The 72,089-nt window shown below is 38.3% G+C and overlaps 1 protein-coding gene across 7 annotated transcripts; it reads right to left on the bottom strand.

The window, feature by feature from the left end:
- Positions 1-21,408: 21,408 nt before the first annotated feature.
- Positions 21,409-51,148, bottom strand: VAMP4 (vesicle associated membrane protein 4). 7 transcript variants are annotated; one of them, XR_014247828.1, is made up of 10 exons: positions 50,876-51,068; positions 50,102-50,336; positions 47,947-48,066; positions 42,250-42,296; positions 38,852-38,902; positions 30,667-30,767; positions 28,642-28,721; positions 25,514-25,565; positions 23,301-23,447; positions 21,409-22,010 (listed from the first exon to the last, which is right to left on the bottom strand). XR_014247828.1 is itself a non-coding variant. In XM_082403569.1 (9 exons), the coding sequence occupies exons 3-9, from the start codon at positions 48,010-48,012 to the stop codon at positions 23,419-23,421; spliced, it is 426 nt and encodes a 141-aa protein (XP_082259695.1). In that variant the 5' UTR covers positions 48,013-48,066; positions 50,102-50,336; positions 51,004-51,135; the 3' UTR covers positions 22,026-23,418. The 7 variants fall into 7 exon arrangements, 6 of the variants coding, with proteins under 6 accessions (XP_082259695.1, XP_082259693.1, XP_082259696.1 ...); XM_082403569.1 differs by lacking the exon at positions 21,409-22,010 and having other exon boundaries at positions 22,026-23,447; positions 51,004-51,135; XM_082403567.1 differs by lacking the exon at positions 21,409-22,010 and having other exon boundaries at positions 22,026-23,447.
- Positions 51,149-72,089: the final 20,941 nt, after the last annotated feature.

Genomic DNA, 72,089 nt, shown 5'->3' with positions numbered 1-72,089 from the left:
TTTTTGTGTATGGTGTTAAGGAGTGTTCTAATTTCATTCTTTTACATGTAGCTGTCCAGTTTTCCCAGCACCACTTACTGAAGAGAATGTCTTTTCTCCATTGAATATCCTTGCCTCCTTTGTCACAGATTAGTTGACCATAGGTGTGTGGGTTTATCTCTGGGCTTTCTATCTTGTTCCATTGATCTATGTTTCTGTTTTTGTGCCAGTACCATATTGTCTTGATTACTGTAGCTTTGTAGTATAGTCTGAAGTCAGGGAGTCTGATTCCTCCAGCTCCGTTTTTTTCCCTCAAGACTGCTTTGGCTATTCGGGGTCTTTTGTGTCTCCATAAAAATTTTAAGATTTTTTGTTCTAGTTCTGTAAAAAATGCCACTGGTAATTTGATAGGGATTGCATTGAATCTGTAGATTGCTTTGGATAGTATAGTCATTTTCACAATATGGATTCTTCCAATCCAAGAACATGGTATATCTCTCCATCTGTTGGTATAATCTTTAATTTCTTTCATTAGTGTCTTATAGTTTTCTGCATACAGGTCTTTTGTCTCCCTAGGTAGGTTTATTCCTAGGTATTTTATTCTTTTTGTTGCAATGGTAAATGGGAGTGTTTCCTTAATTTCTCTTTCAGATTTTTCATCATTAGTGTATAGGAATGCAAGACATTTCTGTGCATTAATTTTGTATCCTGCAACTTTATAAAATTCACTGATTAGCTCTAGTAGTTTTCTGGTGGCATATTTAGGATTCTCTATCATGACATCTGCAAACAGTGACAGTTTTACTTCTTCTTTTCCGATTTGTATTCCTTTTATTTCTTTTTCTTCTCTGATTTCCGTGGCTAGGACTTCCAAAACTATGTTTAATAATAGTGGTGAGAGTGGAAATCCTTGTCTTGTTCGTGATCTTAGAGGAAATGCTTTCAGTTTTTCACCATTGAGAATGATGTTTGCTGTGGATTTGTCATACATGGCTTTTATTATGTTGAGGTAGGTTCCCTCTATGCCCACTTTCTGGAGAGTTTTTATCATAAATGGGTGTTGAATTTTATCAAAAGCTTTTCTGAATCTATTGAGATGATCATATGGTTTTTCTTCTTCAATTTGTTAATATGGTGTATCACATTGGTTTGCATATATTGAAGAATCCTTGCATCCCTGGGATAAATCCCACTTGATCATGGTGTGTGATCCTTTTAATATGTTGTTGGATTCTGTTTGCTAGTATTTTGTTGAGGATTTTTGCATCCATATTCATCAGTGATATTGGTCTGTAATTTTTTTTTTCTGTAGTGTCTTTGTCTGGTTTTGGCATCAGGGTGATGGTGGCCTCATAGAATGAGTTTGGGAGTGTTCCTTATTCCGCAGTTTTTTGGAAGAGTTTGAGAAAGATGGCTGTTAGCTCCTCTCTAAATGTTTGATAGAATTCACCTGTGAAGCCATCTGGTCCTGGACTTTTGTTTGTTGGAAGATTTTTAATCACAGTTTCAATTTCATGACTTGTGATTGGTCTGTTCATATTTTCTATTTCTTCCTGGTTCAGTCTTGGAAGGTTATACCTTTCTAAGAATTTGTCCATTTCTTCCAGGTTGTCCATTTTATTGGCATAGAGTTGCTTGTAGTAGTCTCTTAGGTTGCTGTGTATGTCTGTGGTTTCTGTTGTAACTTCTCCTTTTTCATTTCTAATTTTATTGATTTGAGTCTTCTCCCTCTTTTTTTTGATGAGTCTGGCAAATGGTGTATCAATTTTGTTTATCTTCTCAAGAACCAGCTTTTAGTTTTATTGATCTTGCTATTGTTTTCTTTGTTTCTATTTCATTTATTTCTGCTCTGATCTTTATGATTTCTTTCCTTCTGCTGACTTTGGGTTTTGTTTGTTCTTCTCTCTCTAGTTCCTTTAGGTGTAAGGTTAGATTGTTTATTTGAGATTTTTCTTGTTTCTTGAGGTACGCTTGTATAGCTATAAACTTCCCGCTTAGAACTGCTTTTCCTGCATCCCATAGGTTTTGGATCATCGTGTTTTCATTGTCGTTTGTCTCTAGGTATTTCTTGATTTCCTCTTTGATTTCTTCAGTGATCTCTTGGTTATTTAGTAACGTATTGTTTAGCCTCCATGTGTTTGTATTTTTTACGTTTTTTTCCCTGTAATTCATTTGTAATCTCATAGCATTGTGGTCGGAAAAGATGCTTGATATGATTTCAATTTTCTAAAGTTTACTGAGGCTTGATTTGTGACCCAAGATGTGATCTATCCTGGAGAATGTTCCGTGCGCGCTTGAGAAGAAAGTGTAATCTGCTGTTTTTGGATGGACTGTCCTATAAATATCAATTAAATCTATTGGGTCTATTGTCTCATTTAAAGCTTCTGTTTCCTTATTTATTTTCCTTTTGGATGATCTGTTCATTGGTGTAAGTGAGGTGTTAAAGTCCTCCACTATTATTGTGTTACTGTCAATTTCCTCTTTTATAGCTATTAGCAGTTGCCTTATGTATTGCGGTGCTCCTATGTTGGGTGCATATATAATGGTTATATCTTCTTCTTGGATTGATCCCTTGATCATTATGTAGTGTCCTTCCTTGTCTCTTGTAACATTCTTTATTTTAAAGTCCATTTTATCTGATATGAGTATTGCTACTCCAGCTTTCTTTTGATTTCCATTTGCATGGAATATCTTTTTCCATCCCCTCACTTTCAGTCTGCATGTGTCCCTAGGTTTGAAGTGGGTCTCTTGTAGACAGCATATATATGGGTCTTGTTTTTGTATCCATTCAGCAAGCCTGTGTCTTCTGGTTGAAGCATTTAATCCATTCACTTTTAAGGTAATTATCGATATGTATATTCCTATGACCATTTTCTTAATTGTTTTGGGTTTGTTTTTGTCGGTCCTTTTCTTCTCTTGTGTTTCCCACTTAGAGAAGTTCCTTTAGCATTTGTTGTAGAGCTGGTTTGGTGGTGCTGAATTCTCTTAGCTTTTGCTTGTCTGTAAAGCTGTTGATTTCTCCATCTAATCTGAATGAGATCCTTGCCGGGTAGAGTAATCTTGGTTGTAGGTTCTTCCCTTTCATCACTTTAATTATATCATGCCACTCCCTTCTGGCTTGTAGAGTTTCTGTTGAGAAATCAGCTGTTAACCTTATGGGAGTTCCCTTGTATGTTATTTGTCATTTTCCCCTTGCTGCTTTCAATAATTTTTCTTTGTCTTTAATTTTTGCCAATTTGATTACTATGTGTCTCAGCGTGTTTCTCCTTTGGTTTATCCTGTATGGGACTCTCTGCGCTTCCTGGACTTGGGTGGCTATTTCCTTTCCCATGTTAGGGAAGTTTTCGACTATAATCTCTTCAAATATTTTCTCTGGTCCTTTCTCTCTCTCTCCTCCTTCTGGGACCCCTATAATGTGAATGTTGTTGCATTTAATGTTGTCCCAGAAGTCTCTTAGGCTGTCTTCATTTCTTTTCATTCCTTTTCTTTATTCTGTTCCATGGCAGTGAATTCCACAATTCTATCTTCCAGGTCACTTATCCGTTCTTCTGCCTTAGTTATTCTATTGTTTCCTTTTAGTGTATTTTTCATTTCAGTTATTGTATTGTTCATCTCTGTTTGCTTGTTCTTTAATTCTTCTAGGTGTTTGTTCTTTAATTCTTCTAGGTCTTTGTTAAACATTTCTTGCATCTTCTCTATCTTTACCTCCATTCTTTTTCTGAGGTCCTGGATCATCTTCACTATTATTATTATTCTGAATTCTTTTTCTGGAATGTTTCCTATCTCCACTTCATTTAGTTGTTTTTCTGTGGTTTTGTTTTGTTCCTTCATCTGGTACATAGCCCTCTGCCTTTTCATCTTGTCTATCTTTCTGTGAATGTGGTTTTTGTTCCACAGGCTGCAGGATTTTAGTTCTTCTTGCTTCTGCTGTCTGCCCTCTGCAACAATAGAGTGTTTGTGACAAAGTGACTAATGTTGAGATGATGCATATAAAGCACCTAGACTGTGCCTGGCATTGCTTGAGTGTTTCAAAACATTAGTGATGATAATGATAGCTCTGAAGATGACAGAAAGAGAGAAGGGAGGGGAGGAGAGAGAAGGGGGGAGAAAAGGGAGAGTGAGAGGATGATGAAGACAGGGTATATGCTGTACTTTCCATGCTCGGAAATGTGTGACTCTCATGTGGCACTGGGTCAGAGCCTGTTACCAGGAAGAAGATAGTGGAAAGTAGGGTAGTCAGGTGGGGATAAAAGGTTGTGTTTTTCATCAAAATATTGGTGTTCCTTTTTACAATGATCTCTAAGGGTTATTCCTTTACACACAGGGCATTTTCTGGTCCCAATTAATATTGACTTGGCTTTGGGGTGGGGGTGGGAATCAGGCAAGTCAGATTTATTTCCAGGACCGATTGAGGGAAAGTAGATGTTATTGGTCACTGAGTCAGTAACGCTTTAAACTTCCTCCTAGTGTACTTAGATCTATTGATGTCCACACCCATTTTGTAAATAGATTCAAAAAACATTTATTGGATGTAAAACACTCAATAAATGCTCATTGCATGCATTTTCATTAACTTTACTGCAGCGGAGAATCTTCTGACACAAACGTTGCCCTGTGGATTTAAAGCCAGGATAGGAGATTCAGAAAATGTAAGCGAGTTAAGTGAGTTAAGCTAGTTAAGTGAGTAGGTGAGTCTGGGATTAGCCTCACATGTGAGCACAGGCCTTCCTCGTCACAGGCCCACAGCTCTTTCTGCCACCCCACAGCTGCTCTTCATGACTGTGTGCTTAAAACTCAGCACAGGCAGCCAAACAACTCCTGAGAGCCGGCGGAGGGCAAAATTTCTCCTCACGCCTCTCTGGTCTCTCTCCTTTCCTGTATCCCTCCTCTTCAGGCCCTGACGCCTCTAGGTAAAATCCGCTGCTCACCTGTCCTGCTCGAGGGAGACAGAGGTCAAGAGTAGGTGTGGAGTTCCACTTGGGGTCACCGCTGCACTGAGGTACAGCCCTTCAGAGAGTTCAAATCGAGGTGGCTCCACCCTGCCTTTGCACCAATCACAGAGAGGAAAAGGGACCCTCCGGGTGGCAGTAGGACCTTGCCCTCTGGCCAGGCTGATATCAGCCGCTGCGTAGATGTGAGTACAACTGTATTGATTTGAAATTGTTGACATATTTCCTTCTCTTTGGTAAATAGCTGTTGCCCTGAGCCCTTGAGGGTCCCGCCCTGGTCCTGGGCTCAGTCTTCCTTAATATTTTAAAATATTTTGAATATTACCTTGCTGAGTCTAGTGCTTTTAATGTTTTTAGCTAATGACTGAGTTCTATTAAGAAATAATTTCATTGAGCTTACAGGTGGAAGCCAAGGTGAGTGGAGTATTAAGAGGACAAATTTGCCAATCCCATGGGATAAATGGCTAGTTTCTAATGGGTATTGATTTCAGAGGAGCTGGGTAGAAATATGGCAGTAAGTTCCCTGCACCTTGACATGATGATCATCACCACTTCTCATCCTTGTTCCAAAGGGAAAGGCGAGTGGAGAAACGAGAAAGAGGAAAGTGCTGGGCACAGAGTAGCATTGAACACATATTTGTGACTGAACAAATAATTGAATACAGGACTGCATGACAAGTAGAAGCACCATCTCAGGATACTTGTTTTTATGAGAGTTAAACAAGATAATCAATGCAACAAATGTGAAGCACTTGCTCTATGTCAGGTTTGGGCTAAAATACAAAGTTGAGTCCAACCAAAGACTATTAATTAAGAGGGGAAAGTAAGGTTGAGAAATGAGAAAATGTATGCAGCAAGGAATTGATGGGCCAGAGAAAGGTCTGGTATTTTAAAGGATATGAAAGATAATGAGCAGAGAATAAAATCAGCAACAGGGTTCAGGCATTAAAAAAAAAAAAATTCACATGATGCTGGTATTAGCAGAACAACCCAGCTCTGTGAGATAATTCTCTCACTATACTCGATCTTACTAAACTTACACTACTGAGCTCAATTTGGGCCCCATATTTAGGATAGACATTGAGAACGTGTAAATGCTCCAAGGGAGAGTGGCCGATGAGCAGGGTCAGCTCGATGCGCATGTGACAAGTGCGCTCACACTGGGCGCTTTTAGAAGGGCACTGCACTTGGTTAAAAGCCCTGTCACTGTCTTGAAATTCTAGTAATCTTATCTTTGAACTTGTGTTTTGTAAGTGAAGTCCGATGGGGCCGAGGAGGTAGGTGCGTGCTCACATCCCCGAGCCTTGCCGGGCCTCCACAGTCAGCATCTGTGGCCGCTACCTGGCAACTGTGACGCACTTACCCTGTACTTGCTTTGAGTATCGCCGAACTCCCATGAATCATGGGCCCCCTAGATCCTGTGCCGTGTTCCATATCAACACGTCCACAGCAGCAGGGGTGCCAGCAGCCACAAGAGCCCACCCTTTCCATCAAAACCAGACCTTGCTTCCAACGCAGAAAGAAGGTAATGGCATTCAAAGAAACAGGAACGACCTAGGAACCCTATCGTATCCTTTCTTTCTTGGGTAACTTCGCCGTATGAGCCAAGTGTTTATGCTGGAAATGATGATCTAGAAGAGAAGGGAAACATAGGGCAACTCATAGCTCCTTTTCCTTTCTTACTCATCATCAGGTAGAGAGTGTTGATAGAAAGTGCACATATCAAGAAGTGAAACAAAACGTTTTGTGCAGCATTTTCACTGTTCTGATAAAAATGAAACCTATGCACTGATGAGTTACAAAATACAAAATGTAATATTGGTGATTCTGCACACAAGATAAAAGCTCTTATCATTTGCATTTAAAACTGGCATTGCATAAATAGTAGGATTCGTTCTGACAGTTGAAATTTAAATTTTTCTTTCCCTAGAATGGTAATTACCCCTACTGGGCTTTTTAAAAAGTATTATTTTTTTTAATTGTGGTAAAACACACAACATAAAATTTACTGTCTTAACCATTTTTAAGTGCACGCTTCAGGGGCATTAAGTACTTTCACGCTGTGAACACCCACCACCATCCATCTCCAGAACACTTTTTGTCTCACAAAACTGAAATTCTCTGTCCACTGAACAATAACTCCCCATTGTTCCCTCCTTCTAGCCCCTGGCAACCACCATCTACTTTCTGACTGTATGAATTTTGCTACTATAGGCAATTCATATAAACAGAATCATACAATATCTGTTCTTTTGTGACTGGCTTATTTCACTTAACATAATGTCCCCAAGGTTCAGCCATATTGTAGCATATGACAAGATTTCCTTCCTTTTTAAGGCTGAATAGCTTTAATGGCTGAATGCCATTGTATGTACACACCACGTCATCTTTATCCACTCATCGGTTAACGGACACGTGGGTTGCTTCCACCTCTTGGCTATTGTGAATAATGCTGCTATGAACATGGGTGTACACAGACCAGTTCAAGTTCCTGCTTTCAATTTTTTTGGGTACATTCCAAGAAGTAGAATTGCTAGATCATATGCTAATTCTATTTTTAATTTTTTGAGGAACTGCCATAATATTTTCCGTGGTTGCTGTACCAATTTACATTCCCACCAACAGTGCACAATGTTTCCTTGCCAATACTTGTTATTTTCTCTTTTTTGATAGTAGCCATCCTAATAGGAGTAGGCTGGTGTCTCATTGGGGTTTTGGTTTTCATTTCCCTAATGGTTATTGACGCTGACCCTGTTATGTTTTATAAATAATAAAATATTTTTAAAGGAGGAAGTTTATGTATTAGTACTTTAATGTCACTTTCTCTCTGCTTTTTGAACACACATTTTCATTTTGCATTGGTTCTGAAAATTATGTAGATAAGAAATTATGCTGATAAGAAAGAAAATGAGCTGGGTAGAAACTTAATCTGAGTTTATGAAATCTCTTTGCAAGGAGATGTTGATCACCTGTTGCCCATCACTCTTGACTGTGGAAATAGAGAAAAAAGCCTTAGTGAAAGTTTTAGAGATTTATTCATAAAGGAAAACCGCCTAACACAGGTGATGCAGCTTGATGTAAAGGATCCAGTGGTTGGTTTCACGCTGGATTTCAGCTTTGGCTCTGTCACGCATCACCTGTGCAAGTGCTGGGTTAATTGTTAAATCTCTCTCTGTGCCTTGATCGGCCAGGCAGGGCAGTGGGGGCAGATCCTGAGATGGGCCAGCATTGTGTTGTACAGCACTTGCCTTGTCTGAGGCTCTTGCATAGCTTTCAAGCAAGCAAGAGTGAAGGAAGAAAGGGAGATTTATCTGTCAACAAGGGGGATTGGGCCATTTCTGCAGGCCCAGAAAGTTTGGGGATCTGAGGATTCAAGTTTCTCAAGTGCATCCAAGCAAGTATTCCCATCCCAAGTCTCTAGGCCCTATTCCTTCTCTACCAGGGCACTTCTTTGGTATAGACCTGCCTAGGCTAAGGAGTCATCCTTCTTTGAAGTTCTGCCACCTCTTATGGTTAAGTCCTGGGCCTGGTCTCCAGCTCTCTTCTTTAGGCTCAGGAAATGAAGATCTCTTTAAATACTTCCAAGGAGACTCTGATTCTCACATTTTGCTTTAAATTAATGATTGATTGCCCTGCACCTGTCGTTTTCCTTTTCAAAGCTATGGAGGGTTTTTGGCAGTAGGCACCCTATTCCAAGGTCCTTATAAATACTCCGTTCCTCTCAAATGCCAGAGATATTGCATGAATTTATGCATCCCCTCTACCTGTATCACTCCCTCTCCACCAGAGGGGAACATTTTAGCAATTGCACTGCTACTGCATGTCAGGAACTATCAATACCCCGCCTACCACCAGTGATGAGATCCATATTGCCCTCCAATCAGTGGGTGATCTAATTCCAGAATCTCATCCTTAGAACTTGTTTTCTAGGACCACTCCTGGTACCAACCATTTTAATTGGGTCCCTTAGAAACAGCTGGGCCCAGGGATTCAGGCCCATTTGTTTTGCTGAGGGAGTGCTTTTCAGGAGAAAAGCTGCACCATGATAAGGGATGCAGGATAAGGAAAGCTAAGCAAGGATGTAGTTCTGGGTAAAGTCTAGTCTCTGCTGAGCCAAAAGGGTGTGTGTGTATGTGTGTGTATGTGTGTGTATGTGTGTGTGTGTGTGTGTGTGTGTGTGTAGCTCTGAAGCATATATCACAACATAAAGTTTCTCACCTTCAGACACGGAGTCGGCCTTCTGAACCCCAGTATGAGTCAGTCATTGGCTCCAGGGTACCCTTAGGGATAGGGCATAACCTCCAGGTGAGGCAGTGCCCAGTGGCTGAGGCAGTTCTCCCAGAGAAGGGGGCAACTGTGAGCCATTAGCAGCTACCATTTACAATAGCTGAGGAATGGGATCTGGGCATCAGATGTACTTTCCACACTACTTTTGGATGGTGACCGGTATGGACTATATCACTAGGGCTCCTTGCCATCTGCTTTCTAGTTGGGTAAAAAAAAAACCTGGGAGCCCTAACACTGGATCCCACAGAAAATGGAATGAGGTCAAGGTATTTATGCACTTGGCTTCCTCCCTGTAAGATCATCTTAGGCTGGCTACATCCCTTGACCAAGTCAAGACAGCCCTGTCCATGTGACTTTTTCCTTCCAGGTTCCTTCCAGGTAACCTCTCCCTTCCCTCATCTCTTCAAACCTGGGTGTTGCCCTACCCCTTCTAGTTCCTTTAAGCCCCATCCATATTTTGTCAACAATCTCTTTATTAAACATTCCTTGAATTATTTTGAGTGTGTTGTGACCTGTGGAGACTAATGCAGTATGCCACCATGGCAGCAATTGATGGGATCAGGAAGATAAAAAGTTTACTTTTGACTCAGGTACACAGAGTATCTATCCAAGGTTTCTGAGTAGAAGAGTGAAATAATCTGATTTTTTTTGAACGTTCAATTTTCTCTTAGTTGCCTGTACCATGTAGGTTTTCCAGTAATTCTTTTCAAGAAAAGAGACAAGAATGTTATATTTTCTGAGCCCTCATATTTCTGAGTATGCATGTGTGTTTGTGGTTTTCATGCATAAGTGATAACTGACTGGGTATTAAAATTCTTGAGTCACAGTTCTAGCCTCCCAACTGTGTAGATGCCTTTCTAGGATTCTAGAATTTAGTGTAAGAGAAGACAGAGATGAGCTTTATTTTTGCTTCCTTGTAGGTATCCCATTTTTCCTGCCTCAATAGTTACAGGATTTTCCCCTTAAACTTATGGTTATATACTCTGCCACAGGTTATCTTAATGTGTCTTTTCTTATATTTGACAATACCTGTATGTCCTATAGGACTTTTTTAAAGTTTTTTTGATTGATTGATTTGATGATGGCTTCTGGTCCACTCTTTTTAGATTTCTTACACAAGAATATTATGTAATTATTAGTAATCTTCTTCTTTTTTCCTCTCCAAGATCTATCATTACCCTCTCCATTTACATTTTTGGTCTTTTTCCTCTGTGTTCTGTGCCAGCTTTTTTGGCCTCTCTTCCATTCCTCTGATTTTCTTCAGTCAATTCTGCTCTTTACTGCTTCAGTGAAGGGTTTGATAACTGCATTGGAATTTGTTTCCTGGCACTCCTTACTTATTTAACTTGCTCCCCTTTTAGCTGATCTAACTGTCTTTATAACTCCTTAACTGTTTTATCTGTGACTTTCTGAATTATGGAGGCCATGATGCCTAGGTACGCTAAAAATTTAGTTCTTGCAGTACATCATTTTCAAAATTATGGTTGTCTTTTGCTTCAGGATAATTGACTCATTCATTCATCTATTGTAGTGAGTACCTTGGGATACATCAGAACAAAAGAGACAAAAATCTCTTTTCTCGTGAAGCTTACATTTGGATGAGAAGAGAAAGACAATAAACAAAAGGCATAATTAATTAGATAACTACAGAATGTTAGAAAGGCTAAATGTTCTGGGAAAATAGAGATGGTAAGTGGACTAGATAGTGCACTCGGGGAGACTTCATTGAGAAGGTGAAACTTGATCAAAGACTTGAAAGATGCCTGGGAATTGTTCATGCCGCTCTCTGAGGAAGAGCTTTTCAGATAGGCACACAGCAAGTGCAAGACCCTTAAGACAGGAGCATGCCTGGTGTGTCTGAGGAATAGTGAGGAGGCCAGTGAGGCTGCAGCACGGTGAATAAAGGAAAGAAGACAGGCAAAGAGGTCAGAAAGGTAACCTGGGGATACATCCTGAGAGTTTTTGGGTTTTACCCTAGAGGGTTTTGAATCTTACCCTAAAGAAGATAGAAAGTCTTTGGACAGCTTTGAGCAAAGGCATGATCTGATTACATTTTGAAAGAATCTTTTCCACCATTCTATTGAGAACAAGTTAAGGGGAGAAAAGGAAAAGTAGAATATGGAGAACAGTTAGAAAACCATTGCAGTATTCCAGGTGAGAGATGGCAGTAGCTAAGGACCAGATGGTCACAGTGGAGGTAATAGAACTGGTCAGATTTCAGATATATTTTATAGGTAGAACCAGAAGGATTTTCTGACAAATTAAATGTGAGTTGTGAAAGAAATTAAGGAGTCAATATAGCTCCATGATTTTGGGGCTAAGCAATTGGAGGGATTCAGTTGTCATCAACTAAAATGGGAGAAAATGCTTGTGGAGTAAGTCTGGGGGAGCAGATTGGAATTTTGTTTTAGATGTGCTAAATTTGAAATGAAGAATAATGAGAACGTCACATCGAATATTTATTTACTTTTCATTGAAATATAGTAGATTTACAACATATTCGTTTCAGGTGTACAACATAGTGATTCAAAATTTTTATAGATTACATTACATTAAAAGTTATTTTAAAATATTGGCTATATTCCTTGTGCCGTACAATATATCCTGGTACCTTATTTTATACACGGTAGTTTGTACCTCTTAATCTCCTACCCTATCTGTCCTTCCCCCATTCCCTTTCCCCACTGGTAACCACTAGTTTGTCTTTATATCTGTGAGTCTGTCTTCCTTTTTTGTTACATTCACTAGTTTGTTGTATTTTTTAGATTCCACATATAAGAATATCATACAGTATTTGTCTTTCTCTGTCTGACTTATTTCACTTAGCATAATGCTGTCCAGGTCCATCTATGTTGTTGCAAATGGGAAAATTTCTTTTTATGGCTGAGTAGTATTCCATTGTATATACATCACATCATCTTTATTCATTCATCTGTTGATAGACAGGTTGTTTTCATATCTTAGTTATTGTAAATAATGATGCTATGAACATTGGGGTGCATGTATCTTTTCAAATTAGTGTTTTTCTTTTCTTTGGATATATAACCAGGAGCAGAATTACTGGATAACATGGTAGTTCTATTTTTAGTTTTTTGAGAAACCTTCATACTGTTTTCCATAGTGACTGTACCAATTTACATTCTAACCAGCAGTGCACGAGGGTTCCATTTTCTCCACATCTTCTCCAACATTTGTTATTTGTAGTCATTTTGATAGCCATTCTGACAGGTGTGAGGTGATAGCTCATTTGGTTTTGATTTGCATTTCTCTGATTAGCGATGTTGAGCATATTTTCATGTGCCTGTTGGCCATTTGTATGTCTTCTTTGGAAAAATGTCTATTCAGGTCTTCTACTCATTTTGTAATCAGATTGTTTGTTTTTATGACATTGAGTTATGTGAGCTATATATTTATATATATATATATATATATATATATATATATATATATATATATAAAATTTATTTTTCATGGAAAGGCATTTTATTTTAAATATAGCAGTGTGTACATGTCAATCCCAAACTGCCTCCCAATCTATTCCTCCCCCCACCCACCCTTCCCCCCTGGTAACCATAAGGTTGTTCTCTAAGTCTGTGACTCTGTTTCTGTTTTGTAAATAAGTTCATTTGTATCATTTTTTTAGATTCCACATATAAGCAATATCATATGATATTTGTCTTTCTCTGTCTGACTTACTTCACTTAGTATGATAATCTCCAGGTCCATCCATGTTGCTGCAAATGACATTTCTTTCTTTTTAATGGCTGAGTAATATTCCATTGTATAGATGTACCACATCTTCTTTATCCATTCATCTGTTGATGGATGTTTACATTGCTTCCATGTCTTGGCTATTGTAAACAGTGCTGCAATGAACATTGGGGTGCATGTATCCTTTTGAACCATGTTTTTCTCTGGATATATGCCCAAGAGTGGGATTGCTGGATCATATGGTAGCTCTATTTTTAGTTTTTTAAGGAACCTCCATACTGTTCTCCATAGTGGCTGTATCAATTTACATTCCTACCAACAGTGTAGGAGGGTTCCCCTTTCTCCACAACCTCTCCAGCATTTATTGTTTGCAGATTTTTTGATGATGATCATTCTGACTGGTGTGAGGTGATATCTCATTGTACTTCTAATTTGCATTTCTCTAATAGCTAGTTAGCAATGTTGAGCATCTTTTCATGTGCCTCTTGGCCATCTGTATGTCTTCTTTGGAGAAATGTCTCTTTAGATCTTCTGCCAATTTTTTTGATTGGATTATTTGGTTTTTTTAAATATTGAGCTGAATGAGCTGTTTGTAAATTTTGGAGACTACTCCCTTGTCAATTGCATCGTTTGCAAATATTTTCTCCCATTCTGTGGGTTGTCTTTTTGTTTTGTTTATGGTTTCCTTTGCTGTGCAAAAGCTTTTGAGTTTAATTAGGTCCCATTTGTTTATTTTTGGGAGATGATCAAAAAAGATATTACTGCGTTTATGTCAAAGAGTGTTCTGCCTATGTTTTCCTCTAAGAGTTTTGTACTATCTGGTCTTACATTTAGGCCTTTAATCCATTTTGAGTTTATTTTTGTGTATGGTGTTAAAGAATGTTCTGATTTCATTTTTTTTACATGTAGCTGTCCAGTTTTCCCAGCCACTTATCGAAGAGACTGTCTTTCCTCCATTTCATAGTCTTGCCTCCTTTGTCATAGATTAATTGGCCATAGGTGCATGGGTTTATTTCTGGGCTTTCTATCCTGTACCATTGATCTATATTTCTGTTTTTGTGACAGTACCGTACTGTTTTTTTTTTTTAATTTATTTATTTATGGCTGTGTTGGGTCTTCGTTTCTGTGTGAGGGCTTTCTCTAGTTGTGGCAAGTGGGGTCCACTCTTCATCGCGGTGCGCGGGCCTCTCACTATCGCGGCCTCCCTTGTTGCGGAGCACAGGCTCCAGACGCACAGGCTCAGTAATTGTGGCTCATGGGCCCAGTTGCTCTGCGGCATGTGGGATCTTCCCAGACCAGGGCTCGAACCCGTGTCCCCTGCATTGGCAGGCATATTCTCAACCACTGCGCCACCAGGGAAGCCCCTACCGTACTGTTTTGATGACTGTAGCTTTGTAATATAGTCTAAAGTCAGGGTGCCTGATTCCTCCAGCTCCATTTTTCTTTCTCAAGATTTCTTTGGCTATTCAGGGTCTTTTGTGTCTCCATACAAATTTAAAAATTTTTTGTTACAGTTATGTGAAAAATGCCATTGGTAATTTGATAGGGATTGCACTCAATCTGTAGATTGCCTTGGGAATATGGTCATTTTAACCATATTAATTCTTCCAATCCATGAACACGATACATCTTTCCAACTGTCTGTGTCATCTTCAATTTCTTTCATCATTGTCTTATAGTTTTCCAAGGAGGTTTTTACCTCCTTAGATTTATTCCTAGGTATGTTACTCTTTTTGATGTGATGGTAAATGGAATTGTTTCTTAATTTCTTTCTAATAGTTTTTGTTAGTATATAGAAATGTGACAGATTTTTGTATGTTTATTTTGTATCCTTCAACTTTATTGAATTTATTGAGCTCTAGTAGTTTTTTGTGGCGTCTTTAGGATTTTCTATGTATGGGGTCATGTCATCTGCAAACAGTGACAACTTTACTTCTTCCTTTCCAATTTGGATTCCTTTTATTTCTTCTCTGACTGCTGTGGCTAGGGTTTCCAATTCTATGTTGAATAAAAGTGGCAAGAGTGGGCATCCTTGTCTTGTTCCTGATCTTAGAAGAAATGCTTTCAGCTTTTCATAATTGAGTATGTTTGTTCTGGGCTTATCATATATGGCCTTTATTATGTTGAGGTATGTTCCCTCTGTCCCACTTGTTGAGAGTATGAAAACTCTTTATAATTTATGTTTGTGATAAAACATAAATGGATGTTGAATTTTGTAAAAAGCTTTTTTTGCATCTATTGAAATGATCACATGGTTTTTCTTCTTCAGTTTGTTAATGTGGTTTATCACATTGATTTTGTGAATATTAAAAAATCCTTCAGATGTAGAGAACAAATGCATGGATACCAAGGGGGAAAGGCAGGGGGGTGGGATGAATTGGCAGATTGGGATTGATATATATACACAATTGATACTATGTATAAAATAGATAACTAATGAGAACCTACTGTATAGCACAGGGAACTCTACTCAATGCTCTGTGTTGACCTAAATGGGAAGGAAATCCAAAAAAGAGGGGATATATGTATACGTACTGCTGATTCACTTTGCTGTACAGTAGAAACTAACACAATATTGTAAAGCAACTATACTCCAATAAAAAATTTTTTAAAAAAAGAAAAAAATTGGCCCATGGGGAAAAAAATTAAAAATAAATAAATAAATAAAATAAAAAATCCTTGCATCCCTGGGATAAATCTCACTTGATCATGGTTATGATCCTTTTAATATATTGTTGAATTTGGTTTGCTAATATTTGGTTGAGGATTCCTGCATCTATGTTCATGAGTGATATTGGCCTGAAATTGTGTGTGTGTGATATCTTTGTGTGGTTTTGGTATCAGGGTGATTCTGGCCTCAAAGAATGAGTTCAGAAGTGTTCCTTCCTCTGCAATTTTTTAAATAGTTTGAGAAGGATAGGTGTTAACTATTTTCTAAATGTTTGGTAGAATTCAGCTGTGAAGGTGTCTGGGCCTGGACTTTTGCTTGTTGGGAGTTTTAAAATTACTGATTCAATTTCATTACTGGTAATTGGTCTGTTCATATTTTCTATTTCTTCCTGGTTCAGTCTTGGGAGATTGTACCTTTCTAAGAATTTGTCCATTTCTTCTAGGTTGTCCATTTTACTGGCATATAATTGTTTGTAGTAATCTCTTATGATCCTTTTGTATTTCTGAAGTATATGTTGTAACTTCTCCTTTTTCACTTCCAATTTTATTGATTTGGGCCCTCCCTCTTTTTTTCTTGATGAGTCTGGCTAAAGGTTTATCAATTTTATCTTTTCAAAGAACCAACTCTTAGTTTCATTGATCTTTTCTATTGCTTTTTAAAATTTCTATTTCATTTATTTCTGCTCTGCTCTTTATGATTTCTTTCCTTTTACCAACTTTGGGTTTTGTTCTTCTTTTTCTAGTTCCTTTAGTTGTAAGGTTAGGTTTTTTACTTGAGGATTTTCTTGTTTCCTGAGGTATGCTTATATCATTATAAAATTCCCTCTTAGAACTGCTTTTGCTGTGTCCCATAGGTTTTGAATCATTGTGTTGTTCTATTTATCTCCAGGTATTTTTAAATTTTCTTCAATGATCCATTGGTTGTTTAGTAGAATATTGTTTAGCCTCCATGTGTTTGTGCTTTTTGCAGTTTTTATCTTGTAGTTGATTTCCAGTTTCATTGTGTTGTGATCAGTAAAGATGCTTGATATGATTTCAATTTTTAAAATTTACTAAGACTTGTTTTGTGGCCTAACATGTACTTTATCCTGGCGAATGTTCCATGTACATTGAAAAGAATGTGTGTTCTGCTGCTTTTGGATATAGTATTCTCTCTCTATATCTATTAAGTTCATTTAGTCTAATGTGTCATTTAAGACCAGTGTTTTCTTATTTTTGTCTAGATGATCTGTTCATTGATGTAAGTGGCGTGTTAAAGTCCCCTGCTGTTACTGTGTTTTACTGTCAATTTCCCCCTTTATGTCTGTTAATATTTGCTTTATGTATTTAGGTGCTCCTGTGTTGAATGCATATATATTTACAATTGTTACATCTTCTTCTTTGATTGACCTTTGGTCATTATGTACTGTCCTTCTTTGTCTCTTGTTACAGTCTTTGTTTTAAAGTCTATTTTGTTTGGTATAAGTACTGCTACCTCAGCTTTCTTTTGATTTCCACTTGCATGGAATACCATTTTCCATCCCCTGACTTTCAGTCTGTATCTTTAGATCAGAAATGAGTCTCTTGTAGACAGCATATATATGGGTCTTTTTTTTTTTTTTCATCCGTTCAGCCACTCTGTCTTTTGATTGGAGCATTTAGTCCCTTTCCATTTACAGTAATTATTGATAGGTATGTACTTATTGCCATTTTGTTAATTGTTTTGGGGTTGTTTTTCTAGTTATTTTTGTTCCTTTCTTTTGTTCTCTTCCCTTTTGATTTGATGACTATTTTTAGGGTTTATGTTTTGATTCCTTCTTTCTTGCATGTGTATGTAGTATAGATTTTTGGTGTGTCATTACCATGAGGTTTATATATAGCAACCTATATATATGTGATTATTTTAAGTTGTTGATATCTTAATTTTAAATGCATTTTAACAACCTTGCATTTTTATCCCCCTCCCCACCACGATTACTCTTTTTGATACCATATTTTACATCTTTTTGTTTTGTGTATCCCTTAACTATTTATTGCAGCCATAGATGATTTTACTAATTTTGTCTTTAACTTTCCTACTTAGCTTTGCACATGGTTGATTCACTCACTACCTTTACTGTATATTTGCTTTTACCAAAGAGTTTTCTCCTTCTGTAATTTTCAGGTTTCTAGCTGTAGCCTTTTCTTTTTTGCTCAGAGAAATCCCTTTAACATTTCTCGTAAAGCTGAGCTCTTTTAGCTTTTGTTTGTCTGTAAAACCTTTGCTCTCTTTATCAAATCCAAATGAAAGCCTTGATGGGTAGAGTATTCTTAGTTGTAGGTTTTTCCCTTTCATCACTTTAAATTTATTGTACCACTCCCTTCTGGCCTGCAGAGTTTCTGGTGAAAAGCCAGCTGATTGCCTAATAGGAGTTCCCTTGTATGTAACTTGTTGCTTTTCCCTTACTGCTTAATATTTTCTCTTTATATTTAATTTTGCCATTTTAATTACAATGTGTCCTGGCATTAATTTCTTTGGGTTGATCCTTTCGGGACTCTGTGCTTCCTATACTTGGATGTCTGTTTCCTTTCCCAGGTTAGGGAAGTTTTCAGCTATTATGTCTTCAAATATGTTCTCTGCCCCTTTCTCTCCCTTCTCCTCTGGGATCCTTATAATGCAAGTGTTAGTACACTTGATGCTGTCTCAGAGGTCTCTTAAATTATTCTCATTTCTTTTTATTCTTTTTTTTTTCCTTTGTTAAGCTTCAGTGGTTTCCACTACTCTATCTTCCAGCTCACTGGTCCGTTTCTCTATATCATCATCTAATCTGTTGATTCTGTCTAGTGTGTCTTTTACTTTGGATATTGTATTCTTCAGCTTTGCTTGGTTCTTCTTTATATCTTCTAAATCTGTTAAACTTCTTACTGTCTTCATCCATTCTTCTCCCAAGTTCTTTGATCATCTTTCCAGTCAATACCTTGAACTCTTTATCAGGTAGATTGCCTTTAAACTTCACTTAGTGCTTCTTCCGGGGTTTTATCCTCTTCCTTAGTTTGGAACATGTTCCTCTACTGCCTCATTTTGCCTAATTTGCTGTTATTTCTATGAGTTTGTATCACCTTGGATAAGTGGCCTTTTGTAGATGATGTCCTGTGCATTCCAGCAGCGGACTCCCCTCTGGTCACCAGAGCTGTATGCTCTGGAGGTGCCCCCTCTGTGGGCTGCATGGATCCTTCTATTGTGGCGGGCTGACTACTGTGGGTGGTCTGGTAGGCATGGCTGGCTCCCAGTCCAGTAGGTTGCAGGCCCTGCCTTGTGCAGAGGGTGCAGCTACTGGTTGGGCCAGGTCACAGGGTGGCTGGCTGTGGAACCCTGGGTGGTGGGCAGGGCTAGTGCTGGCCTGCTGGTGGACAGAGCTAGGTTCTGAAGTAGGTAGTTGCAGGGCCAGGGTTCCCAGATCTAGTGTCATCCTGCTGGTGGTTGGAGCTGGTTCCTGACATGGCTAGGTGTGGGTTCTGGTGTGTCTCAAAGCTGGTACTGGCCCACTGGTGAGTAGGGCTGGATCCTGGGGCAGCTGGCTGAGGGGTCCAATGTGTCTTGGAGCTGGTGTTGGCCTGATGGTGGGTGGGGCTGCAGCCTAGGGAGTCCTCAGGCTGGTGCTGGTGATGGCGTTCCTGTGGCTAGTGACAGCTCGCTGGTGGGCAGAACCAGGTCCCGGGGTCTCTGGCTGCGGGACCTTGGAAGTCCCGGTGGTACTGCCAATGCACTGTGTGTAGGGCTGGATCCTGGACCCTCTGGTGGACAGGACTGTGTCCTAGACAGGCTGTGGCCTCAGGGGTTCTTAAGGTTGTCTCCTGCTGGTAGGTGGGGCTGTGTCCCCACACGGCTAGTTGCTTGGCCTGAGGTGTCCCAGTACTGGTGCCAACAGGCTGGTGGGTAAGGCCAGGTCCCAGTGCTAATAAGCTAGAGGAAAGATACCAAAATGGTGCTTGCCAGCACCAGTGTCCACATGGTAGAACAAGCTGCCAAAAGTGGCTGCCACCAGCATCTCTGTCCCCAGGGTGAGCTCCAGTTGCCTCCTACCTCTCTAGGAGGTTCTCCAAGACCAGCAGTTGGGTCTGACCCAGACTCCTTTCAAATTACTTCTTCTGCCCTGGATCCCAGAGCATGTGAGATTTTTGTGTGTGCTCTTTAAGAGTGGAGCCTCTATTTCCCACAGCCCTCTGGTTCTCCCAAATGTAAGCCCTACTGACCTTCAAAGCCAAGAATCTAGAGGCTCATCTTCCTGGTGTAGGATGCCCAGGCTGGGGAGCCAATATGGGGCTCAGACCCATTACTCCTTGGGAAGAACCTCTACAATTGTAACTATCCTCTCATTTGTGGGTCACCTACCCAGGGGCGTGGGTCTTAACCATACTGCAACTCTACCTCTCCTACCCATCACATTGTGGTTACTTCTTTATATCTTTAGTTGTAGATGATCTTTTCTGCTAGATCCATAGTTACTCTGTAAATAGTTGTGATTTTGGTGTGCCCATAAGTGGAGGTGAGCTCAGGGTCTTCCTACTCTGCCATCTTGGCCAAGGTCCTCTAGAATACTGAATAAAGTCCGTATTCAGAAGTCAAGCAGGAGACATAAACTTGGGATTTGTCAGCACATAAATGTTATTTCAAATTATAAGAAGATTAGATAAGATTACCAAAGGGGATGTGTGTGGAGATGTGTGATTCAGACCAAGACCTGAATCCCGGAGCAGTCCAATGTTGAGCTGGGGAGAAGAGGAGCAACCAATGAGGTAAGAACATCTTCTAAAGGCATCTTCTAAAGGCATTCATTCTCAACATGAAAAGACAATTTCTTGTGTATTTTCTAATTGTAGTATATACACATTTAGATGTAGGTAGTGTGGGCAACAATGCTGACAGGCCATTAAGCATGTTTAAGATTGTTCTGATGAGAAATTTCCTTTTTTTTTCTTCTCAGTTTGTACATGTATAATCATTTCCAGGATACTCACATGCTACACAGAATTGAAAGATGCCCAATTTTGCTATTAAAAAAATGAAGTTATAATTTTCTAGTGCAGAGTGACTGCACAGGAAGACTATCATAAGCAATATACCAAAGCGCTAACAGAAGGTATTTCTGTATTTGATGTGTACTAATTACCCTTCCTCCATTTTAGATAATGTTCCATTTTCAACATTGAACTTTTCTTTAGTTAAGAAATCCCCAAGTTTATAAAACCTGAGGGCAATTTCCAGTGAGCTTTATCAGGATAGAGGGGCCAAAAGAAAGACCACAGGTATTACTGGGTTATAATCAGTAGGAGGAACTAATTAATCAGCATTATCATGAAACTGCTGCAGGGCAATAGGTTTCAGTAATTAAACATAAATCACGAGGGTATCTTGCAGGCATTATAAAATAGTGACCTGATTTCACTGGGTATCAACCAGTATTTACAAAGCTACTTGAATTTTTCTGTTGCTCTGCGTTGCTGTTAAATAATGAGAGTTCTGATGGTGCGGAAACTTCATTTTTCAAGTGCAGGATGATCCGAGCTGAATAAGAAAAAGAATGATTAAGGGAGGGGAGGAAGGTAGGCCTGGCGTCAATTTGAACAAATTTTTCTGTTTCTGAAGGCTCATGTCTCCAAGGTTATGATAATAAAGTCATAAACATGCCAGCCACTTTAAGGGTCTCAGGATTAATGAAGACCAAGAAAGATGAAATGATAAACTGTGAGCCAAGCCACCATTAGTGCAAAGCTCTAACAGAGTAACATATCCGCCACCAGTATTCTCAGCAGCAATATATTTAAATACAAAGAGAACTACGTATACATGATATTGTCATATAAATATTTCCTTTATTTTTCATGGTTAAAAATTTTAAAAATTTTATTTTCTTTCTTTATTTAAAAGCATACTTTATTAAAGAAACAAACACTGGAAATGTGGATTCTTTTTGAGAAATAATCTTCCTCTTCACTGATTGATAGATATGAAGAAACCAGATTTCTATACCAACTAATGGAAAATTAACCACTGGTGAGTCTAGTTCCAATCCCAAATCAAGGACACACATGTTTGTTAGTACTGATTCTGTCCACTCAGTTGAAACATTCCCATTCCTGAACTAGATTAGCTACTGAAATTCTAAAAATGCTCATTTTCCTGGGTATCCTCTTTTGTCAGAGGGTTTAGTATTTATTATGTTTGTTATTTACCGTAATTGACATTTACGAAAAGTGGAGAGACCAGAGAAAACACTCCATAGTATGTAAGACCTTTATCTCTTTCTTTTTAAATGTTCTTAGTAGACTGTAATACTAAGCAATTATATTTAGATCTTCATGACTTGAAGGTGTCTTGAATATCTCTTAATCTGCTTTTTCCCTTCAAATTTCTTTCCATTCTAAAGAGAACATTTTTTCATCTTAGTACTAATCCTGTAGAATTAAAAAAAAAAAACAAAAAAATGAAGATTCTATGTTTCACACATTTTGAATTAAAATTACCAAAGCAATAAACCCTATAAGGATCATTTTTTTTCTTATTTAAATACTGGTACTTTCTATTAACCCTGTTTCAAATTTAGAGTTATATATACATTGTGAAGATGTCCATGTACACAAGTTTCTGCAGAACCTCCAATTTTATTATAAAACTTCTTCCTCACACACATTAGAGAACTATGTATGTTCACTTTCACATGGTTAAACAACCCAAGAAGGCTGGCATATTTTAAAGTTAACAACACTTTTTATCATTATAAAAACAGACTGAGATTAATGGTGACCCTAGCATTTGGTTACTCTGACTGACGGATTAGCTAGGCTCCTGACTTTTTATATTCATTACTGTTGGCTAATTTGACACTGGATTGTACATATCACATGCATTTTCCAGGAGATAAAGAGGGAATACAAAACCCACAAATTCTAAGCAGATGATTTTGCTACTTTTAGCACTTCTGGTAAAAGGGCTATTTGAAGTTAAAGAGGAAAGCTATTAACAAAAAGAAAAGTAGGGGACAAGTTACCTGTGGATTTCATTTACTCACATTTGGACTGGTCCTCCTTATTGGAGGCTAACTGAAAACAGACCAGACCATGACTTCTAGCTTTATGTTGGTCACTTTCAAATACTCCAATGACACTCTCCAATAATTTTATTATCTCCAGTTTTATGATGCCATACTAGGCCTTTCACACTGTTTATATTTCCCATTTCCATAATCCAAATGCCAAAAAATTACTACACGTTCCCTTATACAGTCAAAAATAGGTTTACTGGAATGTTGTTAGTTATAGCTGAAGGCAGCAACATTTACAACATTTAGCTTTTGTTACACCCATAAACATGTGAAAATTGCTTGCAAAGCAATTGTAATATGAGAAGAATCTTGCAAATATCAATGGAATGGTTACACACGTGTTTCGGCATAATGATTTGGTACTCTACAGAGGCTCCCTGACCACCAGCCTGACCCCCACCTTGATGCAACAAATGCAAGTCCTTATGCCATTAAAATAACAGTATGAAATATCATTATCAGTGTTTAACTATATATACAAATAATGAACTGGCAAGTATCTAGTTTCAAATTAGACCCTTGGAATATGGCAAAATCGAGGCTGGTTATCTTTGCCTTAAACATAATTATTAAAAGCACACTTTGTTGGAAGGGAAGAAGATAATGGGACATTCTCAATGCTCCAATTTGAAGTGACACTTGCCTCTTAATTTCTTGAAAAAGAAGCTCTGAAAGTTATATACATGGGTTTCATTTAAATTATGCAGCAGTCTTTTATTATTATTGTCCCAGATTTTGTTTAATGAAGATCTGTCATCAAATCAAGTATGGTATTTCACAACTATAAGAACTGCAAGAGAAAAAAATGAAAAAGAAACATCAAAATCAGATTCATATGCTATGTTAGAAACAATACTCCTAAATGTAGCTGTGTCCATTTTGAAACTAGTGTCCATTTTGAAAATAGTTAATGAGGACAACTTTTATCTGAAATGATAGATAACAAATGGGAATGGAGAAGCAAAAATATGAAACAACCTAAATGTCTAACATTAGCATTTTGATCAAATAGATTAATACATAACCATAGCATAAAGCAGCTAAAATACTTTTTAAATATTTAATAACATGGGAAAATATTTACAATATATTTATTAGAAAATATACATATGATCTTAAGTTTTTGAAAAACATGTTTATATATTAATAGGAAAAGACTTAAAGTATATACAATAGTTATATTAATAGTAGCTATCTCTATGTGGTAAGAGAACAGTTGGATTTTATTTTCTTCTTTATGTTATTCAACATTCCATTGGTTGATTCTTGGTACTGGCAGTAGTTATGTTCTATAAAGTCACCACAAACACTGAATGAGTAAACACTGAACCACTGCTCTGAGGGGAAACACAGGCTTAAATCCCTGCCAGCCTCTGGCTACAACATTTTTGACAACCAATCCATACATAACCTTGTTTTACATGTTTCTGTGTAAAGACACCTTATTTACTATACACTGTTGGCTTATTAACACTCAACTCCTGGCTAACAGTGCTGTCACTCACGCCTGAACAAAGCTCATCTAACACGTGTATTTCCTCCACAAGACACATCACAGCCTTGCTGTGCTCAGCAACACTAGCCAGCACTGCAGCACCAGTATACTTGGGGGCCTTTTTAAACAGAAAAAGCATCAACAAGACACACAAAAATGTGAGAAACTGTGCACTAACATTCGCTTCTCTGACCGCATCTGCCAATGACTCCGAAAGCATTGGGGTAACTGATCAATGTTAGCTAGTAGGTGAATTCACAAACACAGAATCCACAAATGATGAGAACTGACTTTTTCTTTAGAACAAAATCTTTTTTTCTGTTTAAAAAGAGTATCACCATGGAATTTTTCAAATGGTCATTCTGAGATACTTTCCAAATCTTTATAAAAATCCCTGTAAATATAGATAAAGAAGCTTTGGAGAAAAGGAGGTATTAAAAATGATCTGACCAGAGAAAGACAAATATATGATATCACTTGTATGTGGAATCTAAAAAGTAATACATATGAATCCATATACAAAACAGAAACAGACTCACAGTCATAGAAAACAAACTTCTGGTTATCAAAGAGGAAAGGGGAGGGGGGAGGGATAGATTAGGAATACGGGATTAACAGAAACAAACTACTATACATAAAATAGATAAGCAACAAGGACCTACTATATAGCACAGGGAACTGTATTCAATATCTTGTAATAACCTATAATGGAAAATAATCTGAAATAATATATAACTGAATCACTTTGCTATATACCTGAAACAAACACAACAATGTAAATCAACTACACTAAAAAAAATTTTTTTTGAATGATCTGACTTTAAAAAGAGTATTAAGGGGAAAAAAAAGGAAGGGCAAGAGTTATGTTTCAATGACTGAAATGAAGCTCAAATCCAAAACAAAAATTATCATCTGGAGAATTTATCTGGATTTTCCTTCAAACACAATATTATGAAATGCAAGCTGCCATACCTAAAAGTTAGAAATAAATAGGAAATGAGTGTTACGGTCCTGAGCGTAACAGTAGCCATATTTGGCCTCAAACAAATCACTTAGCTCTGCCTTTGCAGGGGTAGGGGTGGAGGGTAGGACAGAGGTTCTCTTTGAGAATCTGATGAAAGATATACTCTCACCATAAAACTGTACATATGCATAGTCACATAAAATTTTACATACAATTTATGTGCATTTTCAGAGAGCTACAGATTCTAGGTTAAGAGCTCCTTACTGGAGTCAGAAGTCATTACTCAATCCTGACATTAGTCATACTAGGTCAACTGAATATAAATTAAAAAGGAAATTTAAATGAACTTCAAAACAAATGACACCCCCTCCAAATTAATAATCCAGTAAATACTTACTGATAATCACAAACAAAACGATAACAGCAACCAAAGCCATGATAGCTTTTATCTACAACACACAAAAAGGCATAAGAAAGATTAATGTCTGACTTGTTAATAAAGACTATCTGTTGTGCTGTTTACCACATTACACTAACTCATCATTGGACAGGCTCATTCCTTGAAAGGTTTCCAAATTTTTTCTCATATGAACTTCTGACTATTTGCATCTTTTTGTAATAATCAGAGTTCCCCAAATTTGAGGGTTTTGGCTTGCCTAGATTTTATTGTTTAAGGCTGAAGAGTAAACAGTAATAATCAAAGCCTTTATGGGCCTGATCTTTTTTGTCTATGATTTCTCACACATTTCTAATCTAAAACCAGGAAAAGAACAATATTTTATCAACTCTGTTCAGAAGTGTCAGGATATTATGAATAAGATTGGCATCCAATACAGATGGTTCAATATATATAGTATAAGGCAGCATTTTTTTATAGCACTTATTCTCAAAGTATATTAGAATTCTGTTAGTTTTTGCTCCCCTTACTTTCTTCTTAGCATTTTTATCTTCATTTTGAGGAATATAATTTAGATTTTTCGTGAAGAACCTCATTTAATAAATAACTTGCCTAAGAGCATTCTGTGTGTCAGTTTCACAGTTGAGAGGCGAAACCTTAAGATTAGTCCTTAGCTAGTTAATATTTTAGGTCTACATCACCTCTCTCCATAAAATTGTCACATTCCTCATCTAATCCTAAAATGCATAAATTATAAATTGATTTGATTTTCCTGATGAATTCAACTGAGTCTTGTTTTCACCAAACATTTTCATAGATAATTGATTAAAGATGGTTCATTCAGAAAAAAGATACCCAGTTATTATAAACACATAGAACCCTCTGATGAATATCACAAACAGCAACTAGAAGTAGCTAATGAAATGTTTCTAAAATAAAACTACTGGCTGCATTTTAGTGGCATTACATTCATGACAAGAACAAAGTGACCAAGAGAATACATGGATGCTTTCCAATTTGAATACCAGGTGCCTATTAAAATTATTAATTATGATAAACAAAAAATGTAGAAAGTACTTTACACTGTAAAGTAGTTTAGTGACCAAGTAATCCAGAGAATATATGGAAGCTCTGCATCTTTTTTTTAAGCTGAAAACATTTCTAAAGTAATTTGGAATTTTACAATAGCTTTTCAACTTTACCAAAAATATATCTTAATTTGCCCTGTTAATTTGTGCTAGGCTTAACATTTAGAAGATTTAAATGGAAATATCAATACCAATTTTAAAACACTTAAATAAACGGAGTTTCTAACACTGGCCAGGAAACGTTTACAACCAAAAATGGCAGTAACGTATTCATGCATGTCCAAAGCTCTCTTCTTCCAAACAACATGGACAAAAATCTGTTTCTCATTAAACACATAAGAGCCTCAGAGCCCCATAAGATACTTAAGAGAGGTCTCACTGATTCTCTCTCCCCACCCATTGGATAATTCTGTTCACTTACTTATTTTTAAAGTCAGGTTTATTAAAATATACTTTACATACAATAAAATTCACCCTCTTAAAGTTCATTTTGATGTGTTTTGACATACATACAGTTGTCAACCATCACCTTCATAGTCGAACATAAAGACATTTTCATCACTCAAAAAGTTCCCTCATGCCCTGCTGTAGTCAATCTCCACCCCTCCATCCTTAGCCACTGGCAAGCTCTGATCTCTTTTCTGTCCCCATATCCCTTTCCTTAGCTCTTCCCAAATAATCATTATGAAGTTAATCCAGAAAATGGTAGTGATATAGAGACTATTTAAAAATATAAATTAAAAATAGAATTCAATTTCTCCCCTTAAAAGCATACTATTCCTTTGATGTGGACCCCGTAAAGTACAAAACGAAACTCTAGATATAGCTAAAAAAAAGCTAGGCAAAATGCACATTATCATTTTGTTAATGGCCACATGAATGAGTCATGTGGGGAGAGGAGGTAGCTCATGGACCTTTTGTTCTTCCAAACTAGTCCGCAGGATAGAAAATTTCTATAGAAATAGAAAATTTATTCATTAAAGAAAAACAGAAAATTTAAATTCTACATAAAGGAGCAATGAAACTTGTTTCTTTCCCTAAGTTCTATTTCTGAAAGTAAGAGGATTCAACAGGTAAACAAAAATAAGCAAATCCAAGGCAACTCTTGAAAGAAATCCTTAGCATATGTCAACATCAAGTTTTGAAAGTTATTGCTAAACTTGAAAATGAGAGACTAAAAACAATGTGGTATATCTAAGGTTTTCAACAAAGCCAAAAATGATACACAGTATCAGGAGGAAAAAGTAAAGATCTGCTCATATGACATGAAATTTGCTATAAAATCTTAAGGGAAACATTTTTCTGTTTGATATATAGTAGCCATACTTGATTTAAGCAGTAAATTCATTTCCATAAAATGTTTTTCGGGAATATATTAGCATATAATGATTCCCATTTTTTTCCTTGTTACAAATTTTTCTTTTATATCTTATTTCTCCTATACAAGTACTAACGAGGTCTGACCCTGCTTAGCTTCTGAGATCAGGCAGGTTGAGGGTGGTATGGCATAAGACTGTATCTTATTTCTCTGGAATAATGAGGGACAGTGGGATTTTCTTTTTAGCCCCATTTGCCATATGGATTCTGACACATTAAACTGCTTTTATTTTTTTCCCCGTCCAACAGAAAATTATATTTTTCTCTGGCTTGCTTTCTGTCTTTTAAATATCTCTATGTAATGCTATAGGTTGCTCCAAAAAGGTAGTAAAAATAAATTACAAGTTAATATTTCTTACAAGATAAATCTAGAGGAAGCTAAATTATTAATAAAATGTGGATTACTCTCTACGAAGAAATCCATGAAAACATCCTTTTAGGCACTGCTTGATTCCTTTAGTTATTTCTGACCCATAAGATATTAATTCAACAAATATTTACTGAGTTCCACCATGTCCCAGCTTCAGAAGATATAATAATAAGCAAGACAGTTGTAGTCCCGTTCCCCACAGAGCTTATCACCTAGAGGCCCTTTTTTCTTCACATCTTTGAATACCACTGGATATGCTGACGGACCTATCCAATATCTTCCAATTTACTTACTTTGCATCCACGCCACCACATTTGCCTTCGAAGTTGTTTGGATCTGTTGCTAAAAGCAGTTGCATTATCCGATAAGCTTTCTATATCACATAGAGGATGGAGAGAAGGATTAATCGACATAACAGCATTCTTTTATCTAGTCACACAAAGACGAGAAAACATTAATTTCTACTTCTGCAAATCTATTCCCTTTTAAGCATGAAAACAACATCTTTCCTTTCCTCTACCCACAAACTCTGGCATTCTGTATTCTAAAAAAAAAACCAAAAAGTAAAAAATGGCTGCAGGTCAGTTTGCTCAATCCACTTTTACAATAAGAGTAAGAGAAGTCTTCCCAGGGCCTCAGTGCTTTCAAATAAACTTATGAATTCTGGTAGAAATACCCTTTAAAAATTCAAATACTTGGCACAACTATAGAAAAAAAAATTTACACACGGAGAAGGCTAGATTCTTAGAAGATATCAAAAGTGACTGATTTTGAAGCAAAACAATATATTTTAAAAGTGTTTAAATAAGTTTTTTGGTTAATAAAGTCTGTCAAGGATTAATCAGATATTCATTCAGCCATTCATCATCTAAAAAATATGTGAGTGCCTAATAAGTGCCATGAACTAAGAACAGAGACTAACATTTGTCAGTAAAAAAATGTTACTAAGTCATCAGAGAAAGCATAAGATAAAAATATTAGATATGTGTGAAATAAGTTTGAAAAGAAGTGATTAGACCTATCCTCCTTGAGATCAGGAGAAATACAAAGCACATCAACGTAACAGGACAAAAGAAAAAAATAATCTAACTCTTCAACAATGAATTTTTAATCTTCCCATTCTCAACTGATCAATTAAAGAAATAATACAACAATAAGATGATTCAAAGCAAAGGGAGCTACATACAACTCAATAACAAAAAAGCCATCAACCCAATCGAAAACTGGGCAGAAGACTTAAATAGACATTTCTCCAAAGAAGACATACAGATGGCCAACAGGCACATGAAAAGATGGTCAACATTTCTAATGATTAGAGAAATGCAAATCAAAACTACAATGAGGTACCACCTTGTATTGGTCAGAATGGCCATCATTAAAAAGTCTACAAATGACAAATGCTTAAGAGGGTGTGAAGAAAAGGGAATCCTCCTACACTGTTGGTGGGAATGTAAATTGTGCAGCCACTGTGGAAAACAGTATGGACGTTCCTCAAAAAACTAAACATAGAGTTGCCATATGATCCTGCAATCCCACTTCTGGGCATATATCTGGAGAAAACTATAATTCAAAAAGATACATGCACCCCAATGTTCACTGCAGCACTATTTCCAATAGCCAAGACGTAGAAACTACTTAAATGTTCATCAACAGATGAATGGATAAAGAAGATGTGGAACATATTACAATGGAATACTACTCTGCCAGAAAAAAGAGTGAAATAAGGCCATTTAAAGCAACATGGATGGACCTAAAGATTATCATACTAAGTGAAGTAAGTCAGAAAGAGAAAGACAAATATCATAGGATATCACTTACATTTGGAATCTAAAATATGACACAAATGAACATATCTACAAAACAGAAACACTCACAGACACAGGGAACAGACTTGTGGTAGCCAAGGGTGGGGGGTGGTGGGGTGGGGGAAAGGATGGATTGGGAGTTTGGGATTAGCAGATGCAAACTATTATACACTGAATGAATAAACAACAAGGTCCTACTGTATAGCACAGGGAATTATATTCAATATCCTGTGATAAACCATAATGGAAAAGAATATGAAACAGAATATATATATATGTGTAACTGAATCACTTTGCTGTACAGTGGAAATGAACACAACATTGTAAATCAACTATACTTGAATAAAATAAATTGTATATTAAAAAAACAAAGTAAAGGGAGCTAAAGTTAAAAACATTAAAACCATAAATGCCATTTTTCCTAAGTCAAGATTCCTCAACTTTGGCTAGAAAAATGGGAGAACTATCAAAACACAGATTAATAACATCAAGAATTATATGAAGTATCTGTACCTGATTTGTCCTGTAGTTCATCTAGTCTCTCCCCTCTTTCTATTACCTTTGTAATATTTTCTTGCATGACATCAATGACTTCATCCACCTGATTCTGAACACTAGTTTAAAAAAAAAGATTAAAAAATAGTGCATTCTTCTTTTGAGAATTTTACAGTTTTTGAGACTTTCATTAGACATGATAGAAAACAGCAAGTTCTCAGAATTATTCAACTCTAAAATGTTTAAGTTTAAGGCTTGTAGCAACAGTCCTTCCATTTGTGGGCTTGATTACTCAGGCAATTAAAAGACAACATGATACAAATAAAGTAATATTTAACTCATAGTTTATTCTTAACCCTGTTTCTTCAAATTAAATATACTGTCAGAATGCTCAGTAACTACAGAACTTAGTCAAATAGCTTGACTCTAAATAATCCGTTTCATTTTCTTTTCAATAGGCCATTGAGGCATCACAGAGACACAGCTATAAGCTACTTTTGCTATACGTATAGTTCACACACTAAGGCTAACAAGAGTTTGCCCAGGTATGTTAGAAGCCTAGGAAAAATATTGAGTTTCCAAAATGGAAAGGTACAGTATGCTGTAGGACACGAAGGCTCAGTGGGTATAACTCTTCACAGCTCATCAGTTTCCTCTTAAACAGGGTTTAAAACAATGAGCAACACTTGGGAGGGTTTTGAAGCACCCACGAAGGAGCAAAGAGGAAACATTTTTGGTTGTTCTTCAAAATGAAAATATGATTTTCTTCTTTATATCAGGTGATGAGAGCCTGTTCCAACCAAACTTCAGACTGTTCAATGAAGATTTTTTTTTAAAATAAATTTATTTATTTATTTATTTATGGCTGCGTTGGGTCTCTGTTGGTGCGCGCGGGCTTTCTCTAGTTGCGGCGAGCGGGGGCTACTCTTCGTTGTGGTGCGCAGGCTTCTCATTGCAGTGGCTTCTCTTGTTGCAGAGCATGGGCTCTAGGTGCGTGGGCTCAGTAGTTGTGGCGCAGGGGCTTAGGTGCTCTGTGGCATGTGGGATCTTCCCGGACCAGGGCTCGAACCCATGTCCCCTGCATTGGCAGGCGGATTCTCAACCACTGCACCACCAGGGAAGTCCCATGTTCAATGAAGATGTAAACTAAATTCAAAAATGTAATAATTGGACCTCAGCTGCCTACTCTCACTCAGAAGTTACCCCCAGAGTACATAAACATAGAAATGATTAAATGTCTAGTTTTCCTCTGTTGCTTCATTTGACAAATGTCTAGTTTTCCCCTGTTGCTTCAATCATTTGACAAAATGTTACCTTAAATTAGTTTATGGAATAAGTCATGCCAGAGAAATATTTAAAAGGAGAAATAAAATGAACTCACAGTTCTTATAATTCAAAAACTGTTTAAAATATAAAAACTGTTTGAAGTGGATTACTAGCAACTATAAGTAGATATATGTTTTAATAAGGATATGCAAGTGTTCCTTCTAGTCGGGGAAGTGTATCATTTATCAAATATCACCTAGGAAGCTTTTAAAAAAATTTCACAATACACATCTCCTCACTGCCCCTCTACTCTATAGTGAGTTGGGAGTAAGGCAGGACATGTGTAATTTTGAAAAAGAGTACTATCCCTTCCCTGTCACGAAGCTATATCTTCAAAAAGTTTGCTTTAAAGACAAAATGAAGGCCCATTTAGACACATACGGGTTCAGAAGAAGCATCCTCAGATTCAAGTAGAATTACTATGTTTGATGATAGTCACCCCCCCTCCCATGTTAAAAGCACCCACTGATTATCCATACATAGACTTCAGGGTTCATCACAGCTTCCTAGAGTTCTGTGCGTCTCACACAGTATTCTACTAAAGGGTATAAAACTGAAGCACAACTAAAGTGGGACATGGAGAATTGCCTTCTGCCCACACAGATCTGAAAGAGCCCCCACGTGTCTAAGAGGTCTTGTTGCAACTCCTAAGCAGACAGCTAAAGATGTAAAATCTTATACAAGAACAATGGCACAAATACTTAAGCAATTTATTCAATAAATAATTAAGAAGAGCTTACTATGTACTGTTCTAGGCACTAGGAAAACAATACTGAACGAAGCAGACAATAATTCCGGCTCTCATGGAACGTATGCTTAAATGTGCAATGAATGCACTTCATTAACCTTCAGAGTTGTTTAACAGTCTGTGTCTAACCCATTACTCTATATTATTTACAGCATTTAACACTAAGTGAAAGTATTTATTTATTTACATGCTTATTTCCTGTCTCTCCCCACTAGAAGGTAAGTTCAACAAATGCAGAGACGTTGCCTACTTTGTTCACTTTTGTAGCCCCAGTACCTGTAACATTGCTTGGGAAAGAGTATGCACTTAATACTTAACAGCTGAATAAGGGAACAGTTTGGGTATAAGTCCTGCAAAGCACATCCAGCTACTTGAGAAAGAGTTATAAGGCAGATATAAGAATGTAGAGGTCTCCATTTAACTATAATGGAAGCAGAGCTATTGTTTATCAAGGGCCAATCTTGAAATTCCTAGGTAGTTACTTTCCATCGTATGCAAGAGATAATGGCCTAAAGTAAGGCGCAACACGGTGGAAATGGACAGAATGTGCGGCAGCTCCTACACATAATCAGATTATAGCTATTATGGATATTAACATACCTATACTACATGTGATTTTAAAACAAAACCAAAATAACTGAAGGAATCGTTATGGTCCCAGAATCCCTATAAGCAAAAGACTCCATGGATAATACAGGCAGATTAACTGGAATAGAATTCATAAAATTCCAGATTAAGTCTTACTAGATTATGATAAACCTAGGGGTATTACCTCAACAACATGACACACATGTAATCTCTATGGCTAATGGAAACCACCCAACATTTTAATTTTTCCTGCCAAGTGATTAATAAATGATTGTTACTTTCTCCTTCACATATTACTATCCACTGGTATAACCCTCTTAATCCAGCTACCGTATAACTCTCATTCAATCTTAAAATAACGGAAAATCTCATGACTGTGCTTCTATATTTCAAGATATTTTCATGCCCAGAACACAACTTTTATGGAAAAAAAAAAGAGAAGAAAATCATCTACTTATTTACTTTAATATAAAGGATAATTTTTAAAAAAACAAGTGGAAAGGGACCTCCCTGGTGGTCCAGTGGTTAAGACTCCACGCTCCCAATGCAGGGGGCCCGGGTTTGATCCCTGGTCAGGGAACTAGATCCCGCATGCCGCAACTAAGAGCCCACATGCCACAACCAAAGATCCAGCAAGTTGCAACTAAAGATCCTGCATGCGACAATGAAGATCCCAAGTGACGCAACTGAGACCTGGCACAGCCAAATAAATAAATAAATAATTTTTTAAAAAGTGAAAACATATTTCCCCATGATTTTTTACATTTTCATAGCAGTTACAATACTTTGATTTCTATTTGTATTTTATGTTGGTCTTATCCTCACTATTATACTGTAAATGCCTTAAAAACAGAGATTGTCCCACTCATCTGTTTCCCAGGTCATGTGAAATGTGCCTGGTACAAAATAGGCATTCAACAAATATTTTCTGATCTCAATTAAGTATTTCATTTATTCAAAAATATTTATTAAGGAGTTATTATTATGCTATGCATTGAGGATACTGATGTGAATGTTTTGACCCTCAGCAAGATTACAGTCTAGTGGGGAACACTGGTAGCTAGGATTATATTACCATATGTCAAGTGCCATAATGGAAGGAAGCACATGGTATCAGTCGTGCAGCCTAGATGAATCCAGCCTGGACCAGAGATGGCATCAAGATCCTGGTGCTGAGTTTTGAGAGGTTAAGAGTGAATTGGGCAGAGTAAAAAAGGTGATGGATGGTGGGAAAGTTCTAGGCTAAAGGAATAAGAGGAGGGGATATTTCAGGAACCAATGATTACCTGGATATGGGTGATGGAGTTGGGGCAAGAGAAGGGCAGAGAACTTCTAGATTTATAATTTGAGCAACTGAGTAGATGTAGATGATGGTCATTAAGTGAAAGAGAAAATTAAGGACTCAAAGAAAAAGCAAGTTTTTGAAGGAGGGGGTGGAGATTTATATCATTTCCTGTTAGAGTCATACAGTAGAAGAAAGGACACAAGAGAGAACATACCCAGGAAAATATCAAGACATGTAGAGAAAAGACATTTTAACATTGTTTTAAATCCTCCTTAGAGTCTGACAGCACTTGTGTTCCTGAGATGTCTCTATTCTAATTATCACCACTACAGGGAAGCCGCGTGGTGTAGTGTAGAGAGGCCAGGCTCTGGACACAGACAGATCTGGGTTTGCAATTCAGTGTTATCACTTACTACGTATGTGGCTTTGCAAGTCATTTTGCAAGCCTCTTTGAGCCTCATATGTTCTCACCTTTGAAATGAAGATGATAATCTTTCCCTTATGAGAATTAGATTTGACAAGTGTGTTTTTTTTTTTTAAAGGTTAATTCTTTTTTTTTTTATTAATTAATTAATTAATTTATTTATGGCTGTGTTGGGTCTTCGTTTCTGTGCGAGGGCTTTCCCTAGTTGCGGCAAGCGGGGGCCACTCTTCATCGCGGTGTGCGGGCCTCTCATTATCGCGGCCTCTCTTGTTGCGGAGCACAGGCTCCAGACGCGCAGGCTCAGTAATTGTGGCTCACGGGCTTAGTTGCTCCGTGGCATGTGGGATCTTACCAGAGCAGGGCTCGAACCCGTGTGCCCTGCATTGGCAGGCAGATTCTCAACCACTGCGCCACCAGGGAAGCCCGACAAGTGTGTTTTAAACACTTAGCACGGTTCCTAACGCTTAGCATGTGTTTAATGTCAGTGTTCTTCCATTAAGGAAAAAAGAAGCTCATGCTCTGCAACACACACTCATCCGTTATTTTATAAAGAAAATATTTATTTTCACTGTTAACACCCCCATCTTGTGGCCTCTTAAGGTACTGTTGACAAAAAAAGTTTTAAATGTATGCTGTATTTTTGCAAGTATATATAAATATATATATATGCACATACATATACATATATATGTAGTATATATGCTGTATTTTTATAATTATATATATATGTATATATGTACATATATACATATATATATGTATATATGTGTATCTGTTCATCATGGAACATTCCTTGGGGGAATAAAGTTAAACTTGTTGGACCAAGGCTATAGATAGGAGATTTCCTACCTGTGGCAGAGAATGTCTACAATTCGCTGGAGTGGGATTTATAATGCTACTATTTAATTTAAAAGCAAAGGAAACATTCCAAAGAGAATCACAAATTTTTTATATAGGCATGTGACTATTTAAAATCTTTCCCAAAAATCTTCCCTGAAAAGTGACATTGGAATACTAAAGAACCCATTAAAAGGACCTACTGTATCAGCACAGGGAACTATATTCAATATCTTGTAACAACCTATAAAGGAAAAGAATCTGAAAAAGAATATATATGTGTATAACTGAATCACTCTGCTGTACACCTGAAATTAAACATTGTAAATCAACTTATACTTCGATTAAAAAAAAAAAAGTGACACTGGGCATTTTTGTGGGAGTAATCTGTTATCAACATGTCAATCAAATGCAGACAAAGCGACAATGTTGCTGATCCACACATCACAAAAACACCCTGTATGGAGACGTCACACACTAGGCGGTGACAGCACACCTTAAAGAAACTCACCAGTGCTCGCAGTTTTAGTTACTAAACAAATGCCAGGAATCTGTTCTTGGGCAAGTAGCGTGGCAGGTTGTGCTCCACCATTTGGGGCCACTTTGGGCACACGCCTGAGTCGTACCCTGGTTAGAGAAGCACTCATGGGGTTGTGCCAAGGGTTAATTTGTGTGTTTTGATGACTGACCACCTTCTGAGTATGTGTGATAAGCCTTCAGCTCTAGAGTAAGAGCCATTACACTTCCTCAACAGTGCCTTACTGTTCTAAAATTCTGTGCTCACCAACGTTATTATGGTAATTTAATATGCACATATACACATTCACGTGCATGTGTGCTTGGCACTTACTAACACAGACATATCCTGCAATGCCCACTCTGTACAACTGGCACTGGTTTTGGGGTTCAGCTGGAAAGTCATACTCAAAAGACTCACTGGGCCACACTCAGTACCAGGCTCACTCTGCAGAAGGATGTCAGACAGGAAATGAAGCACATTGGCAGGGAAAAAACAGGTGTGTCATCAGTGGAGTCCTCTTCTCCAGTGGCAGCTGAGGTATATATGTGGGTGGATAGAAAAGTCACTCTGGCTCAGAGAAGGGTAACGGCTCTGCCATGACATCCTCGCAACCTTGAATGCCTTGTGATCCTTCCAAAGATGAGGATGAGTGGCTTCTGAGGCCATCTCCCACTCACCTCCCCATCTCCCCTAGGAGACTGTCATGAGACAGTTTCTTATCACCTCCCAGGTTCTGATGACATATAAGACTTTCTGCAGGATATATCTGCAGACTATAAAACCACTTAGCTGCAGGCTAGAATTGGCTCCTTTGTAATAGGGCATCTCACTATTCATACTGCAGCCACCCGGACCCTTCTATTTTGGTATCATCATTTTTGGTGTTTAGGACAAGAACCCAGGGAGCTGGCACCTTTGGCTACTCTTCCTTTGACAATGTGTGTAAGTAATAAACTGTCTGAATCTAAGTGGCTCATTGTATCTTTACTGGCTGAATCAGACACTTGAAGCAGCAGAGACTCTCTCTTCTGCTGGCCCTGAAGCAGCAAGCACTGTGGGTTGTACAGCTGCAAGGAAGTGCATCCTGCCAACAACTACCTGAGCTTGGTCAGGAGCTTCAGATGAGATCAAAGCCCTGGCGACACCTCAATTTCGGCCTCGTGAGACCCTGCAGAGGGCCCACCTAAGCAGTGACTGAATGCCTGACCCAAGGAAAATGTGAGATGATGAATGTTTGCTGTTTCAGGCTGCTAGGTTCAGGGTAACTTGTTACACAGCAAAAGAAAATGAAAACATCCCATTTAGTACTCAAACCAATTTGGTGGTACCTTGATTCTGTATTACAGAATCCGTTAGCTAGGATCAGGCTAAGTGTGGACCTATTTCTTCACACCAACCACTACCTGAATAAAGCCCAAGTATCTAATCAATAACTTTTTTCTTTTTTAAACTGTGGTTTATTATTTATTTATTTATTTATTTATTTTTGCCACATCGCACCGCATGCGGGATCTTAGTTCCCCCAACAGGGATCGAACCCGTGCTTCCTGCAGTGGAAGCGTGGAGTCTTAACCACTGGACCACCAGGAAAGTCCCTCATCAATAATTTGATACCCCATTACAGTACCCTTCCCACTATGTGCCATCTATATCCAGACTTAGGGTAGCAACTACCCCTCCTTAGATCCTGAACCTGGGCCATTCAGTTTATCTTCCAGTTTACCTTTTATAGCTCGGTAAGTTTCCAGGCCTATTTCACTGCTCCAGTCATTCCTTCTCCCTTCTTGCCAGGACTCATATGATTGTAATATTAGATACATTCACTATAGCATTATCCACCATCTACCATCAACAATATATACAGAAAAGCTCTAAACTGAAAATTAATGAGCCATAAAACTTAGATCAATAAATGGATTAGGATAAGTAATAGATATGAACAAATTCTGGAAGTATATAAATAAGATACTGTACTTCAGAAAACTAAATCTATTATATTACTTTTATTATCATGCTGAAAATGGGAATCAAGCTATAGATTTAAAACCAAAATAGACCTTGAGATTATGCTAAATAAATGAATTTGATATATAATAATTAAATTAAGAAAACCAACAACCAGGAATTGCATCTCCTTAGCTATAAGAGGTAACTTTGTGAAAATGAAAAGAATGACTGGGTTTTTACAACCTAGTAGTATTAGTCTACATCAAGGCTCAGCAAATTTTTCTGTGAAGGTCCAAACAGATAATAGAGAGTTTAGATTTTGTGGGCCATAAGGTCTCTGTCACAACTACTCAAATCTGTCACTGTAGTTTGAAAGCAGCCAATAGATAACAGGAATGGCTGTGTTTCAATAAAACTTTACAAAAACAGGTGGCAGCCAGATTTGGCTCATATGCTGTAGTTTGCCAACCCCTGGTCCTTGTAGAAATATGATAATCATTTAAACAAATGAGTGTCTCACAAACTTACTGCTTGATTTTTTCATTTCTAGGTCCAAATCTTGGTCCAGATGGTCCCCTTCTGAAAACAAAACACCAAGTACATATTAATGAGAGCATTAAAACAAACACCAAAACAGAAAACACACACACTTGCTGAATTCTAAACATGGATCATTTATCATAAGGAACCACATATTACTGGTACTAATGGAACCTAATGATATTTAATCACGTCTGTACTGCATTGGTACTTAGTGCGGGCCATCACAACCTAATTCTTCTGAATGTTATCACTTTTAATATAATTCTTAGTTATACACAGGTAGTTTTAATCATTAAACTCTGAAATACCATAACAACTAAAGTGCCAGTGACTATGAATAACTTCATGATCAATTATAGAACACTAGAAGTCCAACTACCTTGAATTTAGGCTCTAATGAAATGCTGGTTTGGGGGATGGATGTAGAGAAAAATCCATTCAAAACACTAAAACTTTTCAAGTATGTTTTTTGATTACTCATCTTAAAACTTAGCAACATAACTAAAAGGAAATGTTAAGAGTCTACGAAAATATTAACATTTTTCAAATTATTATCTCTCCATTATAGTCGAGTGTTGTATTATTTAAACCAATCCATTTTAATACTCTGAAAATTAAAATTTTTGGATGTTTTAAGTAATTTTCCATCTTCTGATGATAGAAAATAAGGTATAAACCATAAAACTCAAAAAAGAATAGGTTCTGTACCAATTAAACACTAATTTCCCATTTCCCCCTCCTCCCAGCCCTTGGCAACCACCATTCTACTTTGTGTCTCTATGAATTTGATTACTCTAGGTGCCTCAGATAAGAAGACTCATGTAAAATGTATCCTTTTGTGACCAGCTTCTTTCACTTAGCATAATTAATGTCTTCAAGGTTCATCCATGTTGTAGCATGTGTCAGAATTTCCTTCCTTTTTAATACTGAGTACTATACCATTGTATGTACATACCATATTTTGTTTATCCATCTCTCCAACTGACGGACACTTGGGTTACTTCCACCTTTTGGCAGTTATGAATAATCCTGCTATGAACAGGATTATTGTTCATAATAATCAACAGGTGTTGATTAATTTTTAGAAAATTATTTCAGAAATTTTATTAGCTTTGTCTCCCTTTCAATACATAGAACCACAGGGTGTGGTAGTGTGCCGGTTTTGTCGTCAGGCCCTTTGGAAGATGTACAGCATTATTTGGGAGTGAACCTCCAGTGTACAGTTAGCCTGAAAAGTTTTTGTTTCTCACGTACATTCGGGTGATCACTTGTTTAGCCAAAGCATCTGACCTTTTCAATACTGAGTCCTTTGTTGACAGGTAGCTGTTGCTCTAGTCTAAGGCTTCTCAATGTAATTGGCACTATGAGCAATTAGCTTTTTGACTCTGGAAACCTTGTTACCTGTAGGAAATTATCTTCCCACTTCATCTGACTTTCCTGCCAAAAATGATACTATTTCCTGTTATTGGATTGATTTCCATCCTGCAGGCTCTTTTTGCCAATTGCTTCATGGCTGTCAATTACTTTTTAAATGTTTTATACAATGTTTTTTATTTGGAAAAAAAAAAAGCCTCTATAAAAAACTCCACAACATTATAGCAAAGTGGGAGGTAAATGTTTCCTCCCAGGCAAGCCCTTCAGGAGGCATGAGCCTCCAGAGAAAACTCCTGCAACAATATGTCATCCTTCCTGACTTTGAAAATAAAACCGAGGCCCTTTCTAATCAAAACTGCAAAGGATTGACCAGGTTAATTAATTCTGACAGAGCATCAAGGCAATCCAACAGGGAAAAGATAATCTTTCCATCAAATGGTGGTGGAACAGTTGGATAGCCATATGCTCCCCGGCCCCCCCAAAATGATCCTTCACCCTTAACTCAACCATATATAAAAAAATTAACTTATAATAGATTATAGACCTAAATGTTAAAAGTCAAAACAATAAAACTTTTGAAAGAAAACAAAGAAGAAAATCTTAGAACCTTTGGGTTTGGCAAAGATTTCTTAAATAAACAAAAACAATGAAAGGAAAAATTTAATAAACTAATTTCATCAAAATCAAAACTCTGCTCTTCAAAAGATACAGTTATGAAAATGAAAAGATTAAATTACAGACTGGGAGTAAATATCTGTAAAACATATATCTGACAAAGAACTTGTATCTTGAATATATAAAAAACTCACAACTTAATAGGAAGACAAACTTAGAAATGGGCAAAAGATTTTTAACATGTACATCATCAAAGAAGATATAAGGGGCTTCCCTGGTGGTGCAGTGGTTAAGAATCCGCCTGCCAATGCAGGGGACACGGGTTCAAGCCCTGGCCCGGGAAGATCCCACATGCCACGGAGCAACTAGGCCCCCGTGAGCCACAACTACTAAGCCTGTGCTCTAGAGCCCACGAGCCATAACTACTGAGCCCACATGCCACAACTACTGGATCCTGCAAGCCTAGTGCCCATGCTCCACAACAAGAGAAGCCACCGAAACAGCAAAGAGTAGCCTCCGCTCGCCGCAACTAGAGAATGCCCACGCACAGCAACGAAGACCCAACACAGCCAAAAATAAATAAATAAAATAAATAAATTTTTTAAAAAGAAGATATAAGGATGGCAAATACACACAAAAGAAGATGTTCAGCATAATCTGTAATTACGGAAATGCAAATTAAAACCATAATGGAATACCACTATACACCCACAAGAGTGGCTAAAGTTAAAAGACTGACCATATGCAGTGATGATGAGGATCTGGAGCAACTAGAACCCCCATACAGTACTGGTAGGAGTATAAAGTGGTACACAACTTTGGGAAACAGCTGTAAACATACACCAGCCATTCCACTCCTATTTACCCAAGAGAAATGAAAGCATAAGTCCACACAAAACCTGTACATGCGTGTTTATAGCAGCTTTATTTGTAATAGCTAAAAACTAGAAACACCCAAATATCCATCAATAAGTGAATGGGTGAATGAATTGCAGTATGTTCATACGGTGGACCACTACTCAGAAATAAAAAGAAACAAACTATTCATGCATGCGACAACATGGGTGAATTTCAAAATAATTATGCAAAGTGAACGAAGCCAGTAAAAAAAAGAGGCATACTGTATGATTCCACTTCCAAAAAAAAATCTAGACAATACAAACTACAGTGATAGAAAGCAGATCAGTGGCTGCCTGGGACTGGGAGAGTGATAGATTACCAAGAGGTTTGAGGAAACTTTTGAGGTGATGGCTATGTTCATTATTTGAATTTCATGATGATTTCACAGGTGTACAGTGGATATGTCAAAACTCTTATTGTACACTTTATATGTATTTTATTGTATGTCAGTTACACCTCAATAAAGCTGTAAAAACAAAAAACAAAAAACTTACAGAAAAAAGTCCTCTTCTTCATCTGAATCATCTTCCAAAAGATTTCTCTGTCAAAAAAAGAAAAAGACTTGAGTTTTTAGATTCCAAGGGGCTTACAAACTGTCAGGGGCAGAGTAATGAAACAAGTTCTATCCTGGTGAAATTTCTTAACTCCAAGCTTCCAGACACAGGGAAGAGTAATTACAGGTGCTTCACTGGAAGCTAAAAGATATGGAACCACACTGCAGACTTTCCAAGAAAATGCTTATAAGCCCGGAATCCTTTGACTGACCACAAGGTAGAGAGGTCACCGAAGCTGGCGTGGGAGTGAGGGATGCAGGCAATCAGGGAGGGGCAAGTCCTTCCTCCTCCCCCTGCCTTCCAGTCTCTCTCTATCAGCAGAACCTAAGAAGCAGCTGGGGGCAAAGGAGAAGTGTAGCTGCAGAGTCCAACTGTAGCATCGGAGAGAAGAGTATAGAAGGTAGGTTTGGAGCTGACAGACAAGGGTTTATGAACTGGCACAGTCCACCTAACAGCTACTCGGCCTACGAATAGTCCTCTACACTTATTTGAACTTCCAAACAAAGACAACTTTATACTTTTACCTTGTAAGATACAACTGTTTTTCTTAAAATGAGGAATGTCTCACCTTCTCCCCAAAAGGGGAAGATATAAAGTTCCAAAAGGAGGCTGAAGAAGAGCAAAAACCAGACCTTTTCAGCATGCAAGAACTCCAACAGTACACAACTTGTAGGCCGAATAACGGCTCCCCATAGATGTCGACATCCTAATCCCCGAAACCTGTGAATATGTTTCCTTGAATGGTAAAAGGAAGTTTGCAGAAATTATTAAATCAAGGATCTTGAGGTGGGAAGATCAATATAGTGGGCCCAAAGTCATCACAAGAGTACTTAAAAAAGAGAGAGGCAGAAGTGTGTGTGTGTGTGTGTGTGTGTGTGTGTGTGTGAGTGAGAGAGAGAGAGAGAGAGAGAGAGGTTGGAAGATGTCACCCTGCTGGATTTAAAGATATAGGAAGGGACATGAGCAAAGAGGTCAGGCAACCTCTAAAAGTTGGGAAAGGCAAGGAAAGAGGCTTCTTCCCTATAGCCTCCAGAAGGAACAAGGCCCTGCCAGTGCCTTGATTTTAGCCCAGCAAGATCCATTTTGGACTTCTGGTCACCAGAACTATAAGATAATAAATTTGTGTTGTTTTAAGTTTGTGGTAATTTGTTAAAGCAGGAAGCAAATACAACACCCATTTACCTTTTCTGAAGAAACTACTCAAGGAATTACACCAGCTAAAAAGAAAATTAAATCAGAACAAAGATCTTAAGATGGAGATTGATATACTCAGTACATCTAATAAAATGTGTGGTCAAATCTAAATGGAAGATGATTGTGAACTATAACTTACAGCTATGGAAAGAGAAAAATGCATAATATAAAGAAAAATTCTAAGAGAATCTAACACTTTTCTCACCAAGCCCACCAGCAGGAAGTGGAGAGTAAAGTGAGGGAGTTAGAAGCAAAGTAACACACTCATCTTGGTGGGGAGAGGAGTGGAGAAGTGGGAGGAGCCTGGAATGAAAAAGTAGTGTGGAGGGGCATCGTTTTGGGCATGTTGAGAGAGAACACAGATTTAAACATTATTGTTAACATATAAAGTTAATTAAAAAGAGAGAGGGAAAGAGGAAGAAAGGGAGGAAATTTTTAACTGCCTAGTGGTCCTGGGGGCAGGGAAAAAGTGAGGAAAAATAATCAATCTAGCTAAAGAAGTTAGGGAAAAGAGGGAACACAAGAAATACAATGGATATCATTATCTCTATATATTATAATAAATAATACACAAAGAGTAAGAAAATGAAAAGAGGATGTGTTCAATATTCATTTAACAAATATGTTTGAGCATCTTCTATGTACTAGGCACTGTTCTAAGTACCAAGCATCAGCTTTGGACAAGACAGACAAGGTCTGAGCTCTTACAGAAAAACACCTGACGGTGATGAATGTTATGCAGAGAATTAAAACAGTGATGGGATAAAAAGTGACAGGGTGACTAAGTAAGATTAGGCTGTCAAGGAAAATCATTCTTAAAAGGTGAAATTTAGGCTGAGATCCAAACAATAACAAAGAGCCAACCAAAGATCAGGGTGAAGAGCATTCACTGCCAGCAGAGGGACTAGCGAGTGCAGAAAAAGTCCAAATGTATCAGTTACCTTAATAAATGTGAATGGTTTGAATGCTCCTCCTAAAAGTAAAAACTATACATGATTAGAGTTCAAAAAAATTGCAGCCAATATCTGTTTATAAGAAATTTACCTAAGATAAATGTCAAATAAAGGATGAAAAAAAAAAAAGAGAGATGAAAGATATATCAGCACATTCTAACAAAAAGAATGTTAGAGTTAGCGAAAGTAATATAGAGATTATTTTAGGACAAGCATTAAACAATGAAATAAGATTTTACAATGACAAAATGCACAATCCACCAAGATTTAACAGCAATGAATGTTTATATGTAACAATAGAGTTTCAAAACACATAAAGCAAAAGCTGCTCAAATTATAAGAAGCAATGGATACATTCAAAAATCATAGGAAAGCTTTAACAGATCCTTCAGAGATGGAGAAACCAGGAAGACAAAAAAATAAATAATCTAGAACTGTGTACTCAGCAAATGTTATTTTCAAATATCCAAGAAATGAATAAGCAATAAAAGAATTTTAATAAATAGCCCAAACTAGAAATTACACAGGTCACATTCTCTGGGCATAATGCAATGGAAATTAAAACAAATAAAAGGAAATTTTAAAACACTCTTCTGTTAAAATGTTAAAAGGTAAATGCAAACTTAACAAACTATTTAGAAATGAATGACACTGGGAACATTACAAAACAAAATCTGTAGAATGGTCACAGCAGTACTTAAAGGAAAATGTGACCTTAAATCCATTTATTTATGAAATTACAAAGACTGAAAACATATAAAATAAGTATTTAACTATTAAGATGAGTAAATTACTCCTAAGTCACAAACAACCCCAGAATCTCTAAAAAAAAAAATTCATGAATTTGATTACATAAAAATTTAAAACATAAAGAACATACAACATCATACACAAGGTTAAATGGCAAGTAACAGGCTGGGAAAGAAATCTGCAACATACTTTCAGACTAAAGGGTCTGGTATATACAGAGACTAAAGGGTCTCTCTTATATAAAGATCGCTGACAAACTAGTAAGAAAAAGACACATTATAGAAAAATCATCAAAGGAGAGAAATAGACAATTCCTAACAGAAAAAGAAATGGCCAATGACCACGTGAAAACGTGTTCACAGTCAATAATACTCAGGAAGATACTTCCTTCAACAAATATTTCTAGCTAATAAGTAACAATCATTACATTTACGATACAGTTTATTTGCCTTAGAGGATGATGATACTAAAGTGTGTTTATTATAGTTACCCAATGAGAAACACAATGAAAACAAAGGTCTTTATACTTATTCACTGAACAAACACAAGAGCTAGGGATACATTATCAAAAAAGGGTAATGAGATACAATGAGATGTCATTTCACACCCACTAGGCAGATAATAACAAGTGTTGGTGACGAGAAATTGGTGGTGAGGAGAAATGTGGAGAAATTAGAACTCTCATACACAGCTGGACAGGAATGTAAAAATTGTGCAGCCACTCTGGAAAACAGTTTGGCAATTCTTCAAAAGGTTGAACATAGAGTTACTATAATACCCAGTAATTCTACTCCTAGGTATTTACCCAAGAGAAATGAAAACATATGTAATGAAATGAAATGAAAATAAAAACCTGTATGTGGACATTCATAGCAGTGGTATTCATAATATCCAAAAAGTGTAAATAATCCTAAATGTCTATCAACTGATGAATGAATAAAGAAAGTGTAGTATATTCATATAATGTAATACTATTCAGCAATAAAAAAGAATGAAGTACTGATATATACTACAATATGGATGAACTTTGAAAACATTATGCTAAGAAGCCATTTACAAAAGACAACATAGTGTATGCTTCCATTTATATAAAATGTCCAGAATAGACAAAACTATAGATTTGTGGTTGCCTAGGGCTGAAGGGATGAGGAGAACGGGGGATGATTGCTAAAAAGTACAGAGTTTCTTCTTGGAATGATGAAAGTGTCCTAAAATTGATTGTGGTGATGGTTGCACAATTCGGTACTAAATACTAGTTACTAAAATCCACTGAATTGTACACTTTTAATGAGTGAATTGTATGGCATGTGAATTATATCTCAATAAAGCTGTTATCAAAAAAGTGTTATAGGAAAGAGGAACACAATTTTTTAAAGTTTTATAAAAGTAATTTATAAATTCTTAGAACCAATCAGTTATCAAATTTCATGATCTGATAAACATTCAAAAGGAGGACTCTATTTAAACAGCCAATTTCTTTTTTCAATTCTGCTATCTAATATCCTATTTTTACAATAAATTGCGGTAGTATTCAACCAACAATGTAAAAAGAAAGTGCCATAGTTATGGTCTTAGAAGTAGAACTGATTGAAACTGTATATTTTATATTTTTGAGTAAATAAAGCTTATTTTAAAAAGTTTACTAGCAGTTAGTCTATTGGTGGATTGTATCCCCCTTCAAGCAAAACAAAAACAGACACTGCATAAAGAGTCAGAATAAAGGGACGACAAATGATTCCTGTACTGTATTTCAAGATACTTCTAAATCATAAGATGTTGGACAGAGGTTCTAAGGTTGTGTAAAAAAGGAGCATGTAAAATGAAGTCAAACAGACTATCTGCTGTTTAAGGGCAGAGACCATGCCCTCTAGTTTTTAGCACAATGCCTAGCACATAGTAGGTAGTCAATAAACATTTGTTGCATGAATCAGAAAATAAAGGAATGGCAAGAAGATAGGAAGTGAGGGAGGGCTTTAGGTTGCTGGATGAAAAAGAATAGCTCTAATTCCTTCCCTCAATAAATACTTATTGATTACTTATTCTAAAAGTAGCCTATCTACAATATTCATATCAATGCTTTCTTCCAAAATGCAGCATAATTTCTATATTTATACAATCTTGCACAGAATGTTCTGAAATAAACTAAAAATTGAACATTATATAAAAGCTACTCTGGACTCTGTGGCAACTGCAGGACCAGAATCCTTTATCTGCAATTCCAAAATCTAAAAAGTCCTGAAAACCAAGAGATTTTACAAGCTTTGGAGTCAAAACTCATTTGGAGGAAAATCTTACCTGAATTGATGTTAGCTAATTTATATACTTAATTACAATAATCAGACATTCCACTGAGAAATATTAATATGTTTGGAGGTGCTGCTCTAGACCCCCAAAAGGCTCTTGTATAATGTGCACTAACTAGCTTTGTAAAATCTGAAAAATTCTGAGGAACTCCAACCACATTTGGCTCCAAAGTCCTAAATAAGATATTGTGTATTTGTACAAAATTCCCTTTGAAAGACTAGAAAGAAGCTGGGAACATAATTTGGTCAATAATGGAAATAGAACTTGGTTGAGTCCCCATCTGAGTAACATATATTTTTTAATGTTTACTATGAAGAAAACAAATAGGACTCGAATATAGCCATAAATATTAGATTATTCTAAAACAAATTATTTACAAAGGAAAGAAAAGATATTTTGAATCTTTCTTTTTTAAAGATTAAGATTCTGAACTTACCCTTTCACTTTTCACAGAACCAGTGACATCATCATCATTTAGGTGGCGCTTAAACTTGGGAGGCATCTCTTTTAATGAAGAAGTACTCTTCTACTTCTCAGCAGAATAAGTCTTCACCACCTTAAAGAGAAAATAAATTTCATCAGATTTGAGACTTTGGGGTATAAGCTAAAGTACTGAAAACAGCGTACAAGGCCCTATATGGTGGGGCCCCTCCACTTCTCTGACTTCAACAGCTCCCTCTCACCTGCTCCACTCCAGTGACCCTGGCCTCCATGCTAGGCCTCAATACACAACAATTATTAAAAAGAGAAAATGGAGGTAACTTTTAGAGAACACGTGGGGGAAATTAGCAAAAATATTATCAAAGAGCAGCTTGTATAGGAGAGGGGGAAAATTAGGAGGTTGTCCCCTTGCAAATGAGACATCAAGTGCCTAAAGATTTTAACTTGGAGTCAGAAGACGGCAGAACACTTCGAATTCTCTCTTTTAGGGAGTTGCTTAAACAATGATTCTGTTTCCTCATCTGTAAAATAGTGATTTCTAGGCTTCTGCATGGAGTTGGGATGGTCAAATCAGATTAATACATACATGCAAAAACATTCTGTCAATTACAACGCCCTGTTCTAACGCATAACACTAGGTGCTCCAAGAAAAGGGGTAAGTTTGGAAAGTACTGGGTTAAACAAAGCCAGGTTTTTTGGTTTTGTTTTTTTTGTTTGCTACAGAACGTCTCACAGTCTTTTACGTACTAATTTGCATTATGATTTTCCAGGAAAATGCTTGAATATGCAATATATTCAAAATTTTCTTGAGAAAAAGCTGACATGCAAATACGAGTTTTCAGTATCCTGGACTAGAAGATGGATGAAAAATAAGAATAGCTAAAGTGTACTGAATGTTTTACTATGTGTCAGGCACTATGCTCGGCGATTTACACACATTTTCTTTTACTCTTTACAACACTCCTTCGAAGTAAGCACAAAGAAACTAAGAGAAAACTAAGGCTTGGTAAAAGATAAGTAACTAATACTGTGAGTCACTCTACTGATTGAAATATCAGAAACATAGGCCTAAATTATTAATGGCTGTGCATGATCAATTTTAATATTTATCCAATTAGTTGTCTATCAGGTTATACAGTTCTGTTCTAGAAAGACCACTTCCCTGTAACAACCCAGCAGTCCTCTTTCCCTTTCCACAAGAAGAACCTCTAAGATTTTTAAGTATAATTAGACATTTGTTGGTTAATATCATACACTTAAAAAAGAATAAACAAGCCCAGAGTCCAGTTTCATAAACAAAATAAAGTAAAATTTTAAGTTGACTTCCCATCAAAACAAATTGATACACTTTTCTTTGATAAGAAATAATTTTCCAAACCAGAAACTTAACCACTTGTAACAAAAACCAAATACTTGCTACCTAAGTAACAGCTCTAGAGCTCTTCATTCTACAATATTTCTGTCACGTATATCTGGCATCTGACCCATTTTACTCCTCATACTTTGATTTCAGAATAATTCATTCATGCAGAAATGTTACAGAATGCATGGAGAAACAGATGACAAAGGAAGCAACCGAAGAACTAGAGCTTTTAATTATACCTGTATTTTATATTTTAAACCCTACAAAGGGGCTGCTTCAATATCCAAAAGCAAATAACAGGGCGACTTACATAACATCTTTAGGAAATATACAGTAAAGCTACAAGTTTAATGATGAGCAAACCCAAATTCAGGTCCCATAATCCAAGAATCAGCTTCATGAAGGCAAGAAATCACTGTCTGACAAACATAAAAGCCATCAGCAAAGCAGCAGGCAGATTAATTAACTGTGCTTCATCAAGCACAGGGTAAATGATGATATTTGCACCAAATGACTAGTAGAAATAAACAACGCTCAGAAATTAGATTTATACATATTCTACCTAAGAGTTCTCCTGTACAAAATACATATGAATTCAGGTGTTTGGGTCTAGGTATATATGTAAATAAGAGAACCTTCATGATGTAATTCAACATCACCAATACATTTTTAAAATGTCACATCACCATACGCTTATGCCATCATACGTTTACAATTTCATATATGTATTTTTTGAAGAGGCAATACGTTCTGTATTCAATGGCTTTACAAGTAATAAACTTCTAACCTGTTGTTTAGCAAATGTTGGCTTCTTTTTTGCTTTATGCAAACAACAAGCACACCAAACCCCCTAGTATTTCATTTCACAAAAAGCTTGCATCTGGGCAGAGGCTTCCCTTTTCCCAGCCTGCGTTCCCTTTCTGACTCCTCTTCCTCATCTCTCATCAGCAGTCTTGGTTGGTGCAGTTTCACGGAAATAAGTGACTTGGATGGACACAGCCTGGAGATGTTATTCACAAAACCTGTCAAAGTGTAATGATTCACCTCACCTTCCGGTCATTATAAACACAGCGGGGTTGGTGCTCTCTCTCCCAAGCCTTTTAATGGTGAAACAAATCCATCCCTCCAGCAAGCAGCTCCGCTCACCGCCCCCCCCCCCACTCCCACCCCATCTGTCGCACCAGGCCACGTCCCCCGACATCTCCTAACTCTAGTCCTTTCTGCCCCAAGATCCCCACTCGCAGTCCGGGCTGCCTCCCACTCTTCTCCAATCTTCCCCAGCCCCGCCACTGTTCTCTTCCCATTTCCCCAGAGCACCCTACAGTTCCCATTCTTCTCCCCCTTAACCGCTCCCCATCGCACACCCCAGTCCTGGTCGCCCTTCCTCAGGGAACCCCCGGTCCGACCCCAGCCTTTTCCCACTCTGGGCTCCCTCCACTACCCCCGAGGCCGGTCCCCCCTGCCCGACGCGGACGTTGGGGGCGGCGGGGCAGGGACTTCGTCTCCGTTTCCTTCCTCCGCACATCAGCCCTTCCCGTCGGGAACAGGCGGGCGGCCGTACCTGAGTCTCCCGGGGAGCTCCGGGCAGCTCTCCGGGGCGGGCAGCACTGGGCGGGCGGAGGAAGGAGTGGGAAGCGGAGGAAGAAAGCGGGGAGGGGGGAGGACAGTGGGCGCCGACCCGGCGCCTACCGCTCCGCCGCAGCTGCACCCCCGCTCATCGAGCCGATCGGCGCTCCGCAGCCTGGCGCCAGGCGGAGGGAGCGGGTCCAGGCCGCGGAGATCGTCGAGGGAGTCGATCCCCCCCTCCGCTCTCTACCTAGAGGCCCTAGCGGACGCGAACTTTGGATCTCCGGGATGATTTTGTGCTTTAAGGGAGGAACAACAGCCGCGGGCTCCCGAGGTCCCAAGCCGAGGTCGGAAGTTCAGGGGAGGTGGAGGAAGCCCTGAGAAGTCACGCAGGGTGGGGCGCCTTAGGGCTTGCTGGGGTTGATGAGGCCTTAATAAGGTAGTGCTTTGTGCCTGGTCTATCCCCCGGCCTAAGGAAGCCTAGCAGAAAAACGAGGATGGCTCGAAGCCTGACGACCGGCTTCGGCTCTTCTTGGGCCTTTCCTGAAGTAAGGAGATGTGTGTGATCCCTTGTTTATAGCATCAGAGTTAGACTTGGAGAGAGATCTTCAGGGTTACCAATCCAGTCTCTTTATTTTAGACATCAGGAATCTCTCGTCCAAAGAGATTTACTTGACGTTGCAAAGCTAGTTGGACAGGTTTGGGACGAGGACTCAGTGTTCTTTCCCCTGTATGCTGTAGAGTTCTAACCTAAAATAACTGGGTCCAGACACCAGGCAGACACCAGAGCCTTCAGGTTTCAGGCGGGAATTCACTCTTGCACGTCCATTCCACTGTTCTCTTGACGCCGCCTACCTCCCCTCCCCCCAAGTTAGTAGCATATTTAAGCCTGCAGTGGCTGGGCATAGCAATCCAAAACAATTCCAGTTTCGTTTTTGCTTTCTCTTGTTTGTCTTATTTATCCATTCCTCCCACACACGCCCCAGCTGGATTGTTTTATCATTTTTTTTTCCTATCAATTTTTCTGCTACACGTCATTTTTACTAAATATCTTTGGGTCCTTTGTTTAATACAGTGTTTTGATTTAGTGCATATTTAAGCCAAACAAACACTAATTGGAAGATACCTTGGCTAGGGCAATGACTCTCAAGTTAATTACGTAGAGTTGAACCACCTGGAAAGCTTTAGAAACGGATGCCCCGCCCTACTCTGAGATTCTGATTTAATTGGCCTGGGATGTTGAGAAACAGTAAGCCGTAGGTTGTCAATTGAAGCTTCTGAAAGCCTGATGTTAGACTCGCTCATCATCTGTGAGTCCACTACTCGGATCCAGGCTGACTTGGACTGAAATAGTCCACCTGGAAGGGAAGTTGCTTATAGTATGTTTCTCTGCTTGGGCGTGATGATGAGACTACCGATCCACAGATAACCCAGAAGTTTTTTGGGTTTTGTTTTCCTGTCCACAGTTGACTTTATATCCGCATATCTGCTTGCTATGGGTGCTTCCCTGCATTGGTGCCGTAGCCAGTTAGAGCTTTAGCCAGTTACAGCCTCTGCCCTTCTTACAGAACAACTTAAGGCAATATGATTATTGACCTGTACTGGCATGTCATTGCATAGCTTGTATGAATGAACCATTCTTTTTGGGTTTTTTAACCATAGTTCTTTAGTTCTGCCAAATATTTTGGTATAATTGGTTTGGGGAGGGCTAATGCAAGCCCCACCCTTTAATCACCTGAACAAAGTCTCTTTGCCTATCCCCAACATTTCTGAAAGCTTAGAAAATGTCCTTTTACAGTTAATATGAATCAGATATACCAGTTATCCTGAAAGAATATAAATAGCACTGGACTTAAAGTCAGAATGGGGTTCCAGTCTCACCAATTTGAATTATTTGATTTTCTCCTACCCTATTTTCTTTTTTTTTTTTTAATTTATTTATTTATTTATTTTTGGCTGTGTTGGGTCTTCGTTTCTGTGCTAGGGCTTTCTCTAGTTGTGGCAAGCGGGGGCCATCTTCATCGCGGTGCGCGGGCCTCTCACTATCGCGGTCTCTCTTGTTGTGGAGCACGGGCTCCAGATGCGCAGGCTCAGTGGTTGTGGCTCACGGGCCTAGTTGCTCCGCGGCATGTGGGATCTTCCCAGACCAGGGCTCGAACCCGTGTCCCCTGCATTGGCAGGCAGATTCTCAACCACTGCGCCACCAGGGAATCCCCCTATTTTCTCTTTATTAAGCTCCAATTATTCAGCTGTTGGTCCTCTAATTTTCTTATTTCTCGTTCAATTTTAGACCTTCACCCTTAGTGGGGCCTAATATCCTCCTCGCCAGAGATCCTTTGTTCTTTCTTTTCCGCGATCCTTTCTTTGAGGACTAAATCTCTGGACTTCTGGGATGCAGAAGGGAATCTGAGCATCTGATTGATTCTTAAATAGGCTTTATATTATTCCTTCTGTTTTTAGCCCACACCATGCTCAGAGTTATCTGGTGCTTTCAATTCCCTTATGTGGGGTTTAGCTGTGTGAATTAGGTTGCTTCATGACCTGCTTAGGATTCCTGTTTCTCAAGTTGGCTAAGATAATTGCCACTAATTCATATACTTTCCAGGTTTCAATATTTTGTTGCTATTATCTTCTCTCCCATGAGGCAGAAAAAAAATACAAATCAGTTATAAGCCTGTGAACAATTGTTCAGCATCAGTCAAAATGTAAATCAAAATAAACAATGAAATGTCATTTTTAATCTATCAATGACTGGGAAGGAAGGAGTTAAGCAGCAGATCTACAATCAGTTCTCTCCCTTTAGAGGGAAATACTCCTAGGAGAGCAGGCAAGCATGCAAATCTTAAAAGTATGGTAATAACAGACTTCCTGGCTACAAACTAGTATTTACTAGCAGGAGAGTTTGTATCTATGGAATTCCTTTAGCAAGATGTCCTTGGGCTGGGATTGATTATAGAGACCAATTGTTGATCAGTTAATTTAAAAAGTCAGTTAAAACAATAGGTCATAAAAATGGCAGATATACTTTAACTTTTTAATTTTTAACTCAAATGTGTAATTATACATTCACTCACTAATCTTTGAAGTAGGGCCAAGACCTTTTATCTGAGCATGAATCTGTTTGTTGGAGCACCTCATTGTCTTTATTATAAATTACTTTGTTTAAATTTTCTTTTTCTTCAAAGCAGAGCAAGAACTTAAAGACACATTTGAAGCAATTTGAGTGCCAAGTCAATCTAGATTTTGTACAATTTTTTTCCAAAGTTTTACAGATTTTTCTTACCCATATCTAGTTCTATAGTAATTTATTTGTTGTTCACCTTCATCAGTTTAGTTTTCATGGAAACAACTTTTTATTGGTATTTCATTGGTTTGAATATTTAAATTCCATAAGTATAAGAGGCATAAATATTTTAGGTTACAAATACAAATTGACTCTTTTTTTTTTTTTTAATTTTATTTATTTATTTATTTTTGGCTGCGTTGGGTCTTCGTTTCTGTGCGAGGGCTTTCTCCAGTTGCGGCAAGTGGGGGCCACTCTTCATCGCGGTGCGCGGGCCTCTCTTGTTGCGGAGCACAGTCTCCAGACGCGCAGGCTCAGTAATTGTGGCTCACGGGCCCAGTTGCTCCGCGGCATGTGGGATCCTCCCAGACCAGGGCTCGAACCCGTGTCCCCTGTATTGGCAGGCAGATTCTCAACCACTGCGCCACCAAAGGAAGCCCCAAATTGACTCTTGATAAGCATACAGCTCAACTGTTTTGGTGAGGAAGTACACAGGTGTATCATATAGCTAACCTGTTAGCCTCTAACCTGTTAGTGCTCAGAGGGCCTTGGTGTTATGTAAATATAGTTAGCTTGTTTTACTTTTGATTTTGAAAGAATCTCAAACTTACCAAAGAATAAATACAAAGAACTCTTGCAAACACTTTATTCAGATTCACTGGTTAACATTTTCTGATGCCCTGCTCCACTCCTAATTGAATTTCATGGCTCACAGTGTGAATAATACTGAAAGAGTTCAGCCCAGTCTCTCTCTCCTAGTAGATGAAGGAACAGAGGGCCAGAGAGTATACTCGACTTAACTCAAGGGGGTTGTTAACATTTCACTTCATTTGCTTTATTCTCTCCCCGCCTAATTATTTAAAAGTTACATACATCATGCGTCCTTACCCCTAAATACTTCAGTGGCTATTCCTAAGAACAAGAATATTCTCTTCATAACTATGATTCAATTTTCAAATTCAGAAAATTTAACATTGTTACAATACTATTTTCTAATAAAGCTTCCATATTCAAAGTTTGCCAATAGTGCCAGTTGTGTCCTTTGTGGCAACAGTGAGTACAGTTCACAGAGAGGATGTACAGTAATGAGTAACAGAGCAAGTGGGTTAAGTGGAGTCTGGTTTTTAAAGATAGACTACTGTAGTTTAATTTTTGTTAAAAAATATGTAATAAAATGTCCCCTATGCTTTCCTCATGGAATATTAGATCTAACATTATAAGATGGACTCATAGTGATGCTTTGTTCCTCTCCTAACTTCTTGTTTATTGATGTGACATGTTATAAGCATTTTATCTCGGAGAAGTTGCCGCCCACAAAGATGGCAACGACAGAGACCTGTGTAGTAATATGCTCTAATTGTATTATAAATTTATTTGCTACTTCTCTGAAAGTTAAACATGGCTACCACTTATTAAATGCCCATTTTGTTAAACACTGTGTTCAGTGATTAGCAGATGTTATTTCAGCACAACAACCCTCTGATAACAAGTATCATTTTTCTCATTTTATCAATGTGGAAACCAAGGTTTTGAGATGAATTATGTAATTTGTCCAAGGTAAGAGTATGGTAAAATTGGGCACATCAGTAAATATTGCAGAACTATAAGTTTAAATTAAGATGAGATAAATATTTTATTGAAATGGGCTGCATGCTTTGCCCTTAAAATAGAAATTAGACAATTTATTCTTAAAGCATGGTAAAGGTGGAATCTGTCAGGCTTATTGTCTTGTGATGATCTTATATGACTAAGGAGGCTTTAGTCTGTTGAAGGTCAAACACAACTTTAATTTCTTGCTGAAGATAGTAATATTAATCTTGGGTGTTATGTCAAAGTGAATAAATTGGTCCATCAGCTATGTGACAAGTATTCTGTTAAAGTCTGGGGATATAAAGATGGTAAACAGTGTTTTCTGTCCTCCAAGAACTCACATTCTTACATAGAAACACAAGACTAAGCAACTATTGAAAATTGAGTAAAGTTAATTATAGATTCAAGTGAACAATGGAATATATACTTATATATACACACACATATATGGATATCTTAGCAAACAGAATTGCCTAAGGTGAACTGTAATATCAAAACTGAATTACTTGTAGGAGTTTAACAGTAAATTAAAACCACAAATGGAATCAAGTAGACATGCTGATACACCTCAGGACAAGCAAGAGGAGGAATCCATTACTATTCCCAGGTACGAAGAGGCAAGAGGAGGGTCAACAGAACAAAGCAAGAGCCACAGTTGTAGGAGAGGGCCTATCTGGTAGGAGCCATGGTCCTAGATAGAGGAATCTTAGCCATTGCTAAGACAGCTCTGACCTATTCTCCTCCTACTTCTCTTGCCAACTAAGTGAACCCCATGGAAAGACAAAAGGAAGGTGATAAAGTCTGCCCTTTCCCTTAAATGCACTTTTCTTTGGGGAAAGTGTTTTAGCATTCCCAGAGCATGGGAATCCTCAACTTCAACTATTATCTCTATGAAGAAGAATCCAAAGAAGAGTGTATATAAGGAAAAAAAGCAGAATTTAGGAGAATGTCTGTGTTTAGGGGTGAGAGGATGAGGAGCAGTCAATAAGAAGTGGTCAGAGCAGTACACAGAAAAACAGTAGAGACAGGACAGTGTAAAAGAAGAAGGAGGAATGGTCATTAGCAACAAAAACTTCAGAGAAATTGGAGGTGGGGAGGGAGGGGTGGGGGGAATGAAGGCTAGAAAAAGCCATCAGATTTGTTGACTCACAGACCACTATTGATCTTCAGGAAGTGTTTCAGTAACATTGTGGAAGTGGAAGCCATATTGTAAGAGTTGATTTTTAAGGGAAATGCAGATTATATATTCCTCTTTCAAGAAATTCAGTTGTAAAGAGAAGTTGCAACTCAAAGCAGCAATAGGGTTAAGGTACCATCAGAAATAACCATGCTATATTTAGGAATGGGGAATAAGGAGCCAGTGTGAGAATGAGATTGAAAATGCAAATCAAAAAAACAAAAAACGCCAACGGACATTGGAATGATATCTCTGAAGAGGTGGGGCATCAGGGTTGGAGAGTAGCAGAGGGGAGTTCTGGGCAAGATGGAGAGAGAATACCTTCTTGGAGGCAAGGGGGAAAGAAGTGACTGATGATGAAGATATAGAGATTTTGAAATGGAAAAGAGAGATGTTAAGGAAACTCATAGACTCAAAATGATCAGTAAAAGGCAAGCAAGGTCTTATGTGAAGGGTCAAGAAAGCAGTGTTGGAGTTGGAAGCTTAAAGAAAATGGAGACGGTTTGGAATAGCTGCTTTAACAATGGTGAAATGGTGAACAAAAGGAAATTCTCAGCAGCTGTGAAGATCCAGGCTAGAATCGCGATTTTGACTGCTCCTTTAAATCAAGGACTCTATCTTAGATTCCTTCTTATCCTCCGTGGTACCTTGCACAGAGCAAGCACACAATAAATATTTATTGATGATTCTAATTTTTAAAGTTTGCTTTTGAATGAGAAGAAAAGACAAGAGAAAAAAGAAAATAAGGGAAGTGAAAGCATGAGAGAATGTTTTATATTGCCAGTGCGTGGGAATCCTAGAAGCACTTTGCCTGCTTACTGACCTTCGCAAAAGTCACTTACTTTCAATAGTACTGGTTTCATTTCCCGGGCAGCAAAAGAATGAGTAATCTCTGCCTCCTTATTGTCTTCCAAGGATATCACAAGCTCTTAGTAAAATAATATTTACATATTCTTTTGTTCACCTTATAAACATGATAATATACAATTTCTCCATTTTTAAAGATTTCCTGCTCTTTTCTCTGTACTGTTTTATTATTATTAAAAGTTCGCTAGCGAGAGTTTGGCCTATTGCCGTTGATTTTCTTTTGGCATTTCAAGAAAATAGAAGTGAGAAAAAAGAGTATGAAAAATGAAAATTTGTGACTTACAAAAATAAAATGAAGAAATGAAAGGAAACAGAGGCAATTTGATTACAAGTCTTATTAGTCAATATCACAGTCTTTAAGTAAATAAATGTTTATGTTGGGATTCCATAGTCATTTCACCTTATCAGTTTACCTGAAGTGCACTTTAATTCCATAATCTGGACTTCCCTGGTGGCACAGTGGTTAAGAATCTGCCTGCCAATGCAGGGGACACGGGTTCAAGCCCTGGTCCGGGAAGATCCCACGTGCCGCGGAGCAACTAAGCCCGCGTGCCACAACTACTAAGCCTGGGCTCTAAAGCCTGCGAGCCACAACTACTGAAGCCCGCGTGCCTAGAGCCTGTGCTCCACAACAAGAGAAGTCACCGCAATGAGAGGCACGCGCACTGCAACAAAGAGTAGCCCTTGCTCTCTGCAACTAGAGAAAGCCAGCGTGCAGCAATGAAGACCCAGTGCAGCCAAAAATAAATTTTTTAAGAATTTCATAATCTATTTCTAGGAGGCACTCTCTCTTTGTATTTTACTCATAAAGTGTAAACAAGCAAAATGCTTTAATTTTAAAAAAACGTTAACTGGAAAACACCTAAGTCATCCATAGCTTGCTATATCATATTCAGTTTTTCCCTATGTTGTAGTAGATCACGTCTCTTTTAATAATTAATAATAGAACAGTTTTCCTTCTGGCTCTGGTTATGTTGTTGTTATTTTGAGTTTATTAAGCATCCAACTCTCCCCCACTTTAAAAGAAAAACAATGATTTAACCAGAAAACTTCATAGCATCTTTTCTGTGACTCTAAATTCATCATGTTAGCTTACATTACAGTGAATGCCTCAATGTCCGGCAGGTCCAGGTCTGAAACATGGCATATGAGATTAACTATGGGAAATCTATCTGGCCTCAAGCTCAATGACAATCATCCCTACGGAATAATTTTAAGAAAAGTTTTTGGCAATCACGGTGCTGCCTTTCTCCCTCAGTCCTTTATAGATAAATAACAAGTTTTGCAACTATTTTCTAAAATGTTGTGGTAGTAAATTTAATAATGGACCTGTGCTTAGAATTATTTTGAGAGAATTCTTGAGGAAGTTTTCGTGACCAAAGAACTCATCATTATGTTTTGAAACTTGTTTACTGCAGCACAGTTCTGAGAGTATACTCTTGAAGAAAAATGTGTGTTTACATTTTAAAACTTTTTCTTTTTTTTTAAATGTGTGCGCAAATCTTTTTGAGTCTGTACTAGATCTCAGGGTTCCGGCACTGACGCAGGGCTCCAGAGATGCGACTGAGTCACATCCCGAGCCAGTGTCAGCATCTATGTGCACAGACATATTTCCCTACCTGCTCTTGATTTCCAGGCTACTCTTGATTTCAGTTATTGTATTTTTTGGTTCCAGAATTTCCATTAAAAATAGATCCTAATTCTCTGGGGAAATTCTCTATCTTTTTATCATATTTTTAAAATATTTTAATCAAAGTCCTTGTCTGCTAATCTAATACCCAAATTACTGGTCTCTATTATCTATTTTTTTTTCTTGAATTTTGGTGATATGACTCTTATCTCTTGGTATACCTAATAGTTTTTGATATTCATTCGATATTGACTATTGAATATAAAATAACCAAGTATTAAAAATTGAGTAGAGGGAATTCCCTGGCCATCCAGTGGTTAGGACTGCGCTTTCACTGCCAAGGGTGTGGGTTCAATCCCTGATGGGAGAACTAAGATCCCACAAGCTGCACGGTGTAGCCAAAAAAAGAAAAAGAAAAAAAAATTGAGTATAAATTATTGAGTATAAGAAAGAACATCTAAATTGCTGTATATTGAAAGAAATAATATGTATATATCTAGTATTTAGAAGGAAAAGATATTTTTATTGATGACCAAGGGTTAACATTTTTATTAAGTACATAAATTAAATCTTCTCTATCTCTTCAACAGATAATTTTGGAATAAAAATACAAAATACTCAGGAAAAAAAAAAAAAGAAAGAACATCTATGTGATGTTATTCCTCTCCAAAGTGGAATCACTCTCATCTCTGCTGGATAGATAAAGATGCTAAGCAGAAAGCTTCTGATAAACAGTGATTTTCTCATCCTAACCTCCCACCCCAAGTAGCTTCAGAATTCAGCAAAATTTTGTGGGGAAGCCATCTGTGTCGCTCAGTTATTCACTCTTCCCTTCTCCCTGAAATCCTGGCTCTCCAAGATTTCAGCTTTGTCTCTTCAGTCCTGTGAGAACCTGTGAAAATGTAAGTGCTTTGTTTTGTCCCCCAGCAATGACCCTTGACCCAGGCAAAGCCCAGATGCTCAGCATCTTGCCTTGTACCTAGAATCTATAAGCACCTCCAGCTGGCAAAGGAAAAAGCTCACCATTTTGCAGTTCCTCCTCTGGAATCTTGGGCCCTCTAGTCTTGTTGCTCCAACAGCTCTTGGATTGCTTTATAGAGATGCTTTTGGTACTTATCTGGCTTTTCCATTTATTCCTAGAGGGAGAATTGGTGTGGCTCAATTTACTCCATCAGACCTGAAAGTAGAACTATATTCAAGCTACTCTTAAACTACTATAAAGAGATAGGCTCACTTGCCATGACTACACAAGAAAATGGGAGGGAGGGGTTTCTGAAAGGGAGAGTTTCTTAAGTCCTCCCACATACAAGCAGGTAGGTAGAGTGCATTACTTATTATAGGCTCAGGCTGGGAGATGAGCCAGAGTGAGAAGATCCTGGTTTCTTCAGGCAATGAAGGCACATTCAGTCAGCATTGTTTATTCAGAAACACTTGGGTCAGCTCCCCTTTGGCCACATATTACAGAGTTGGTAGAAAGAAAAGTAGGGTCTCCTTTTACTTTATATTTCTCTTTATATATAGGCTGTATCTAAACCTTTTTATGCATGATATATACACATTTATCATTCCTATTTTCCTTTATTATGGCAGTGAATTATTTTTCATTTTTAATCTCTTTTTTTAAGCAAAGAAATGATCACATCCTCTGTTCACACTCATTTCAAAGCCTATAACACAATCCATAAAGTTGGTCTCAGAGTCACAGTCACACTTCACTGACATCGCAAATCACAAGGGCTCCATTATCATAGTTCCCTGCTTTAGGTTCTATGGTCACAAGTGGCATGTGAGCAGTTATTTAGAAGGAATGAAATTATGTCCTCAAAATACCTTGAATAGATACATTTCAAACTTTCTTCAGAGGATGAAAAAAAAGTGAAATAATAAATCTTTCCCTAACAACGTTTTTTAAAAATGTAGTCAAGTTTTCTCTGTGGACTAAGCCGGCCTCTCTGGTTTATCCTTTACATAATTATAGATTTAAGGCAGCACCAAAAGTACAGGAAAAATTCTCGTGACCATGAAGCATCCTTCATGGCCCTCCTATTAAGTGACAGGCACTGTGCATACACATTATGTACCAAGAACCTTGGCAATCTAGTGAAATCTAGGAACCTCTTATTAAAATAATATCTCTAAATGCATCAAAATACAATATACAGAATTACAAAGGAAGGAAATTTATAATGCTATAAAATATTTTAAAAGAAAATTTGTGATACACTAAGATATATGCTTCTTTATTAACTCATTAAATAAAATCTAGTGTCAGGCCTAACATCTACCATGATTTTGAATTAGTAATGAGCATAAACAATATTTCAGGATATCTATGGTTGTAATGTGATATGAAAATCTTAGTGATTCCTATCATTAGAACTGCTGAGGGTTTTGGGGGGATCTATTTATAGTTGAAGAAAATGCTAATATCTGTTAGAGATTACTGAAAATAAAGATGTAATTTCTTTCCCATCCAAGTTCACAGACCCTCTGAATTCTATCCATGGTCTTCAAGGGTCCCCTGATTTAAGTATTTCATCCTCTTCGCCAAAGAGTGGATGGCCCCAAGGATACTGGGAGGTTTCTTTCTTTTTTTTTTTATTTATTTTTTGGCTGCTTTGGGTCTTCGTTGCTGTGTGCAGGCTTCCTCTAGTTGCAGTGAGCGGGGGCTACTCTTCGTTGTGGTGCGTGGGCTTCTCATTGCAGTGGCTCCTCTTGTTGCAGAGCATGGGCTCTAGGCGTGCAGGCTTCAGTAGTTGTGGCTTGCGGGCTCTACAGCGCAGGCTCAGTAGTTGTGGTGCACGGGCTTAGTTGCTCCGCAGCATGTGGGATCTTCCCGTACCAGGGCTTGAACCCGTGTCCCCTGCATTGGCAGGCGGATTCTTAACCACTGCACCACCAGGGAAGCCCTGGGAGGTTTCTGAGCAAAGAACAAATAATTGTTTCTCACCTATGTATCCTGGCATGGAAGTTTGCTCTTCCGGATTAGAATATTTTTGCTTATTAACACGCTCATAGCTCTGCCTTGCCCAAAGTCCTTGCACCATTCCTGAAAACCTTGGAGTTGGATTGAATTTTAAAGGTCATCCTGTACAATCAAAATGTCCTGCCCTAAAAATAAATGTTGAGTTCTTATTATGTATCAGGTCCTGTGCCATATATGTTACTGCACCTGATTCTCACAGCAACCCCATGGGGCAGATGTTATTAGTTCTAGTTTACATAGACTCATTTGTTTATTCAGAAAAAAGTATATTGAACATCTATTGTTTATCTGTTACTAAACTAGGTGTGTGATTTAAATACAGACACAGTTGCTGTCCTCAGACTATCATATAGCAGGAAAGAAAGGCAGAAATAAATTACATAATTACATAAGTGTTTTGTTAAAAGAACAAACAAGTGGCTGAGAATGAGATTCAAGGGGAACCTATTTCAAAAGATAGGGTTGTCAAGGGAGATCTCTCTGAGTAGGTAGCATTTAAGTTGAAACTAGACGTATGAGAGAAACCAGTCATGCAAAAAGCAAGAGAAAGAGTATTCCAGGCCGAGAGAATAGCAGGAGCAAAGGTTGTTAGGCAGGAAAGTTTGGCTTTTTTTTTTTTTAATTTTTGGCTGCGCCATGCATCATGCAGGATCTTATTTCCCCAACCAGGGATCATACCCGTACCCCCTGCAGTGGAAGCAAGGAATCTTATCCACTGGACTGCCAGGGAAGTCCCAAGTTTGGCATTTTTTTTTTTTTTTTTTTTAATTTTTTTTTTTTTTTTAATTTTTATTTATTTATTTATGGCTGTGTTGGGTCTTCGTTTCTGTGCGAGGGCTTTCTCTAGTTGTGGCAAGCGGGGGCCACTCTTCATCGCGGTGCGCGGGCCTCTCGCTATCGCGGCCTCTCTTGCTGCGGAGCACAGGCTCCAGACGCGCAGGCTCAGTAATTGTGGCTCACGGGCCTAGTTGCTCCGCGGCATGTGGGATCTTCCCAGACCAGGGCTCGAACCCGTGTCGCCTGCATTGGCAGGCAGATTCTCAACCACTGCGCCACCAGGGAAGCCCCCAAGTTTGGCATTTTTAAAAACAATTTTTAAATTGTGGTAGAAAATATATAACTTAAAATTTATCATCTTAACCATTTTAAAGTGCATAGTTCTGTAGTGTTAACTACATTCGCATTATTGTGCAACAGATCTCTAGAACTTTTTCATGTTGTAAAACTCAAACTCTGTACCCATTGAACAACTCCCCTGTTTCCATTCTCCCAAACCTCTGGCAGTGACAACTCGACTTTGTTTCTATGCATTTGACTACTTCAGATACCTTATATGAGTGGAATCATAAAACATTTGTCTTTTTGTGACTGGCTTATTTCACGTAGCACAATATCATCAAGGTTCATCCATGTTGTAGCACATGTTAGAATTTCTTTTTTAAAAAGGCTAATATTCTATTGTGTATGTATACACCACATTTTCTTTATCCATTCATCCATCAGTGGATATTTGGTTTCCTCCACCTCCTCGCTATTGTGAATAGTGCTGCTATGAACATGAGTGTGCAAACCTTTTGGAGATATTGCTTTCAGTTCTTTGGGATATATACCCAGAAGTGGAATAGCTGGATCATATGGTAATTCTATCTTTAATTTTTTTCAAGGAACCTCCATACTGTTCTCCATAGTGGCTGCACTAATTTACATTCCCACCAACAGTGCACAAGGGTTCCAAAGTCTCCACATCCTCAGTAACACTTGTGAGGGCCCAGGCTGCTCAAGCCCTGCTGAAGAGGCACACACTGCACAGATACATGAGGCAAAGTTCAGGGTGACCAGGGATCTAGAACAGGGCAAGGGTCTAGAGATACCAGGTCATGGAAGCGGCATATGCCTAATCCCAAATCCTAATTTACCCGATGGGGAATATTCCCCCTGAAGACAGAGCTCGAGGTGACTTGACTGCCTTGGAAGGGAAGGAGGGCTGGGCTGACTGGCTAGAGTATCATCCAATAAGAGACACCTGGGAGTCCTGGTTGCTAGAGAGGCTCAGAACCCACCAGGCACCAAGTCCAAATGGGGACTGACTGTCGCCAGTTTAAAGCTGCCACGTCATAACGATTTTCAGGGGTTGGGCTCCTTCCACACTGGAGGCTATGCAGGTAGTGGGGACTGGCCAGAGAGAGCACCACAGACCTGGAAGGCCCTGCGGGCCCAAGGCCAGTTGGCTGAGTGCGTACTGGGCATGCTTGGGCCACCCAGGTCAGGGTAGCCGTGTTACCATGGCTGTTAGCCTTGAGCTCTAACCCTCCCCCTTCCTTGAGGTAACTAAGCTATGGAGCAGTGGTATCCTTGTCTTACAGAAAACCACCAGAAGAGAAAAACAAGAGCCTGCCAGAAGTGGTTAGAACCAGCTAGGCCCAAGATGGCAGAAAACCTGACCTGCAGAAGACCTTGAGCCTCATTATAATACATTAGCATGCTAAATAACACACCCATCAGCTCCACGACAGTTGCCATGGCAACTGCCAGAAGAGCCCATACAAGGACTGAAAAGGGGCGTTGTCCCAATTCCGAGCATACCCCACGCCTGTTCTCAGATAAGTCATGAATATTCCTCCCTCTCTTTACTCTATTCCCTTCCTTTTACCTTGATGCTCCTATATATCTGGTATCTCAACCCAAGTTGGGTTAAGAAGTTGATTTGTGAACTAGGTTCCCGCCTCTCCATTCTCTGGCCACTGAATAATGTTGTGCTGTTTCAGTCACACCACAGGTTTTGTTATTGGCCGTGCAAATCCGAATGGAAAAAGAACCTTCGAGGCAGGGGGCTTTGGCTGGGCTAGGGCCCAGGTGGAGCTCCATACGACCAGTTCGGTAACATCCAGGAATCTGGAACAAGGCAGGTGTCAGGAGAGGCAGGTCACAGGAGTAGAGTCTTGAGGGTACAAGTCATCTGCCTAATTCCAAGCCCTAAGCTACACAAATATGCATATCCCCCAAGGTAGAGCTAGAGGAATCTGGTCTTACCAAGGCGTGGTTGGGCTGGCTAGCCAGAGTATCCGCCAATAAGACACCCTTGGGAACTATGATTTCTGGAGAAGCCCAGGACCCTGTCAGGCAGCACATCCAAATGAGGACTGACTGTCACCAGTTTAAAGCTGCCACCTCAGAACGATTTTCAGGTGGTGGGCTCCCTTTACCCTGGGGGTTATGCATGTGGTTGAGAACTGGCCTGAGTTTTACAGGTCTGGAGGGCCCTGGCTGCCCAAGGCCAGCTGGAAGTGTACGTGCTGGGCATCATCATTCAGCAAGATCAGCTTGGCCAGGAGCCTGGAACAGGGCAAGTGACAGGAGAGGCCAGGATATTAACCTCTTATCAGACGTATAACTTGCAAATACTCACTCCCATCCCACAGGTTCCCTTTTCATTCTGTTTATTGTTTCCTTTGATGCACAGAAGTTTGATGTAGTCAAACTGATGTATATATTTGCTTTTATTTTCTTCTTCTGTCTGCGTTGGGTCCTCATTGCTGTGTGCGGGCTTTCTCTAGTTGTGGCGAGGGGGGCTACTCTTTGTTGCGGTGTGCGGGCTTCTCATTGCGGTGGCCTCTCTTATTGCGGAGCACGGGCTCTAGGTGCCTGGGCTTGCAGGCTCAGTAGTTGTGGCTCGTGGCCTCTAGAGCGCAGGTTCAGTAGTTGTGGTGCACAGGCTTAGTTGCTCCGCGGCATGTGGGATCTTGCCAGATCAGGGCTAGAACCCGTGTCTCCTGCATTGACGGGCAGATTCTTAACCACTGCGCCACCAGGGAAGTCCTATATTTGCTTTTGTTGCCTGTGTTTTTGGTGTCATATCCAAGAAGTCATTGTCAAATCCAATGTCATGAAGCTTTCCTCCAATGTTTTCCTCCAGGAGCTTAATAGTATTAGGTCTTAACTCAAAATGGATTAAAGACGTAAACTTTATTTTTGTATTGATATATGGTGAGGATAGGGGTCCGATTTCATTCTTTTGCATATGGATATCCAGTTTTCCCAATACCAAGGAGTTTGGTATTTTTGAGGATGATGGAGTAGGCCAGTGTGTCTGGAGCTTGGTAAACAAAGAGTGGTAGAAGAGGAGATCGGAGATGTAGGCAGGGTCTGGGTCATGAAAGAACTTTATAGAACATGGGAAGAGTCTAGATTTCATCCTCAATGCATTGTGAATCCACTGAAGAGTAACATAAACAGATCTATGCTTTAAAATTCTTATTTTATTATTTTTTTAAATTTATTTTTTTGGCTGCTTTGCACGGCATGTGGGATCTTAGTTCCTTGACCAGGGATTGAACCTGTGCCCCCTGCAGTGGAAGCACAGAGTCTTAACCACTGGACTGCCAGGGAAGTCCCTATACTTTTAAATGATCATTGTTTTCCTCAAAAAGTTAAACATAGAGTTATCATATGATCCAGCAATTCCACTGCTAGATATATATCCTAGATAACTGAAAACACACATTCATACAAAAACTTGTACATGAATGTTCATAGCAACATTATTCATAATAGCCAAAACGTGTCAACAACACAAATGTTCATCTATCAATGAATAGATATACCACATTTTGTTTATCCATACAATGAAATATGATTCGGCAAGTAAATGGAATGAAGTACTGTTACATGCTACAACGTGGATGAACCTTGAAAACATACTAAGTGAAAGAAGCCAGTCATAAAAGACCACATACTATGTGATTCCTTTTTAATGAAATCTCCAGAATAGGAAATCTACTGAAACAGTAGATTAATGATTGCAAGATGGTGGAAATATTTTGGAATTAGTGGTGATGGTTGCATTGCATTGTGAGTGTACTAAAACACACTAAAGTATACATGTTTAAATGGTGAATTTTGTTATGTGAAATATGTCTCATTGGAAAAAAAGCTACATATTTTTATAAATCACTCTGGCTGCTGTGCAGTAAATGGATTAAGGCTGGGCGAGAGCAAAGGAGGCCATTAGGTGAAGGAACAGAAGGTTAGAAGTTTGACAAAATTCACATACTGAGAAACTGCTAGATCTTTCTGATTCCAAATCCCATGTTCTTAACCTCTCTACTACATAGTTTCCTATTAAATGACAGGGGTTTAAATTTAGCCAAGGGTTCCCTTTCCTGCCACCTCTCTCCAGAAGTGCCCACACCACATTTCCTGAGGACTTTTTTCTGTTGTTTTCACACATCAGAACCGCTGCTCGGATGAAATTTCCACATACTGGTGGAAACTTTTTCCTTCTTTGTATCAGACCAATGAGCATAAAAGTACACTGTTCAAAGATGAAGTGCATTAAGAACAGTAAAAAGTTTGGCACGATCATTTGAGATGCTTCTTAGGGGAAGACCTTCCTTGCATTCTAATGGCAAGAAAAGTGCTTTAGTTTTAGAGAAGGATTACATATAACTTTTTTGTTGGACTAAAGGGAATTTTGTTCTCCTGGTTTCTTTGAAGTTCTCTGGATCTGAATGTTAAAAAAATACCTTAGGTGGATCACTTAAGAACTTTTTATTTATTAAATGCTGTTTTAAAGATCCCTTTTTTTGGTGGTAGAAAAATATTTTGTTATGGACTGGGGACAGAGAGCATCCAATAAGATGGGATACGTGAGTTGTTCGTGGTAGATGTGCTGAGTACTACAGTTTGATTAAAAAAAAACAACTTGTTTTCCAAGCGTTTTTTCTTTTCCTGCAAAATAAATGAAATTTAGAATAACATTATGGAGAACATATTTTAATGGTTTAACCTTGTAATCTTTCCCAGTATCCAGGCTGCAAAATACAAAGATGGGATCCAAAAGGAGGGCTTTGTGAGCCTCCCCCTGTAGGGGTCCAATGCACCAGGCACAGGCCATTGTCTTTGACAGCATTCCCTCATCTTTCCTGGCTTTCTAGTTTTCCAAATGTTATTGCCAACTGGCCTTAAAGGTAAACAACTTGCCATGTATACTATGCCCTTTGCTTTCCCCCCATAAAAGTGGACATAAATCCTTTGTAGTCCGTGTATATCAGAAAACTAATACACTTACAGAGGTCTTCAGTGATAGAGTAGGAAACTACCAAGCAAAGTAAGTCCTGGGAATCAAGTATAATACCCAGAGGCAGGCATGGCTGAATTCACTCAGTCATGTATAACTTTTTAATTTATTTTTAAACAATTGGAGTTTTGCCTTAGTTGTGTGTGTGTGTGTGTGTGTGTGTGTGTGTGTGTGTGTGTGTCTCCATCCCATGAATTCAAAGTAATATATGAGAAAATTCTTGGCAAATTGCAAGTGATATACAAACTAAAAAAATACTATTATGATTATCCCAATCTTAGGAATCCAATGTCAGCTAAAGAATGACTTCAGGTCAACAAAGGTTGATGCCAGCTAATAAAATGGTACAACATTATCCTAGGATGTCATGTGTTTCTTCCACTGTTCCAAGACATAGGAGACCATTTATTTCTTAAGTTCTCAAAGGTGGAAAACAAACCCATTTGCAAAGGAGACTTCCAGTGTGAAATAGTTTCCAGCATTATACAAGCCACTCCCTGTACACCAAGGAGAGATTCCCTTTAAACAGTTTTATATCCCACTCATGAAGCCTTTTCATGTCTTGGACTACTAACTCCAACTGGATACCAGTGACAGAATTTGAGAAGGGTATGAGCCCTGGGATAGGCATGCAGGGTGAGGAGACTAGCTTTTAGCTCTGGCTCTGGGTTTTACTAGTGTGGTGACCTCTAAATTCCTCGTAGCAACAGTTCTACAAATGACACCCTGTTTCTTTCTATAGATGATTTCCCCAGTCATCCAGAGGCCCAGGTGGAAGTCATCGTGTGCCCCTCAATCTTTTATACCCTATATACAATCAGTCAACAAATGCTTCAGTTCTTCCTAAGAACATCTCTCACATTATCAGTTCTTTTCAACTGTAACAAACCTGGTTCTCCATTGGCTTCTTGTGGCCGAACAAGTTTAATCCAAATGCTCGGAATAGAAGAATTCTATTCTTCTCAAAACCTGACCTTCACTTTAGTTTCTAGCTTTATCTTCTGTTGCTCCCCTCCCACTGTAACCTTCTGCCCAGCGATACAGTCCCTCTCCTGTTTATGCTGTGTATTAGTTTCCTGTTGCCACTGCAGCAAATTACCAAAAACTTATTAACTTAAACAATACCAATTTATTATCTTACAGTTCTGGAGGTCAGAAGCCTGACAGGATCAACTAAAATCAAGGTGTCCACAGGGCTGTGTTCCCTCACAGGCTCTAGAAAAGAATTCTTTCCCTTGACTTTTCCAGCCTCTAGAAGCACTTACCTTGGCTCATGGCCCCCTCCCCCATCATCAAAGCTAGCATCTCTGAGTCAGTCTTTCTCTTGCTGCCCCCTCTCTGGTTCTCCCTTTTCTGCCTCCCTCTTCTACTTTTAAGGACCCTTGTGATTATATTGGGCCCACCTGTATAAACTAGACTAATCTCCCTATTTTCTTTATTTTTTTCTTTTTTCTTTTGGCTGTGTCGAGTCTTAGTTGAGGCATGGGGGATCTTTCATTGCAGTGCGGGCTTTTCATCGTGGCGCGTGGGCTTCTCTCTAGTTGTGGTGTGTGGGTTTTCTCTCTCTAGTTGTGGCGCGTGGGTTTTCTCTCTCTAGTTGTGGCGCACAGGCTCCAGAGCGCATGGGCTCTGTAGTTTGCAGCACGCAGGCTCTCTCATTGGGGTACACGAGATCAGTAGTTGTGGTGCATGGGCTTTGTTGCCCCGCAGCATGTGGGATCTTAGTTCCCTGACCAGGGATTGAACCCATGTCCCCTGCATTGGAAGGCAGATTCTTTACCACTGGACCACCAGGGAAGTCCCTAATTTCCCTATTTTAATGTTAGCTGATTAGCAACCTTAATTCGCCTTTGCCAAGCAACCTAACATATTGACAAATTCTGGCGATTAGGACATGGGCATTTTTGGGAGGACATTATTCTGCCTGCCACATGCTCTCTCCTATCCTCTGACCTCCAAGTTGTCAGAAATGCTTTTAATTATCTATTCCTCATTTTGCAGTCATCTTAGCAACAATAATTAATTGAATATTATTACCAAAAAACTTATGTTTCATTTAAGTAAGACTAACTGAAAATTATATATTCAGAGGTCTGGATTTATATTTTTAGGAAAAAAAACCTCACAATATTGAATGGCTTTATCTAAGCTCAGTTTGCACTTTAAATCATACTGGTTCAAAAAGATATATGCAACTCAGTGTTCATAGCTGCATTATTTACAATTGCCAAGATATGGAAGCAACCTAAGTGTCCATCAACAGATGAATGGATAAAGAAGATGTGGTATCCACATACAGTGGAATACTACTCAGCCATAAAAAGAATGAAATTTTGCCATTTGCAACAAAGTGGATGGACTTGGAGGGCATTATGCTAAGTGAAATAAGTCAGACAGAGAAAGATAGATACTGTATGATATCACTTATATGTGGAATCTAAAAAGTACAGCAAACTAGTGAATATAACAAAAAAGAAGCAGACTCACAGATAGAGAGAACAACCTAGTGGTTACCAGTCGAGAGAGGGAGGAAGGGCAATATAGGGGTAGGGGATTAAGAGGTACAAACTATTATGTATAAAATAAGCTACAGGGATATATTGTATAACACAGGGAATATAGGCAATATTTTACAATAACCATAAAAGGAGTATAACTTTAAAAAGTTGTGAATCACTGTATTTTACACCTGTAACATATAATATTGTACAACTATACTTCAATCTTAAAAAAATCATACTAGTAACCACTTGGAGGATCCTAATAAAACACAAAGGATTTTAATATTTAATTGGCTTAAATTAATGAATGATACTAATGATAACATACCTATTAATTATATTTCATAGGCAAAACTTGAGAGAAATGTTTCAATTATGGGTATTTTAAAAGACAGAGTCTAATGTTATATCTAAAGTATTTCTGCATTAGTCATTCATACACTTTTAGGAAACTTCCCTACATGTTTTATTTTAAAGTGCTCTGGTTGGTACTGCTTTCTTAGGCTTAGAGAAGCAAGCAGGCACAGATGGAGATAGGTGAGTTACTTACCCTCTTGGTCTGAGACATAGTGCAAACAATAATTGTATTTTTAGGGCATCACATAAGGGGCTGGAGCTTGGGCTGTGATCAAAATCACTTCTTACTACCTTTTCCAATATCACTTCCTTATCAGAAAGGACAATAAAGACAGAGGGAAAAGAAGCAGCCAAAGGTTCCTGAAGAGATCTCCAGAGGGAGAAAATACTTCTTGGTTCTTACCTATGTCATCCTGATGCTACTGAAACAAGTTCAGGTGTGCAGTATTTACTGAAGTAATCAGATTACAGAATCTTTTAAAATCTTTTTGTCCCTTCCTCAGGAAAGCCTTCTCTGGTGACCCCCCATATCAGAAGATGTCTCAAAGATATCTGCTCTTGTGGACTCTTATATTTCTCCTTCACAGCACTTATCACAAACCCTCATTACAGATTCTTTTTTGTAATTGTTTGCTGTGTGCTTTCCATACGATTGTCTTGCTTACCACTGCATTCTTAGCTTTCACCATAGTGATTGGCTCATACTAGTCCCTTTAAATGTTTGATGAATTGAATCAGTCCT

This window comes from Balaenoptera borealis (assembly GCF_965194805.1).
Source record: "Balaenoptera borealis genome assembly, chromosome: 1".
In the NCBI taxonomy this organism is placed as follows: Eukaryota; Metazoa; Chordata; class Mammalia; order Artiodactyla; family Balaenopteridae; genus Balaenoptera; species Balaenoptera borealis.
Note: the sequence above shows the minus strand (reverse complement) of the source record. Positions and strands in the feature narration are given on the sequence as shown.

Coding starts and splice junctions, on each gene's coding strand:
- VAMP4 (XM_082403570.1), bottom strand. CDS start 48,012: ATGCCTCCCAAGTTTAAGCGCCACCTAAATGATGATGATGTCACTGGT. Junction 42,297..47,946: donor GTTCTGTGAAAAGTGAAAGG/GTAAGTTCAGAA, acceptor TTTTTTTGACAG/AGAAATCTTTTGGAAGATGA. Junction 30,768..38,851: donor AGAAATGAAAAAATCAAGCA/GTAAGTTTGTGA, acceptor TTTTTAAACTAG/TGTTCAGAATCAGGTGGATG.